The 72,089-nt window shown below is 43.9% G+C and overlaps 1 protein-coding gene across 1 annotated transcript; it reads right to left on the bottom strand.

The window, feature by feature from the left end:
* Positions 1–49,074: 49,074 nt before the first annotated feature.
* Positions 49,075–69,932, bottom strand: LOC120062898 (leucyl-cystinyl aminopeptidase-like). Its single transcript, XM_039012964.1, is given in 22 exon segments — positions 49,075–49,206; positions 49,305–49,386; positions 50,176–50,316; positions 50,851–51,012; positions 51,182–51,366; positions 51,479–51,635; positions 52,026–52,209; positions 55,267–55,355; positions 57,645–57,700; positions 57,759–57,890; positions 58,026–58,163; positions 58,252–58,365; positions 58,547–58,698; positions 59,006–59,126; positions 59,276–59,410; positions 59,604–59,742; positions 60,421–60,611; positions 60,899–61,027; positions 61,029–61,139; positions 69,261–69,372; positions 69,523–69,719; positions 69,843–69,932. Coding segments are annotated over 22 exon segments (2,931 nt in total). The 5' UTR covers positions 69,915–69,932.
* Between the last annotated feature and the right edge of the window lie 2,157 nt (positions 69,933–72,089).

Raw genomic sequence — 72,089 nt, 5'->3', positions numbered from 1 at the left:
GAGTTACGCCATACGTTACAGCAGTGTGAACGCTTATGCAATTCAGAGATGCTGAAGAAGTTACCCTCTCAAATGGAACATTTGGATAACGATCAAACTAAGGATCTTATCCTATTGATAAACAGTTTTCTCAATGTGTTTCAGGAACATGACGTGGATGTGGGCAACGCTGCTCCTATACGTCAGCATCCGTACCGAGTTAATGCAAAGAAAAGGGAGGTAATGAAAAGTGAGGTAGCTTATTTATTACAGAATGACATGGCAAAACCCAGTAACAGCTCGTGGAGTTCCCCATGTATTCTTGTTCCTAAGCCTGATGGTACGTCCCGCTTATGCACGGACTATCGTCGTGTAAATGCAGTTACAAAGTCTGATTGTTTTCCTCTATCTCGATTAGATGACTGCATTGATAGAATTGGTTCTGCTGCTTACGTTAGTAAGTTAGATTTGCTAAAAGGTTATTGGCAGGTGCCTCTCGAGCTTCGGACATCTCAGCTTTCGTTATGCCTGATAACTTTGTACAATACACTGTGATGCCCTTTGTGGGGGCTCGTCCGGGATTTGAACCCGGGACCTCTCAGGACCTCTGGGGAACGTAACACGGCACTCTGCAATTTACCTGCTTGCTAGTGAAAACGAGCCATAAAGGTCTCCGCCCTCACCGCGCGGTGCACCGCGTGCTAGTGAACACCGGGCATAACGCTTCAATATAGCCTAAATATGAATTATTAAACTTTTAAAATGTTTACCTTTTCTATGTGGCATAAACACAAACAGTCACAGTGTTTTAATCTGATTAGGCTACTTCAAAAGTCTCCTGTAGGCATGCGCACCTTCATCCAAAATATATTTCCAGCCTCCTTAAAATGGCTTGACATTGACCGGGTTTCCATCCAACCTTTTTATGCAGTAAAGTAGCGTACATGTTGGATAAAAAACATTTTATTTTTAGTGACAAAGCCATCAGTAGGCCTAGAATGGAAAATTTGACTGTCATGCCCTGACCATAGAGAGCCCTTGGTTCTCTATGGTGTTGTAGGTCAGGGTGTGACTAAGGGGTGTTCTAGTCGATTTATTTCTATGTTTGGGAATGAGTATGGTTCCCAATTAGAGGCAGCTGATTATCGTTGTCTCTAATTGGGGATCATACTTAAGTTGGCATGGCCTCTGAGCAACTCCCTATTCAGGTAGGATGCAATTTTGGACTTACATTTATTTATAATAATTTGTTTTATCATTGTTATTATTGTAAGCCTATTTATGAATCAAAACCCCAAAAAATGATATGCAAAACCTGTTTTGTTTAATTCTGTTGACATTTTAATTGTCTAAATTCAATTCAATCTCTTTAATTATGTGCGCCTTATTTAGTTTAAGTAAGTAGGTCTGTTGTAAAATAAATGACATTAGCCTATTTCTTTAATTTGTTGCATATTCTAGGCACTTGCCTTTGTTGGTAATTGCTGTAATATAGCCTGTTCAGAGCTGATGTGGTTTAAACCATATTTAATTCTGTTGAGCCCAGTTCCAACTGTAATACCTTGTTTTCCGCAATATAATAGCCTTCTCATATATTCCCTAAAAACAATGGCTTGACTTACTTTTGAGATTACCAAAAATAAAGTTTCTAAACTTTTGTGAAGGTTTGGTGTGGCATGGCTATTATTAGACTTTAGCTAAAGCAAGCCTATGATATGAAGGCAGTGTGCACCTGCGCTCCAACTGACTCCGACAGTTGAACTTGAGGTGAGGAAGAATGTTTCAGGCCTACCAGAGTTACTCCTATAATCTAACAATATAATGCTTATCTTTGTACAAAATATTCTGATAAAAAATGAACGACTTAACCTCCTGTAAGTCTGTATGTCTATTTGTAGCCATCTGACAAAGAAATGCATGTCTGTGTTACAGTATGCCACTGGCATATCTCTAGCTCTGTGGGGATAGGCCTAAGCTTCTCTTCCTTATAGAGGCTAAATCTTTTTAAAATGTTAATATCATACGGTGGACACCTATGCATGCAATGCCCTGATGCATTTAGTGCTCAATCTCCAACAACTGAACCATTTTTGTTTTAGGAAAGTAACCTAAAAAACAAAAGAATTGGCGATAAAGTTTTGCATACGCTACACATCAAAACACAAGGAATAGTCTTTTTGTAAATTGTTATAAGCTGTTTTTAAGGACTTGTAAATGCATATGGATGTCTGGTAAATTTCTCAAATGTCAGGTAAGTGAAAATCTTCCTGGTCACATTGTCTGGCGCCAAATTTTCCTAAAGGAAACCCTGAAATGCTCATTGTTTATACTCAGATTTTTTAATATTTGCATGAAAATCTGTCACCAATTGGATGGAAACCGAGCTATAGACACCCTAGAGACTGGCAAGTGCACTGGTCCAGAGTCACTGATTATTGTAATGAAGACGCTGGGAGTCAGGAAGCAGGTGCAGTTGGTGAGTTTAATAACAGCATCAGCCAGGTGGACCAGGAACCACCGGGTGAGATCCGGTAGTCAGTGGGGAGCTGTAATCTTTATGTCACCTCGTTGACCCTCCGGAGGACCTTGAACGGCCCCACAAACCTGGGGCTCAGCTCTTTGCAGAACAGGCGGAGTGGGAGGTTCCTGGTGGAGAGCCAGACACGATCACCAGGATGGAACACGGGAGCCTCACTGCGGTGGCGATCCGCCTGCTCCTTCTGCCGGCAGATGGCATGCTGGAGTCTCACGTGGGAATTGTTCCAAACTTCTTCTGCGCACCTGAACCACTCGTCCACCGCAGGAGCTTCGGTTTGGCTCGGGGTCCACGGAGCCAGGGCCGGCTGTTAACCCAGAACACACTGGAAGAGAGTCAGCCCGGTGGAGGAGTGACGCAATGAATTCTGGTCTTACTCAGCTCAGGTAAGGAATCGGGCAGACTCCCTCTGCCGGTCCTGGCAGTGACTCCTCAGGACTCTCCCCAGCTCCTGGTTCATCCTGCCCGAGGGCGGTACCCAGAAGTGAGGCTGACTGTGACCCCCAGCATCTCCATGAAGGCTTTCCATACCCGTGATGTGAATAAGGGCCACGGTTGGAGACGATGTCCTCCGGAAGGCCATAGTGCCGGAAGACCTGCTGGTACAGTGCCTCAGCAACTGGAGAGCGGTAGGCAGACCAGAGAGAGGGATAAAAACAGCAGGATTTCGAGAATCTGTCCACTAAAACCATAATAGCGGTAAAACCTTCAGACGGAGGGAAATCAGTGACGAAATCTATGGACAGATGAGACCAAGGCCGCTGAGGCACGGGAAAGGGAAGGAGTTTCGCTGCTGGAGCGTGCCGGGGAGATTTTGTTTGGGCACATACAGAGCATGAATTGACATAGCGGGTGACGTCCTGTGCCAAGGTGGCCCACCATTACTTCACGGAGATGGATGAAATAGTGCGGGTGTACCTGGGTGTCCAGCGGCGAGGGATGTGTGTGCCCAGGTCAACAGCCATGGGGACGTAGATGCACTTAAGAAGGTAGGTAGTGTCATGGAAATATTGAATCAAATATTTCTCAGATACCGGAACTCGTAAATTCAAATAGACTTTATTACAAAAGTAACAGAAGCCGAGCAATTCCATAGAACAACTGAATTTTCTTGTTACAAACCTCAGGCTTTAAAGGTTTCCACCTTCAAATAACACACATGGTCACTCCCTCCATGATGATTAACACCCCTTGGCCTCTCACCACCATTATTGTAATGGCTGTCGTCTGTGGAAGAAGGTGAGGACCAAGGTGCAGCGTGATAAGTGTTCATGATGTTTAATAATCATCAAAACAGAACACTGAATAACAAAATAACAAAGAAACAACCAAAAACAGTTCTGTCTGGTGCAGACACACAAAGACTGAAAATAACCACCCACAAAACCCAACAGAAAACAGGCTACCTAAATATGGTTCCCAATCAGAGACAATGACTAACACCTGCCTCTGATTGAGAACCATATCAGGCCAAACGAGAAAACCAACACAGAAACACAAAACATAGATAACCCACCCAACTCACGCCCTGACCACACTAAAACAAAGAAGATACAAAAGAACTATGGTCAGAACGTGACAATTATCTTCTAATCCCAGTTCTTGCTTGTTAACACCCACATCTGCTCAGTTTAGATTATGTCGGCGCCGTAGTGTTAATACAAAAAAAAACGCAGAGTAAAAGAAAAGCAGCCAACAAGTTCACATCATATGTGGGAACTCCCTCAAGACTGTTGGAAAAGCATTCCTCATTAAGCTGGTTGAGAGAATGCCAAGAATGTGCAAAGCTGTCATCAAGGCAAAGGGTGGCTACTTCGAAGAATCTCAAATCTAAAATATATTGTTTTGGTTACTACATGACTCCATATGTGTTATTTCATAGTTTTGATGTCTTCACTATTATTCTTCAATGTAGAAAATAGTAAAAATAAAGAAAAACCCTTGAATGAGTAGGTGTGTCCAAACTTTTGACTGGTACTGTATAGGTTGTTATTTTTTACTGACAAATAAAATCAATCAATCCAAACTGTGCAGCCGCAATGTGATGAATGGAAAGAAACATATGTTACAAAACACCTGTTACAAAAGTAATGACATTCAGGAGATTGACAAGCCAAGCCTTCAATACTGGGTAATCCTACAAGGTACGGAGGAATGACTTGTAGACTTGTTTGTCGAGATTGACATAGTCTATTTATTGTGGTGTTGAAAACGCTATCCATGATACTGAAGTGCTCGAAGTCGGTATGCTTTGTTTATTTGTTGTGTGGTTCATTGGTACAGAAAACTGTTGGTGTTGCATATATTTTACATAATTATAAATATGGCATCAAAATGTTGAAAATCTGATTCCCCTAGCTGTTCATTGTCTGCAACCGGCTCTGATCGTGAAGTAATGAAACAGGCAGGGAGAGTGATCTCGTCTGTGGTGGTCTGCTAACTCTCAACCTTCTGTCCCGGAAGCCCTGCTGGCATAGACTGCATGCTTAAGTGGCAAATTCAATATCCACATTTATTAACATAGGGTCACTACAGTTATTTTTATTTGTGGGCTTAAACATTATTTTGAGTCAATTCTATGAGGGGGTGGGTGTTCAATTTATTTTACAGTAGAAGGGAAGCGTCATGTGAAAATATAGAACCCCACAGTGGAGGTGTCATAATACCCATAAAACCTAGAGGTCAAACAGGGAAATGGTTCCACCGTTCGTTTTTCCCATAGGAATTTTAGAAACACTTAAAACAAGAGCTGTGTTTCGTGTAGGCTTACCGTGGCATGACGATTTGATAACCATGTAAATCTCTTTTGATCAAGGTGACTTTTGCCAATATTTTCAGCTCTATTTCCTCTCAGATTCAAAAATTCTAATTAGCATCAAAGTAGACATGCAAGACTACAAATCCCTGCAAGCACCTGCACGTCATCTCTAGCTGACACCTTTGCTAACGGGTATTGTGTCAATTTAAAACTTCCACAAGACAGTTCTCAGAATTCTCAATTAATAATAATGTCTTAATTACTATATTTTTAAATATATATATTTTATATATATTTACCCCAAAAATATATGGGGGACTGGAAATGATGCAGACAATTATGTTGGTGGAAGCCACAATCTATCTGCAATATTGAAGTTAATGGCTGAACTGAAGCCTAAACATAAACACTTCCAAATTTGAGGTTTGAGAAACATGGATGAACGTCTAATCAAATGTTATTTGTCACATGCGCCGAATACAACAGGTGTAGACCTTACAGTGAAATGCTTACTTACAAGTTCTTGACCAACAATGCAATTTTAAGAAAATACAACAAAAAAAGTAAGAGATGAGAATAACAAATAATTAAAGAGCAGCAGTGAATAACAATAGCGGGGCTATACACATGGGGTACCGGTACAGAGTCAATGTGCGGGGGCACTGGTGTCGAGGTAATTGAGGTAATATGTACATGTAGGTAGAGTTATTAAAGTAACTATACATAGATAATAACAGAGAGTAGCAGCAGCGTAGAAGTGGGTGGGGGGGGCAATGATTAGCTGTTCAGATGCCATTTGATTAGCTGTTCCGGAGTCTTATGGCTTGGGGGGTAGAAGCTGTTTAGAAGCCTCTTGGACCTAGACTTGGCGCTCTGGTACTGCTTGCCATGCGGTAGCAGAGAGAACAGTCTATGACTAGGGTGGCTGGAGTCTTTGACAATTTTAGGGCCTTCCTCTGACACCGCCTGGTATAGAGGTCCTGGATGGCAGGAAGCTTGACCCCTGCGATTTACTGGGCCGTACGCACTACCCTCTGTAGTGCCTTGCGGTCGGAGGCCGAGCAGTTGCCATACCAGGGAGTGATGCAACCCGTCAGGATGCTCTCGATGGTCCAGCTGTAAAACCTTTTGAGGATCTGAGGACCCATGCCAAATCTTTTCAGTCTCCTGAGAGGGAATAGGTTTTGTCGTGCCCTCTTCACAACTGTCTTGGTGTGCTTGGACCATGTTAGTTTGATGGTGATGTGGACGCCAAGGAACTTGAAGCTCTCAACCTGCTCCACTACACCCCCGTCGATTAGTTTTTAATGTCCCGTTGGTAGGATATACGTGCTTTCAGTTCGTCCCATTTATTTTCCAGCGATTAAATGTTAGCTAGCAGGACGGAAGGCAAAGGCAGATTAGCTACTCATCGCCTGATCCTCACAAGGCCCCCTGATATTTTTCCGCAAAATCTCAGTTTCCTTCTCCAGCGAATGACGGGGATCTGGACCTGGTCGGGTGTCTGTAGTAGTATATCCCCCCCATCCGACTCATTGACGAAAAACTCTTTTTTATTTTTTTTATTTTTTTTATTTCACCTTTATTTAACCAGGTAGGCTAGTTGAGAACAAGTTCTCATTTGCAACTGCGACCTGGCCAAGATAAAGCATAGCAGTGTGAACAGACAACAACACAGAGTTACACATGGAGTAAACAATAAACAAGTCAATAACATGGTAGAAAAAAAGAGAATCTATATACAATGTGTGCAAAAGGCATGAGGAGGTAGGCAATAAATCGAATAATTACAATTTAGCAGATTAACACTGGAGTGATAAATCATCAGATGATCATGTGCAAGTAGAGATACTGGTGTGCAAAAGAGCAGAAAAGTAAATAAATAAAAGCAGTATGGGGGGTGAGGTAGGTAAATTGGGTGGGCTATATACCGATGGACTATGTACAGCTGCAGCGGTCGGTTAGCTGCTCGGATAGCAGATGTTTAAAGTTGTTGAGGGAGATAAAAGTCTCCAACTTCAGAGATTTTTGCAATTCGTTCCAGTCGCAGGCAGCAGAGAACTGGAAGGAAAGGCGTCCAAATGAGGTTTTGGCTTTAGGGATGATCAGTGAGATCTTGTAGATGACCTGGAGCCAGTGGGTCTGACGACGAACATGTAGCGAGGGCCAGCCGACTAGGGCATACAGGTCGCAGTGGTGGGTCGTATAAGGTGCTTTAGTAACAAAACGGATGGCACTGTGATAAACTGCATCCAGTTTGCTGAGTAGAGTATTGGAAGCTATTTTGTAGATGACATCGCCGAAGTCGAGGATCGGTAGGATAGTCAGTTTTACTAGGGTAAGTTTGGCGGCGTGAGTGAAGGAGGCATTGTTGCGAAATAGAAAGCCGACTCTAGATTTGATTTTGGATTGGAGATGTTTGATATGAGTCTGGAAGGAGAGTTTGCAGTCTAGCCAGACACCTAGGTACTTATAGATGTCCACATATTCTAGGTCGGAACCGTCCAGGGTGGTGATGCTAGTCAGGCGTGCGGGTGCAGGCAGCGAACGGTTGAAAAGCATGCATTTGGTTTTACTAACGTTTAAGAGCAGTTGGAGGCCACGGAAGGAGTGTTGTATGGCATTGAAGCTCGTTTGGAGGTTAGATAGCACAATGTCCAAGGAAGGGCCAGAAGTATACAGAATGGTGTCGTCTGCGTAGAGGTGGATCAGGGAATCGCCCGCAGCAAGAGCAACATCATTGATATATACAGAGAAAAGAGTCGGCCCGAGAATTGAACCCTGAGGTACCCCCATAAAGACTGCCAGAGGACCGGACAGCATGCCCTCCGATTTGACACACTGAGCTCTGTCTGCAAAGTAGTTGGTGAACCAGGCAAGGCAGTCATTAGAAAAACCGAGGCTACTGAGTCTGCCGATAAGAATATGGTGATTGACAGAGTCGAAAGCCTTGGCCAGGTCGATGAAGACGGCTGCACAGTACTGTCTTTTATCGATGGTGGTTATGATATCGTTTAGTACCTTGAGCGTGGCTGAGGTGCACCCGTGACCGGCTCGGAAACCGGATTGCACAGCGGAGAAGGTACGGTGGGATTCGAGATGGTCAGTGATCTGTTTGTTGTCTTGGCTTTCGAAGACCTTAGATAGGCAGGGCAGGATGGATATAGGTCTGTAACAGTTTGGGTCCAGGGTGTCTCCCCCTTTGAAGAGGGGGATGACCGCGGCAGCTTTCCAATCCTTGGGGATCTCAGATGATACGAAGGAGAGGTTGAACAGGCTGGTAATAGAGGTTGCGACAATGGCGGCGGACAGTTTCAGAAATAGGGGGTCCAGATTGTCAAGCCCAGCTGATTTGTATGGGTCCAGGTTTTGCAGCTCTTTCAGAACATCTGCTATCTGGATTTGGGTAAAGGAGAAGCTGGGGAGGCTTGGGCGAGTAGCAGCGGTGGGGCGGGGCTGTTGGCCAAGGTTGGAGTCGCCAGGAGGAAGGCATGGCCAGCCGTTGAGAAATGCTTGTTGAAGTTTTCGATTATCACGGATTTATCGGTGGTGACCGTGTTACCTAGCCTCAGTGCAGTGGGCAGCTGGGAGGAGGTGCTCTTGTTCTCCATGGACTTTACAGTATCCCAGAACTTTTTGGAGTTAGAGCTACAGGATGCAAATTTCTGCTTGAAAAAGCTGGCCTTTGCTTTCCTGACTGACTGCGTGTATTGGTTCCTGACTTCCCTGAACAGTTGCATATCGCGGGGGCTCTTCGATGCTATTGCAGTTTGCCACAGGATGTTTTTGTGCTGGTCGAGGGCAGTCAGGTCTGGAGTGAACCAAGGGCTATATCTGTTCTTAGTTCTGCATTTTTTGAACGGAGCATGCTTGTCTAATATGGTGAGGAAGTAACTTTTAAAGAATGACCAGGCATCCTCAACTGACGGGATGAGGTCAATATCCTTCCAGGGTACCCGGGCCAGGTCGATTAGAAAGGCCTGCTCGCAGAAGTGTTTTAGGGAGCGTTTGACAGTGATGAGGGGTGGTCGTTTGACCGCGGACCCGTAGCGGATACAGGCAATGAGGCAGTGATCGCTGAGATCTTGATTGAAGACAGCAGAGGTGTATTTGGAGGGCAAGTTGGTCAGGATAATGTCTATTAGGGTGCCCATGTTTACGGATTCAGGGTTGTACCTGGTGGGTTCCTTGATGATTTGTGTGAGATTGAGGGCATCTAGCTTAGATTGTAGGACTGCCGGGGTGTTAAGCATATCCCAGTTTAGGTCACCTAACAGAACAAACTCTGAAGCTAGATGGGGAGCGATCAATTCACAGATGGTGTCCAGGGCACAGCTGGGAGCTGAGGGGGGTCGGTAGCAGGCGGCAACAGTGAGAGACTTATTTCTGGAGAGATTAATTTTTAAAATTAGAAGTTCAAACTGTTTGTGCATAGACCTGGAAAGTATGACAGAACTTTGCAGGCTATCTCTGCAGTAGATTGCAACTCCTCCCCCTTTGGCAGTTCTATCTTGATGGAAAGTGTTATAGATGGGTATGGAAATCTCAGAATTTTTGGTGGCCTTCCTAAGCCAGGATTCAGACACGGCAAGGACATCAGGGTTGGCAGAGTGTGCTAAAGCGGTGAGTAAGACAAACTTAGGGAGGAGGCTTCTGATGTTGACATGCATGAGGCCAAGGCTTTTTCGATCACAGAAGTCAACAAATGAGGGTGCCTGGGGACATGCAGGGCCTGGGTTTACCTCCACATCACCCGAGGAACAGAGGAGTAGTAGGATGAGGGTGCGGCTAAAGGCTATCAAAACTGGTCACCTAGAGCGTTGGGGACAAGGAATAAAAGGAGCAGATTTATGGGCGTGGTAGAATAGATTCTGGGCATAATGTGCAGACAGGGGTATGGTGGGGCACGGGTACAGCGGAGGCAAGCCCAGGCACTGGGTGATGATAAGAGAGGTTGTATCTCTGGACATGCTGGTCTCAATGGGTGAGCTCACCGCATGTGTGGGAGGTGGGACAAAGGAGGTATCAGAGGTACGGAGAGTGGAACTACGGGGTCCATTGCAAACCAAAACAATGATAACTAGCCTGAACAACAGTATACAAGGCATATTGATATTTGAGAGAGACATACAGTAAGGCATAAAGTGATTGCAGGTCTTGATTGGGAGAGCTAGCTAAAACAACAGGTGAGATAACAGCAGCTAGTCAGCTAACACAGCAACAGCAGGTAAAAATGGCGACGACTAGGCAGAGAGGGTCGGATTAACTACACACAGAGCCTGAGTTAAAACACAGAGCCGACAAATAAAACACAAATAAACAGAATGGAGTACCGTGAATTAATGGACAGTCCGGCAGGCATCAGCTATGTAGCCAAGTGTGTCCAGGGGGCAGCCATAGATGGAGCAGGGAAGCCGCCACTACGCTAGCACGCGGCGTTTAAAGTTAGTAGCCCGGGGGGTGGTCTGCTCAGACGGAGGGGGTCTGCTCAGACGGAGGCCGGTTGAGGGCACAGCGGATGGGGTATTCGTCTGCAGACCAGACGTGGTCGTGTCGACAGAGAGTCCAAGCCGGATGGCGATGGCGAAAGAGTTATTGTAGAATTGTGTTTGCTAACTGGTGCTAGCTTCGTGGCAGTGGTGCTAGCTGCAAGCTAGCTGTGAGGATCAGAAGTAGTGGCTCAGGGATTACGGCAGGAATCCGGCATTGTTGTGGAGAGACAGTCCGATGCTGGTAAATTGGAGAGTAATATCCAGGCTAATAACAGGGCTGGTGTCTGTGCAGAAGGTAAAAGCTGCTAGCAGCGGCTAAAAATGACTAAATAGCCTGTAGCTGATTAGCTGGTTAGCTACTGGGGGTTCTTGAATGTGTTCCAAAGTTTTAAAAAATAATAGCGATTCCGTATCACATTGGGTGAGGTAGGTTACCGGAAGGTATAATCGAAATAAAAATCGAAAAGAGATAGAATTTAAAAAAAATATATATACAAGAAATACGAAAAATACAAACGTACACAAGAGGATGAAACAAAACACGTCTACACTGCTACGCCATCTTGGATTCGAGGTGAGTAATCTCAGTTCTGATGTCCAGAAGCTCTTTTCAGTCATAAGAGACAGTAGCAGCAACATTATGTACAAAATAAAACGAACAAAATAGCACGGTTGGTTAAGAGCCAATAAGACAGCAGCCATCACGAAAAACCTCTGCCAAGATGGACCGCTTGTGAAGTTGTAGTTCTGACGTGAGACTGTGAGGACTGGTTGCTCACACACTGACTGTTCATTACAAGCCTTGTTAGGTGTGTGTGTGTGTGTGTGTGTGTGTGTGTGTGTGTGTGTGTGTGTGTGTGTGTGTGTGTGTGTGTGTGTGTGTGTGTGTGTGTGTGTGTGTGTGTGTGTGTGTGTGTGTGTGTGTGTGTGTGTGTGTGTGAGAAGGAGAGAGAGAAATTCAAAGAAACGATTGCATAACATTGTTTTACATCTCTGTTAGAGAAGAGCAGAGTAGAAAAGAGTACTGTTCTTAACATGGCAATGTTAATGAAAAGAACCTCCAACTTTGCTCCATCTTTCATTTTTCTTTCTGCTTCACTAATGACCTTTTTTTTTTACCCTTCTCTGAAAACTGCACCTCGGTGTGTGTGTGTGCATTTGTGGATGTGTGCGTGCTTGCGTGTGTCCCTCGAAGCGTAGCAGTATTATTGTAAACATATAATTTGATGGGCCAGAGAGAGAGAGAGAAAGAGAGAGAAAGAGAGGGACAGAGAAAAAGAAAGAGAGTGAGAAAGAAGGAGAGAGAGAAAGAGAGAGAAAGAAAGAAAAAAAGAGAGGGACAGAAAAAGAAAGAGAGAGAGAGAGAGAGAAAGAAAGAAAGAGAGGGACAGAGAAAGAGAGAGAGAGAGGGAGTAAGAGGTAGAGAGAGGGAGAGAGAGAGCGGTTCAGGTTGCTGGCCGACTGCCCTGTCTTAATCTGGAGCAGAAGACTGCTGCCAACATCTGGACTATGTGAACGCACAGCACCAGTGTGTGTGTGTGTGTGTGTGTGTGTGTGTGTGTGTGTGTGTGTGTGTGTGTGTGTGTGTGTGTGTGTGTGTGTGTGTGTGTGTGTGTGTGTGTGTGTGTGTGTGTGTGTGTGTGTGTGTGTGTGTGTGTGTGTTTTGCACATTGGGGTCCCTGGCTCCTTAACTGTCAGCCAGTGGAGGGGGAACAGATTGTCTTAGATGAATGTAAGGTGTAGCGTTAATGATGGAACCCCTACTCTGCAATGCCCCCAGGCAGCCATTTGAAATCCTGGTGGGTGGGGCCAGGGAGCAGCTCTGCATTCCTATTGGATGACCTGCTACAGTCACTCTCTCTTTCTCGCTCTGTGTATGTGACAGAGAAAGAGAGAGAGGAAGACAGGGGTTGTGTGTGCAGAGTTAAACTATATATCAACCACAACTGACGCATGTTAAACTTCACCACAACTCCATCACTAGGAGCTTCCACACTTATTGGTAAGACTATGATTTCTTTCTCTGGCCTGTGGTGAAATAACTACAGCTAAACACACACACACACACACACACACACACATCAAACGGCTAGTTCATATATCAGCAGTCTGTCCAGTCTGAAACGAGGAAACCATGAAACACAGTCGTCTCTTCATGTCAGAGTTTCCATAGATCCTCATCCCTGTCCTCACCATCAACTCTCCCTACAACCACAGTATGGGCACACTGTGTGTGTATGCATGTGTCTGTTGGTAATAGTAACAGAGGTATTGTAATGCAGTGTTAACGAGAGAAAAGTTGGCCAAACCTGCCAGGGGCAGTACTGTGGTCGCATTCACTACACACACACACACACACAAACACACAACACACATATATATATATATATATATATATATATATATATATATATATATATATATATATATATATATATATATATATATATATATATATATATATGTACATGTAGGCCAACCAAGTAGTCATTTCAGTAGTAGTAGTAGTAGTGAGGGGCTTTTTTGGATTGCTGATGAGTGTTTAGACTGGCTCACGGACGGGTGCTGGAGAGCGTGTGTGTGCTGGTGCTGTCGACTCCACAGGGGTGCTTGCTAATCTGCTACAGCCTCCTAACAGCCTTAATTAGTCTTTCAGTGGCGAATCTCGTTAAGCTCATTAGCTAACGAAGAGCCATTAGAAGGTTAAACACAGGTCTGATTAACGAGTAGCTCATTCATTACTATATATATGAGAACAGGATCATAGTCTACCGCTACACATTTCATGTTATTACTGTGCTTAATAACATAATTACATTGTTGAACTCATATATTAGTGTACATAACTGCTGTGTGACTCTTAAAACTGCTCATATTACTGTACCTGAGAATATGATTTAATTTAGATTTCATCATCAGAGGAGATGCTACCTGAACTTGACGTTTTCTGTTTTCCTTCTTTTTGTTGATAGTTTCCTCCAGCTAAGGACAGGTCCCAGGTATAGATACCTGACTCACAGCTGGATACATGGAGCACACTATGCTGACCCAGGGTGTTGTAAAAGGTACAGGGTGTTGTGAAGGTACAGGGTGTTGTGAAGGTACAGGGTGTTGTGAAGGTACAGGGTGTTGTGAAGGTACAGAGTGTTGTGAAGGTACAGGGTGTTGTGAAAGGTACAGGGTGTTGTGAAAGGTACAGTGTGTTGTGAAGGTACAAAGTGTTGTGAAAGGTACAGGGTGTTGTGAAGTTACAGAGTGTTGTGAAGGTACAGGGTGTTGTGAAAGGTACAGGGTGCTGTGAAGGGTACAGTGTGTTCTGAAGGTACAAAGTGTTGTGAAAGGTACAGGGTGTTGTGAAGGTACAGAGTGTTGTGAAGGTACAGAGTGTTGTGAAGGTACAGGGTGTTGTGAAAGGTACAGGGTGTTGTGAAGGGTACAGGGTGTTGTGAAGGGTACAGTGTGTTGTGAAGGTACAAAGTGTTGTGAAAGGTATAGGGCTTTGTGAAGGGTACAGGGTGTTGTGAAGGTACAGGGTGTTGTGAAGGGTATAGGGCTTTGTGAAAGGTACAGGGTGTTGTGAAGGGTAAGGGTGTTGTGAAGGGTAAGGGTGTTGTGAAAGGTATAGGGTGTTGTGAATGGTACAGTGTGTTGTGAAGGTACAGTGTGTTGTGAAGGGTACAGGGTGTTGTGAAGGTGCAGGGTGTTGTGAAGGGTAAGGGTGTTGTGAAGGTGCAGGGTGTTGTGAAGGGTAAGGGTGTTGTGAAGGGTAAGGGTGTTGTGAAAGATACAGGGTGTTGTGAAGGGTAAGGGTGTTGTGAAAGATACAGGGTGTTGTGAAGGGTAAGGGTGTTGTGAAGGGTAAGGGTGTTGTGCAGGGTGTTGTGAAGGTTTCAGGGTATTGTGAAGGGTTCAGGGTGTTGTGAAAGATACAGGGTGTTGTGAAGGGTAAGGGTGTTGTGAAAGATACAGGGTGTTGTGAAGGGTAAGGGTGTTGTGAAAGATACAGGGTGTTGTGAAGGGTAAGGGTGTTGTGAAAGATACAGGGTGTTGTGAAGGGTAAGGGTGTTGTGAAGGGTAAGGGTGTTGTGAAGGGTAAGGGTGTTGTGAAGGGTAAGGGTGTTGTGAAGGGTAAGGGTGTTGTGCAGGGTGTTGTGAAGGGTAAGGGTGTTGTGAAGGGTAGGGTGTTGTGAAAGATACAGGGTGTTGTGAAGGGTAAGGGTGTTGTGAAGGGTAAGGGTGTTGTGAAGGGTAAGGGTGTTGTGAAGGGTAAGGGTGTTGTGAAAGATACAGGGTGTTGTGAAAGATACAGGGTGTTGTGAAGGGTAAGGGTGTTGTGAAGGGTAAGGGTGTTGTGAAGGGTAGGGGTGTTGTGAAAGATACAGGGTGTTGTGAAAGATACAGGGTGTTGTGAAGGGTAATGGTGTTGTGCAGGGTAAGGGTGTTGTGAAAGATACAGGGTGTTGTGAAGGGTAAGGGTGTTGTGAAGGGTAAGGGTGTTGTGAAGGGTAGGGGTGTTGTGAAAGATACAGGGTGTTGTGAAAGATACAGGGTGTTGTGAAGGGTAAGGGTGTTGTGAAGGGTAAGGGTGTTGTGAAAGATACAGGGTGTTGTGAAGAGTACAGGGTGTTGTGAAGGGTAAGGGTGTTGTGAAGGGTAAGGGTGTTGTGAAGGGTAAGGGTGTTGTGAAAGGTAAGGGTGTTGTGAAGGGTAAGGGTGTTGTGAAAGATACAGGGTGTTGTGAAGGGTAAGGGTGTTGTGCAGGGTGTTGTGAAGGATACAGGGTGTTGTGAAGGGTAAGGGTGTTGTGAAGAGTAAGGGTGTTGTGAAAGATACAGGGTGTTGTGAAGGGTAAGGGTGTTGTGAAGGGTAAGGGTGTTGTGAAGGGTAAGGGTGTTGTGAAGAGTACAGGGTGTTGTGAAGAGTAAGGGTGTTGTGAAAGATACAGGGTGTTGTGAAGGGTAAGGCTGTTGTGAAAGATACAGGGTGTTGTGAAAGATACAGGGTGTTGTGAAGGATACAGGGTGTTGTGAAAGATACAGGGTGTTGTGAAGGGTAAGGCTGTTGTGAAAGATACAGGGTGTTGTGAAAGATACAGGGTGTTGTGAAGGATACAGGGTGTTGTGAAGGATACAGGGTGTTGTGAAAGATACAGGGTGTTGTGAAGGGTAAGGGTGTTGTGAAAGATACAGGGTGTTGTGAAAGATACAGGGTGTTGTGAAAGATACAGGGTGTTGTGAAGGGTAAGGGTGTTGTGAAAGATACAGGGTGTTGTGAAGGGTACAGGGTGTTGTGAAAGATACAGGGTGTTGTGAAGGGTAAGGGTGTTGTGAAAGATACAGGGTGTTGTGAAAGGTAAGGGTGTTGTGAAGGGTGTTGTGAAGGGTTCAGGGTGTTGTGAAAGATACAGGGTGTTGTGAAAGGTAAGGGTGTTGTGAAAGATACAGGGTGTTGTGAAAGATACAGGGTGTTGTGAAAGGTAAGGGTGTTGTGAAAGATACAGGGTGTTGTGAAAGATACAGGGTGTTGTGAAGGGTGTTGTGAAGGGTTCAGGGTGTTGTGAAGAGTACAGGGTGTTGTGAAAGATACAGGGTGTTGTGAAGGGTAAGGGTGTTGTGAAAGATACAGGGTGTTGTGAAAGGTAAGGGTGTTGTGAAAGATACAGGGTGTTGTGAAAGATACAGGGTGTTGTGAAGGGTAAGGGTGTTGTGAAAGATACAGGGTGTTGTGAAGGGTAAGGGTGTTGTGAAAGATACAGGGAAGTACCTCAGTACTTCAATGGCCTCACAATCTCTTAAGTAATACTTTCATACAACACAGAGAAACGTTGGCTTGTCTGTTAGATACACTTTCCCCAATGCTCTGGGGTTGAAGTGGGAAGGAACCAGACATCATAAGTCGTACTGTATCAGATCTACAGAATCTTCTCTTCGTTAGTGTGTCTCTGACAGCATCATTGTCCTGGTCAGGGACACATGAGTGATAGCTCTAAATCTTTTCACCACGAGCCGAATTTAAAAATGCTATTCTGCCTGCCAATGTTTTGACGTATTAAACAAAACCTCCAGGCAACCAGGATCCTGTGTCAATGAGAGAGAGCGGGAGAGAGAGCTAGAGTGAGAGCAAGAGTGAGAGAGAAAGAGAGAGGGAGAGAGAGAGAGAGAGGGAGAGGGAGAGAGAAATAGAGGGAAAGAGAAATAGAGGGAGAGAAAGGGAGGGAGAGAGAGAGAGAGAGAAAGAAAGAAAGAAAGAAAGAAAGAAAGAAAGAAAGAAAGAAAGAAAGAAAGAAAGAAAGAAAGAAAGAAAGAAAGAAAGAAAGCGAGCGAGAGAGACAGGGAGATATAGAGAATGTCAAATAGCAGACAGATTAGTAATGTCTTGTTTAAACCAGTCCTCAGCGACTATTAAGCATCTTGAAATTATTATTATAATCTTTCAATTGTAGTTTTTTCTTTTCAGACTATTCCTCTAAGATTCAGCCTTTATTATTCTGTGAAGTCGGGAATAATAGTGAAACATTATATGTTAATACAATAATTGTCACGTTCCTGACCTGTTTTCTTTTGTCTTGTATTTATTTAGTTGGTCAGGGCGTGAGTTGGGTGGGTTTGTCTATGTGTGATTTTCTATGTTGGGATGTTTGTGTTCGGCCGGGTATGATTCTCAATCAGAGGCAGCTGTCAATCGTTGTCCCTGATTGAGAATCATACTTAGGCAGCCTGGGTGTCACGTGTGTTTTGTGGGTGTTTGTATCTCGTGTCAGTGTTCGTGCCACACGGGACTGTTTTCGGTTTTGTCACGTTTTTTTTTTTTTTGTATTTGTAAGTGTTCAGTTTCGTTTTGATTAAATCAATATGAGCACTAACAACTCTGCGTTTTGGTCCGACCCTTACTCCTTCTCCTCATCCGAGGAGGAGGAATTAGACAGCCGTTACAATAATATTTTGATTGAAATTGTCACGTTCCTGACCTGTTTTCCTTTGTTATGTATTTGTTTTAGTTGGTCAGGGCGTGAATTGGGTGGGTTGGTCTAGGTTTCTATTTCTATGTGGGGTTTTGTGTTCGGCCTGGTATGATTCTCAATCAGAGACAGGTGTGTATCGTTTGTCTCTGATTGAGAGTCATACTAAGGCAGCCAGGGTTTCACTGGTGGTTTGTGGGTGTTTGTTCCTGTGTCAGCGTTTGGGCCACACAGGACTGTTGCAGGTTAGTCACGTTTGTTGTTTTGTTAATTTGTAGTGTTTGTTGGTTTGCCATTAAATAATGAACACTTACCAATCCGCATCTTGGTCCGATCCATGCTCCTCCTCGTCTGAGGAGGAGAACGACATTGACAGCCGTTACAGAAACACCCACCAAACCAGGACCAAGCGGATTGGAGAAGGACGGCAAGAACAAAAGCAATGGAGAGAAGAGGAATGGACATGGGAGGAGATCCTGGACGGCAAAGGACCCTGGACTCAGCCAGGGGAATATCGCCGTCCCAAAGCGGAGCTGGAGGTTTTATGAGGCAAAAGCAAGGCAGAGCGGCTGGAAGCCCGAGAGGCTCACCCAAAAATTTCTTGGGGGGGGGGGGGGGGGCTAAAGGGGAGTGTGGCGAAGCCGGGTTGGATACCTGAGCCAACTCCCAGGGCTTACCGTGGAGTGAGAGGGCGTCGTACTGGTCAGACACCGTGTTATGCGGTAAAGCGCACGGTGTCCCCAGTACGCGTGCTTAGCCCAGTGCGGGCTATTCCACCTTGCCGCACTGGTAGGGCTAGGTTGGGCATCGAGCCGGATGCCATGAAGCCGGCCCAACGTATCTGGCCTCCAGTACGTCTCCTCGGGCCGGCGTACATGGCACCAGCCTTACAGGTGGTGTCCCCGGTTCGCCTGCATAGCCCAGTGCGGGTTATTCCACCTCGCCGCACTGGCAGGGCTACGGGGACCATTCAACCTGGTAAGGTTGGGGAGGCTTGGTGCTCAAGAGCGCGTGTCCTCCTTCACGGTCCGGCATATCCGGCGCCACCTTCCCACCCCAGCTCAGTACCACCAGTGCCTACTCCACGCACCAGGCTTCCAGTGCGTTTCCAGAGCCCTGTTCCTCCTCCACGCACTCTCCCTATGGTGCGTGTCTCCAGCTCAGTGCCTCCAGTTCCGGTACCACGCACCAGGCCTACTGTGCGCCTCAGCAGGTCAGAGTCGGCCGTCTGCCCAACGCCGCCTGCACTGCTCGTCTGTCCAGCGCCGTCTGAACTGCCTGCCTGCCCAGCGCCGTCTGAGCCATCCGTCTGCCCAGCGCCGTCTGAGCCATCCGTCTGCCCTGCGCCGTCTGAGCCATCCGTCTGCCCTGCGCCGTCTGAGCCATCCGTCTGCCCAGCGCCGTCTGAGCCATCCGTCTGCCCAGCGCCATCTGAGCCATCCGTCTGCCCAGCGCCATCTGAGCCATCCGTCTGCCCAGCGCCATCAGAGCCGCCCGTCTGTCCCGAGCCATTAGAGCCGTCCGTCAGTCAGGAGCCGCTAGAGCCGTCCGTCAGTCAGGAGCTGCCAGAGACGCCAGCCAGTCAGGAGCTGCCAGAGACGCCAGCCAGTCAGGAGCTGCCAGAGACGCCAGCCAGTCAGGAGCTGCCAGAGACGCCAGCCAGTCAGGAGCTGCCAGAGACGCCAGCCAGTCAGGAGCTGCCAGATCCGCCAGCCAGTCAGGAGCTGCCAGAACTGCCCTTCAGTCATGAGCTGCCCTTCAGTCATGAGCTGCCCTCCAGTCATGAGCTGCCCTCCAGTCATGAGCTGCCCTCCAGTCATGAGCTGCCCTACAGTCATGAGCTGCCCTCCAGTCATGAGCTGCCCTACAGTCATGAGCTGCCCTCCAGTCATGAGCTGCCCTCCAGTCATGAGCTGCCCTCCAGTCATGAGCTGCCCTCCAGTCATGAGCTGCCCTCCAGTCATGAGCTGCCCTCCAGTCATGAGCTGCCCCTCAGTCCGGAGCTGCCCTACAGTCATGAGCTGCCCTACAGTCATGAGCTGCCCTACAGTCATGAGCTGCCACTCAGTCATGAGCTGCCACTCAGTCCGGAGCTGCCACTCAGTCCGGAGCTGCCACTCAGTCCGGAGCTGCCCCTTATCCTGGTGCTGCCCCTTATCCTGGTGCTGCCCCTTATCCTGGTGCTGCCCCTTATCCTGGTGCTGCCCCTCAGTCAACTGCTACCCCTCAGTCTGTTACTGCCTTTTGGAATAGCGGGATTGACATGGAGGGTGAATATTGGGAGGAGGCCACGGAAGCGGGGGTTGACTATGGTGGGGTGGGGACCACGACCAGCGCCAGAGCCGCCACCGTGGACAGACGCCCACCCAGACCCTCCCCTAGACTTTGTGCTGGTGCGCCCGGAGTTCGCACCTTAAGGGGGGGGTTCTGTCACGTTCCTGACCTGTTTTCCTTTGTTATGTATTTGTTTTAGTTGGTCAGGGCGTGAATTGGGTGGGTTGGTCTAGGTTTCTATTTCTATGTGGGGTTTTGTGTTCGGCCTGGTATGATTCTCAATCAGAGACAGGTGTGTATCGTTTGTCTCTGATTGAGAGTCATACTAAGGCAGCCAGGGTTTCACTGGTGGTTTGTGGGTGTTTGTTCCTGTGTCAGCGTTTGGGCCACACAGGACTGTTGCAGGTTAGTCACGTTTGTTGTTTTGTTAATTTGTAGTGTTTGTTGGTTTGCCATTAAATAATGAACACTTACCAATCCGCATCTTGGTCCGATCCATGCTCCTCCTCGTCTGAGGAGGAGAACGACATTGACAGCCGTTACAGAAATACAGTTTCTTCCACAATAATGGAGTCAAGATAATAGTAGATAGAGGCAAATGTTTGTTCTTTGAATGAACATTTTACTGTTGTGACGTCTCTATTTGAATGCTCTCTCTCTCACTCTCACTCTCTCACTCTCTCCCTCTCTCCCTTTCTTTTTCTCTACCCCTCTCCCACTCTCCCCTCTCTCCCTGACAGCTAACAGTTGGAGACGTGTGACGGGGCCACTGAACCATTTATGCCTGATTTATGCATGTGATTGTTGAGGAGGCTATGAAGCTTCTGTCTGTTGTTGTTAAACACAGATTTATGTGTGTGTGTGCGTGTGTATTTGTTGACATTGTGACAAACTTTTGCTTCGCTCTGAAACGCTTGCTAATTTACTACACAGCACATCTGTCACAGATGTACTACACAGCACACTCGTGTGATCTCATGCAGAGCGGAGGTGTCAGTAAATCCATATGACAAAGTCACACTCCACACTGGCTCACTCTGAACACACAGACAGACACTGTTTCAATGATGTGTGTGTGTGTGTGTGTGTTGTGTGTGTGTGTGTGTGACCCAGATTCCTATGGTCTATAGAGGCCTTTCCATCTTTTCACTTTTCATCATTCCCCTCTCCTATTTTTCACCCCTCCACCATCTCCTCCAATCCTCTAATGTATCTATCTCTTCCTTTCTTCCAATCATCTCCTTCCCTCTTCTTCCTTCTCTCTCTTCCTCCTCTCCTCTTATTTCCATTTCTCTTCCTCTCCTCTAAAAAGCGTATATACCTCGTAGTGCCCTCTGGTGGCTACCTGATGACCCTCTCTCGCTCTCTCTCTCTCTCTCACTCACATCAACACATCGACTCAGTGCTCTGTCAGAACCCAGGGAGAAGTTCACTTCTCACATAGTGTTTTTGTTTAACCCAGTGATGATCTGGGTCCAAAACCTGGTTTGCTTTTGTCCATTTGTCTTATTTCAGTCTTGTCCCAGTATTTCTGTTGGATCTTTATTTCAGTCTGGGGGAAAACAAACAGCCTAGTCTCTAGTTTAGTCTGTAGTAGCAGCCTAGTCTCTAGTCTAGTGTTGTCTCTAGTAGCAGCTTAGTCTCTAGTCCAGTCTCTAGTAGCAGCCTAGTCTCTAGTCTAGTCTCTAGTAGCAGCCTAGTATCTAGTCTAGTCTCTAGTAGTAGCCTAGTCTCTAGTCTAGTGTTGTCTCTAGTAACAGTTTAGTCTAGTCTAGTCTCTAGTAACAACCTAGTGTCATGACATTGGCCTGACGAGGGAGGTTTATGACCCCCATAAATACCTCCCCCCCATTTCTCTCTCTCTACTCTATAGAGTTGACTCTTGAAAAGCCATTTGTTAACATAGAGATTCTGGGAACATCAAAAGGTGGGAAACGGAACCATATTTCGGTAATCCAACCAGTTGAAAATGCGTTGGTACTTAATGAATATGATGTCAGATCAGTTGGCGTCTGAGACATGATTACTGATGATAGGACGACATAAACTGTATCTTGGAAAATCTACACATTCTAGTTATCAGATTCACATGGAATTGTTGTGTAATTTAAATGTTTAAATATGAAACTACTTGTGAAAAGATTACATGTAATTTTTTGCTTCTTAATGAGAGAACGGTTTGTCATAAGAACACCACTCTGTTCACTCAGAGGCCCAAGTGAACATCAATGGGTTGTAAACTATGAAACAAGCCCTTCTTTTCACCACTATATAAGCCCGTTTACGAAAATTCAACTTCCTGTTCCAAGAACGTGAGGACTTGCGGTCCCCACGTTAAAAGGACAAAGACCACCTACAGAACTAAGCCAACCTCAGCGTGAGCTCTGGTTGAACGACAAGAACCTAACGAAATTAGCATCGAATCTCAACGTGAAGGTGATGACCTACACGCAGGAAGGATGACTTTCGACCATACCAGCCAGAATATAGCATGAGCATATAGCATGGCAATTTGGTATGAACTTTGAACTCTTATTCACTAAAGAAGTGATACCCTCTCCGCCCGCTAAACGTGGGCTAGGAGAAGACGGACAGAGTATCCATTCTACCATGCTCCAGTTCAACACTAGACATTCTTCAGAGGACCAGAGATCCATGCTGGACCACCCCGCCTTCTATCTACGACCAATCAGAGTAAATATTTATTGCATTTTCCTTTTTCAAATGGGCGGTTATTTAGAATGCATAAGATACTGTATTTACGATAGCATAGCTGCCTACGGCCCGATAGAGTCACAAAATCTTTTTGTTCCTCAGTCTTCCCGCACTTTCATTCAAAACCCAACCCCCTTTCTTTGTGTAACCAGCCGTCATATCTGTTCCGTCCGCTAGGGACGTTTTCCTTTATGACATAATTTGTAATCAATGTGTGATCCATTCTGTGTAGATGTAATTCTGTGTAATAAATTAGGTATTTAGTAAATAAATAATTAAACCAAATTTTGTATTGCTGATTCAACTTGTTAGCCAGGGTTCGTGAAGGTAACCAAGAATTTACAACTTTCAGATGAGACTGAATAAAGCGACGATTAAATATTGACTGCTACTGATGTAAAAGATTACTAGGTCTTTAAGAGTTTATTCGGAAAATAACAGCTCTATAAACATTAATTCGTGGTGCCCCGACTTTCTAGTTAATTACATTTACATGATTAGCTTAATCAGGTAATATTAATTACAGAGAAATTATTTTATAGAATATCATGTCATATCACTTAATCCGGCATAGCCAAAGACACGACACTAGTCTCTAGTCTAGTCTCTAGTAGCAGCCTAGTATCTAGTCTCTAGTAGCAGCCTAGTCTCCAGTCTAGTCTAGTCTGTAGTAGCAGCCTAGTCTCTAGTCTAGTCTGTAGTAGCAGCTTAGTCTCTAGTCTAGTCTGTAGTAGCAGCTTAGTCTCTAGTCTAGTCTGTAGTAGCAGCTTAGTCTCTAGTCTAGTCTCTAGTAGCAGCTTAGTCTCTAGTCTTGTGTCTAGTGGCAGCCTACTCTCTAGTCTAGTCTCCAGTAGCAGCTTAGTCTCTAGTCTTGTCTCTAGTAGCAGTCTAGTCTCTAGTCTTTAGTAGCAGCTTTTAGTATAGTCTAGTCTCTAGTAGCAGCCTACTCTCTTGTCTAGTCTCTAGTAGCAGCCTACTCCCTAGTCTAGTCTCCAGTAGCAGCCTAGTCTCTAGTTTAGTCTAGTCTCCAGTAGCAGCCTAGTCTCTAGTTTTGTCTAGTTTCAAGTAGCAGCCTAGTCTCTAGTCTAGTCTCTAGTAGCTGCCTAGTCTCTAGTTTAGTCTAGTCTCAAGTAGCAGCCTAGTCTCTAGTTTTGTCTAGTCTAGTCTCCAGTAGCAGCCTAGTCTCTAGTTTAGTCTAGTCTTAAGTAGCAGCCTAGTCTCTAGTTTTGTCTAGTTTCAAGTAGTCTAGTTTCAAGTAGATTCATAGATCAGACTTGTCCCAAAAGTGTGGTGTCTTTATACTACAGTCTGAGAGCCAATTATTCCAATCACAAAGACTATTTGTCGTGCTGGACAGCACAGTGTGTTATTCTTACTAACGTATGTTAGTATTATTACTGCTATTGGTGTGTGTGTGTGTGTGTTATAGCACAAAGTGTTCAAGAGAGTTAGTCTGGCTGTAGTCCATGCAGCTGGAAGCCATCATAGAGCCAATTATTGTCTGTTTGTCTGTCTATGTATGTACTATGTATGTGTGTGTGTGCGTGCTTGTATGTGTGTGCGTGTGGACTGTGTGCCTGTGTGTGTATTCTGTGTTCATGTCTATGGACACATATATAACACACACACACACACACAAAGGCAAGCACACAGTTACATGTCCGTCTCCCCTCCACCCTACCCTTATTCTGCACTTCTGCCCTTTATGTCTCTCCCCATCCCATCCTCCCTGGATCCTGCCCACCTGAGTAGAAAGTAAGAGAGGAGAGGAGACTTACTCATCTCATTCTTAGCAAATAGCGACTCACCTAGACAGATTGTAAACACACGAGCACTAACACAAGCATACACACCAGGCTGGAGTTTCTGTGTGTGTGTCTGTGTGCGTGTGTGCGTGTGTGCGTGTGTGCGTGCGTGCGTGCGTGTGTGTGTGCGTGCATACACATTGACCAGAGGTTTACAGTGTAAACATGTGAAGGGTGTAATGATGACAAAGTGATGCTGTGAACAAGTCAGCCATTGTGTTCCTTCCTACCTGCGGTTGAACACATACATATAGTATATACACATATTCACGCTCACACATATACGCACACACACACAGATACAGACACGCACACACACACGCATACAAACACACACACACATGCAAATGAACACAAGCTACCAGGCTGGAGTGTCTGCGAAGTCTAGTTTATTAAATGAAATCTTTCGCTCCTCGCTCCTCGCTCTCAATTCAATTCAAAGGGCTTTATTGGCATGGGAAACATATGTTTACATTGCCAAAGCAAGTGAAATACATAATAAGCAAAAGTGAACAATAAAATAAAACATGAACAGTAAACATTACACTCACAAAAGTTCCAAAGGACTAGAGACGTTTCAGATGGCATATTATTGATATATACAGTGTTGTAACGATGTGCAAATAGTTCAAGTACAAAATGGAAAATTATTAAACATAAATATAGGTTGTATTTACAATGGTGTTTGTTCTTCACTGGTTGCCATTTTCTTGTGGCAGCACATCACAAATCTTGCTGCTGTGATGCACACTGTGGTATTTCACCTAGTAGATATGGGAGTTTATCAAAATGTAATTTGTTTTCTATATATTTGTGGGTCTGTGTAATCTGAGGGAAATATGTCTCTCTAATATGGTCATACATTGGGCAGGAGGTTAGGAAGTGAAGCTCAGTTTCCACCTCATTTTGTGGGCAGTGTGCACATAACCTGTCTTCTCTTGAGAATGAGGTCTGCCTACGGCGGCCTTTCTCAATAGCAAGGCTATATTCACTGAGTCTGTACATAGTCAAAGCTTTCCTTAGTTTTGGGTCAGTCACAGTGGTCAGGTATTCTGCCACTATGTACTCTCTGTTTTAAGGGCCAAATAGCATTCCAGTTTGCGCTGTTTTTTTTGTTAATTCTTTCCAATGTGTCAAGTAATAATCTTTTTGTTTTCTCATGGTTGGGTCTAATTGTGTTGCTGTCCTGGGTCTTTGTTTGTGTTTGTGAACAGAGCCCCAGGACCAGCTTGCTTAGGGGACTCTTCTATAGGTTCATCTCTCTGTAGGTAATGGCTTTGTTATGGAAGGTTTGGGAATCGCTTCTTTTTAGGTGATTGTAGAATTTAACGTCTCTTTTCCGGATTTTGATAATTAGCGGGTATCGGCCTAATATTGCTCTGCGTGTATTATTTGGTGTTTTCCGTTTTGGGAATTCTTGGTTGTTGATGGTGTAGAAGGCCCTTCTTGCCTTGTGTCTCAGATCGTTCACAGCTTTGTGGAAGTTACCTGTAGCGCTGATGTTTAGGCCAAGGTACGTACAGTTTTTTGTGTGCTCTAGGGCAACGGTGTCTAGATGGAATTTGTATTTGTGGTCCTGGTAACTGGACCTTTTTTGGAACACCATTATTTTTACTGTCAGGGCCCAGGTCTGACAGAATCTGTGCAAAATATCTAGGTGCTGCTGTAGGCCCTCCTTGGTTTCGGGACAGAAGCACCAGATCAACAGCAAACAGTGGACATTTGACTTCAGATTCTAGTAGGGTGAGGCCGGGGGCTGCAGACTGTTCTAGTGCCTTCACCAATTCATTGAAATATACAGTTGAAGTCGGAAGTTTACATACACCTTAGCCAAATACATTTAAACTCAGTTTTTCACAATTCCTGACATTTAATCCTAGTAAAAATTCCTCGTCTTAGGTTAGTTAGGATCACCACTTTATTTTAAGAATGTGAAATGTCAGAATAATAGTAGAGAGAATGATGTATTTCAGCTTGTATTTCTTTCATCACATTCCCAGTGGGTCAGAAGTTTACATACACTCAATTAGTATTTGGTAGCATTGCCTTTAAATTGTTTAACTTGGGTCAAATGTTTCGAGTAGTGTAGTATATATCGATACATATAGAGACTATTGAGCAAAAGACAGGTGTACATTAGACTACAAAAGGAGAAGGCAACTCGTGAGTGCATTTGCCATTCTGGTAAAAACAGGAAACTAAGACATAACAGACATAATGGCCAAAGCCATAAAAAGCATAAAGGGTAAAAAGGAAGGGGCGACACTTAAAGTACATTGTCTATTGTCTAGGACAGGAAACTAAAGCAAGGCCATGAGTGCATAGGATAGCTGGACACACCGAGGTCAGAGGGACACACAAAAGAGGGTGCCAGCCAAATGACCAACAGATGGACTATAGGCATAATACATATTAATTTTAGGACACGAGAGGGTCCTGGCACCATTGTAATCTAATCAAGAGCGGATACAGGCGTTACTGGGCATGAACAAGCAGGAAGTCTGAAATGAAAGATAATGGTGACAGATGACCTAAGAGAAATAACTTAATTTACATATAGGATGGACTCATATGCTGTGTGTGTATAAAGACAGAGCCAGAGCTCTGTGAAAGTGTGTGATCCACGGACCATCCCGGCTTCTGATATTTTGTATTAAAAGCCTATATTGAATTCACTCTTCAAGTTCTTGTAAGAGTGTTATATTTCTGAGTCGATGATCCACGACAGTAGCCGTCCACAACATTCCCACAATAAGTTGGGTAATTGTTGGCCCATTCCTCCTGACAGAGCTCCAGTGTAACTGAGTCAGGTTTGTAGGCCTCCTTGCTCGCAGACGCTTTTTCAGTTCTGCCCACAAATTGTCTATAGGATTGAGGTAAGGGCTTTGTGATGGCCACTCCAATACCTTGACTTTATTGTCCTTAAGCCATTTTGTCACAACTTTGGAAGTATGCTTGGGGTCCTTGTTCATTTGGAGGACCCACCTGCGACCAAGCTTTACTTCCTGATGTCTTGAGATGTTGCTTCAATATATCCACATAATTTCCTCCCTCAGGATGCCATCTATTTTGTGAAGTGCACCAGTCCGTCCTGCAGCGAAGCACCCCTACAACATGATGCTGCAACCCCCATGCTTCACGGTTGGGATGGTGTTCTTCAGCTTGCAATTCTCCCCCTTTTTCCTCCAAACATAACGATGTTCATTATGGCCAAACAGTTCTATTTCTGTTTCATCAGACCAGAGAACATTTCTCCAAAAAGTACGATCTTTGTCCCCATGTGCAGTTGCAAACCGTAGTCTGGCTTTTTTATGGCGGTTTTGGAGCACTGGCTTCTTCCTTGCTGAGCAGCCTTTCAGGTTATGCCGATATAGGACTCATTTTACTGTGGCTATAGATAATTTGTACCTGTTTCTTCCAGCATCTTCACAAGGTCCTTTGCTGTTGTTCTGGGATTGATTTGCACCTTTCGCACCAAAGTATGTTCATCTCTAGGAGACAGAACGCGTCTCCTTCCTGAGCGGTATGACGGCTGCGTGGTCCCATGGTGTTTATATGTGCGTACTATTGTTTGTACAGATGAACGTGGTACCTTCAGGCATTTGGAAATTGCTCCCAAGGATGAACCAGACTTGTGGAGGTCTACAATTTTTTTTCTGAGGTCTTGGCTGATTTCTTTTGATTTCCCATGATGTCAAGCAAAGTGGCACTGAGTTTGAAGGTAGGCCTTGAAATACATCCACAGGTACTCCTCCAATTGACTCAAATTATGTCAATTAGCCTATCAGAAGCTTCTAAAGCCATGACGTTATTTTCTGTAATTTTCCAAGCTGTTTAAAGGCACAGTCAACTTAGTGTATGTAAACTTCTGACCCACAGGAATTGTGATACAGAGAATTATAAGTGAAATAATCTGTCTGTAAACAATTGTTGGAAAATTTGTTTCATGCAGAAAGTAGATGCCCTAACCGACTTACCAAAACTATAGTTTGTTAACAAGAAATTTGTGGAGTGGTTGAAAAACAAGTTTTAATGACTCCAACCTAAGTGTATGTAAACTTCAGACTTCAACTGTATGTTGAACAGGGTGGGGCTCAATCTGCATCCCTGTCTCACCACCACGGCCTTTCGGAAAGAAATGTGTGTTTTTCCCCCAATATTTTGCCAATGTTAGTGTACATATATTCTATAATGTTATATGTTTTTTCCCCAACTCCGCTATTCATCAATTTGTATAGCAGACCCTCTTGCCAAATTGAGTCAAAAGCTTTTTTGAAATCAATAAAGCATAAGAAGACTTTGCCTTTGTTTTGGTTTGGCTACTCGTCAATTAGGGTGAGCAGGGTGAATACATGGTCGGTCGTATGGTAATTTGGTAAAAAGCCAGTACATTGTTTTCACTGAGGAAATGTATGAGTCTGCTGCTAATGATAATACAGACGATTTTCCCATGGTTGCTGTTGACACATATCCCACGTTAGTTATTGCGGTCAAATTTGTCTCCACTTTTATGGATTGGGGTGATCAGTCCTTGGTTTTTATTTTTTGTATTTAACCTTTATTTAACTAGGCAAACCAGTTAAGAACAAATTCTTATTTACAATGATGGAAGATGCCAGAGCTGAGGATAGTGTTAAAAAGGTTAAGTATAGCCAATTTGTGGTCTGTATATTTTATAATTTCATTTAGGATACCATTAACACCACAGGCCTTTTTGGGTTGGAGGGTTTGTATTTTGTCCTGTATTTCATTCAATGTAATTGGAGAATCCAGTGCGTTCTGGTAGTCTTTAATAGATGATTCTAAGATTTGTATTTGATCATGTTTAATTTTTTATTCTTTGTTCTTTGTTATAGAGCCAAAAAGATTGGAGAAGTGGTTTATCCATACATCTTCATTTTGGATAGATAACTCTTCATGTTGTTGTTTGTTTAGTGTGTTCAAATCTAACCCAGAAGTGATTAGATTCTATGGATTCTTCAATTACATTGAGCTGATTGTTCCTTCTTTTTCCGTAGTGTATTTCTGTATTGTTTTAGTGATTCACCATAGTGAAGGCGTAGGCTCAAGTTCTCTCACTCTCTCTCTTTCTCTGGTCATCAGTTTATATCAATGCTTTCTCTGTAGTTGTATATGTGTGTTTGTGTGCATAAATGTTTTGCCCACATGACAAAATACTACATTATCCTATGGTATAAATACTATAGTATTCACAGTACTGTTTTTGCGGACTTTACTGTAGTATTCACTGTTGTGTTTTGTAGTGTGAGGACTAATGACTGCAAAAACACTACAGTGAATACAGTAGTATTTACTGTAGTGTTGCGGACATTACTGTACTATAGTAATTACAGTTTACTATAGTGTTAATTATGTTGTAAAGAAAACAGTAATTACTTCAGTGATTCTCCGGACTGTGTTACACTGTGTTACACATTACTGTAGTATTTAGTATTTATGTTTTATTATCTTTGACTTAGAAGTGGGAGCTTTTCCCTTGAGGAAACCTACTAGACATATACTAAAAGAGCAGATGTCCATAACCTGTAGGTAGGACTGCGGTCTAAAGAGAGAGTTCAGAGCTTCTACTCTTTTCTATAACCTGTAGAGAACACAATATGTGGTCTATACTTGGCATGTAGGTTTCTCACTTATGAGTGGCACAAAATGGGATATGGGTGAGGGGAATGGGCAGGGTATATGCAAATTAAATAGTGCAGTATTACTATGGTAAAAAACACATTGTGTTTTTGCAGACTGTAGTGTTTCTGCAGACATGTAGTATTTACTGTAGTGTTTTTGCGGTATGTAGTATACTGTTGAATTTACCCTAGTATTCTACAGTATACTACAAAATTTGATAGTAAGTACTTCACATGATTGAGGGATACTACAGTGTGTATGTAGTATAGAATTCTACAGTATACTATTTACATAGTAAGTACTGTAGTATTCTATAGTAAACTGTAGTATTTTATCAAGTGTTTCCAGTTAGAACAATTTTGACGCACACAGACACACACATTTGATTAAGTTTTATGTCACTGGACACAGACATACAGTCCGTTAGGAAGTTACAAATGGTTGATAAGAACGAGAGAATGATGAAGAGAACAATTAACAGAATACAACGAACATCGCATTGTTCAATATATGGGGGTTGCAGTTGAGATTATAATAGCCTAGACAATGTACTCACACAGTCTCACGGACACACGTGCACACGCACGCACACACACACAGGGATGTGATTGGGCGTCAGGCCAGAGTCTCTCTCTAGGAGAAGGAAAGTCACATTCCTGTGATCGGAAGTCATGAAGTATCAGGTTCCATAGACTGTTGCGGAACTCCCAGATAAACACACACACACATTTTTGGGTGCTTTCTTCTGTGGTTCCCCATTGCTCTATATCTGTGTGTGTGCGTGTGCTTGCACGTGTGCTAATCTGTGAATCTGTGAATGGGCTTTTTTTTGTTTACAGGCTGTTCCTGTGTCAATGCCTGACATAGAGAGAGAGAGATGAGTTGTGGAGGATTCTACAACAGGACAGAGAGCACAGGAGAAGACAACTGGTAGTGTTGAGTAACACGCCAGTCACCTGTCAGTACAGCAGAGGGCAGCATCACTCCACCCAGACTACACTAGACTGGAGTGGACTCAACAGCCATGCCTCTAACACTAACCCCAAATATTCCCACTCTCACCTGTATATCTCCTCATTTGAATTCCATGCTGTCACTGTCCCTTGTCCACTAAAGCTTAACATTGTTGTCATCTATCGCCCACCAGAGTACATCAATGAGCTTGACACCTTGATAAGCTCATTTCCTGACGATGGCTCACTGCTCTTCATACTTGGCGACTTCAACCTCCAGACGTCTGCTTTGATTAATTTCTTTCCAACTCTCTCTTTCCCCTCCTTGCCTCTTTTGACCTCACCCTTTCCCAATCCCCTCCTATTCACAAGGCAGGCAATACGCTTAACCTCATCTTTACTAGAGGCTGTTCGACTCCTAATCTCACTGCAACCCCCTCCAGGTCTCTGATCACTACTTTGTTTCCTTTTCTGTCTCCATTTCCTCCAACCCTAGCCACTCAGCCCCTGCCCAGACGGTCATGCACCGTTGCAATCTTCGCTCTCTCTCTCCCACTACTCTCTTCTCTTCTATCTTATCATCTCTCCCTTCTGCTAAATCCGTCTCCTGATTCTGCCTCTTCAACCCTAGTCTCCTCCCTTTCCGCATCCTATCACTCGCACTGTCCTCTTTTCTCCCAGCCGGCTCGGCCCTCCCCTGACTCATTGCGAGCTTACAGAGCAGGGCTGCGGGTAGCTGAGCGAAAATGGAGGAAAACTAAACTTCCTGAGGACGATCATCCTTCCATTCCCTCCTCTCTACCTTCTCTTCCTCTTTATCCGCTGCTAAAGCCACTTTCTATCACTCTAAATTCCAAGCTTCTGCCTGTAACCCTAGGAAACTCTTTTCCATCTTCTCATCCCTCCTTTATCTTCCACCTCCTCCCACCTCCCTCTCTGTCGACCAATTTGTCAACAACTTTGAAAAGGAGATTGACAACATCCACTCCTCTGTGTGTGTGTGTGTGCGTTTGTTTGTTTGTTTGTTTGTTTGTTTGTTTGTTTGTTTGTTGTTCCTGGGTATTTATTGAGCTTGGGAGGATGATCAGTCTGAAAAATAGCACAGACAATGGAGAGAGCCATAACATACCGTACACACACACTGCTCTAGCCACATTCCATTCAGGCCATTCTTTATAAATTAATACAATCAAATCAAACATTATACAGCTGTGCAGTTGAAGTATTTTATTCAAATAAAAGTAAAATCTAGAATAAAATAAAATACAATAGAAACAATAATAAAAAATGACTTAAAGAGATGTTAAAAACAAAACATAGACACTACTGAATTCTGGGTAAAATAAAATACTATAAAAGGAGCTGCTCACTGGATCTTCTTCAAATATTGTAGTTCAACAGCTGAAGTCAAATGGACGTTCTCAGCAGCCCTCAGTGTGCGTGTGAGAGATACACGGAGATCGACCTTGGCCCATGTAACACTGTGATAGGTGGAAGACAACGTCATAAGAAGAGAATTGCCTCAGAATAGAATCGAACAGACGAATAAAGACTATTTGGTGGGACAGCAGGTGTATGACACTAGAACCTGCATCACAGATCATGACATCTCTATTCACCTCCTGTCATTGTTAGGGTGAACAGGAGATTCTTTTCCCCTGTCATCCCATCATCTAGTAAAGTGGGGTAGAGAAGGTAGAAAGTGGGGTAGAGAAGGTAGAAAGTGGGGTAGAGAAGGTAGAAAGTGGGGTAGAGAAGGTAGAAAGTGATTAATGTCATTTGGACCAGATGATGATCTTAATGTGTAGATAGTGCCACCAGATACCCCGTCAGATGACCTGATATCCACCCTCTCATGTGGTTTTGGACATGAATTGAGCATTAGAAGAATGCCCTCTTTTCATTACAGTGAGGGCTCTTCGATACTGCACGGTACTGTCTTTCCAAGCTAGTCGGAAGACTTCCAGTTTGGTGTGGCGCCATTTCCGTTCCAATTTTCTGGAAGCTTGCTTCAGAGCTCGAGTATTTTCTGTATACCAGGGAGCTAGTTTCTTATGACAAATTTTTTTAGTTTTTAAGGGTGCAACTGCATCTAGGGTATTGCACAAGGTTGAGTTCCTCAGTTAGGTGGTTAACTGATTTTTGTCCTCTGACGTCCTTGGGTAGGCAGAGGGAGTCTGGAACGGCATCAAGGAATCTTTGGGTTGTCTGAGAATTTATAGCACGACCTTTGATGCTCCTTGGTTGGGGTCTGATCAGATTATTTGTTGTGATTGCAAACGTAATAAAATGGTGGTCCGATAGTCCAGGATTATGAGGAAAAACATTAAAATCCACAACATTTATTCCATGGGACAAAACTAGGTCCAGAGTATTACCGTGGCAGTGAGTAGGTCCAGAGACATGTTGGACAAAACCCACTGAGTCGATGATGGCTCCGAAAGCCTTTTGGAGTGGGTCTGTGGACTTTTCCATGTGAATATTAAAGTCACCAAAATTAGAATATTATTTGCTATGACTACAAGGTCCGATAGGAATTAGGGGAACTCAATGAGGAACGCTGTATATGGCCCAGGAGGCCTGTAAACAGTAGCTATAAAAAGTGATTGGGTAGGCTGCATAGATTTCATGACTAGAAGCTCAAAAGACGAAAACGGCGGGGGTTTTTTTGTAAATTGAAATTTGCTATCGTAAATGTTAGCAACACCTCCGCCTTTGCGGGATGCACGGGGGATATGGTCACTAATGTAACCAGGAGGTGAGGCCTCATTTAACACAGTAAATTCATCAGGCTTAAGCCATGTTTCAGTTAGGCCAATCACATCAAGATTATGATCAGTGATTAGTTAGTTGACTATAACTGCCTTTGAAGTGAGGGATCTAACATTAAGTAGCCCTATTTTGAGATGTGAGGTATCACGATCTCTTTCAATAATGGCAGGAATGGAGGAGGTCTTTATTCTAGTGAGATTGCTAAGGCGAACACCGCCATGTTTAGTTTTGCCCAACCTAGGTCGAGGCACAGACACGGTCTCAATGGGGATAGCTGAGCTGACTACACTGACTGTGCTAGTGGCAGACTCCACTAAGCTGGCAGGCTGGCTAAAAGCCTGCTGCCTGGCCTGCACCCTATTTCATTGTGGAGCTAGAGGAGTTAGAGCCCTGTCTATGTTCATAGATCAGATGAGAGCACCCCTCCAGCTAGGATGGAGTCCGTCACTCCTCCACATGTATGTGGAACCTGTTCAGTTTATGTCTCAGTTGGTGAATCTTATGTTCATACAAATATTTACACATGTTAAGTTTGCTGAAAATAAATGCAGTTGACAGTGAGATGACGTCTCTTTTTTTGCTGAGTTTATGTCGAAGTAGTGACTCAGGTGATGAAGGACAAATGTGTGTGTCTGTAGTGTTTGTTTTAACATTATACATTCTGTATGTAACTTATCATAATGTTTATTACTTCTGCAAAATGCCCAAAACTCAGGTAACTAGCACTCAGGTACAGTAGGTAACTCAGGTAACAAGCACTCAGGTACAGTAGGTAACTCAGGTAACTAGCACTCAGGTACAGTAGGTAACTCAGGTAACTAGCACTCAGGTACAGTAGGTAACTCAGGTAACTAGCACTCAGGTACAGTAGGTAACTCAGGTGTATGGTATTATACAGTATGTATATCTAACTCTCCCAAGCGAAAAACAAATATTTAAATAAACTTAAATCATACTTCATTAATATATTTAAGTAGGACTGTGATAAATATACTTAAGTATATTTAAAAATATCTAAATTAGATTTTTTTTTAAATACATTTAATGTCAATCACTTCGTATATTAGATAAAAAGCTAAACAAATATACTTTGAATACACCTTAAGTAAATGTTATGTACAGTACCAGTAAAAAGTTTGGACACACCTACTCATTCCAGGGTTTTTCTTACTATTTTCTACATTGCAGAATAACAGTGAAGACATCAACACTATGAAATAACACATATGGAATCTTAAACAAATCAAATATATTTAATATTTGAGATTCTTCAAAGTAGCCACCCTTTGCCTTGATGACAGCTTTGCACACTCTTGGCATTCTCTCAACCAGCTTCATGAGGTAGTCACCTGGAATGCATTTCAATTAATAATATTATGTCAAGAACAGCTCAAATAAGCAAAGTGTCTTCAAGTGCAGTCGCAAAAAACCATCAAGGACTATAATGAAACTGTCTCTCATGAGGACCGCCACAGGAAAGGAAGAGTTCTCTGCTGCAGAGGATAAATTCATTAGAGTTAACTGAACCTCAGATTGCAGCCCAAATAAATGTTTCACAGAGTTCAAGTAACAGACACATCTCAACATCAACTGTTCAGAGGAGACTGCGTGAATCAGGCCTTCATGGTCAATTTTCTGCAAAGAAAGCACTACTAAAGGACACCAATAATAAGAAGAGACTTGCTTGGGCCAAGAAACATGAGCACTGGACATTAGACCGGTCGAAATCTGTCTTTTGGTCTGAAGAATCCAAATTTGAGATTTGATTAACACTTTTTTGGTTACTACATGATTCCATATGTGTATTTCATAGTTTTAATGTCTTCCCTATTATTCTACAATGTAGAACCCCTGGAATGAGTAGGTGTGGGGCAAGGTTGGACACAGGGGCAGAGAAGAGACCAGATGAAGAATCAGTGGTGAAGGCTAATATGGAGCTGCAGGATGGTGGCTGCTGTTACCACACCAGGGCCTTGCCTGAGAGTAGAGAGATGATGTAGGCGATTATGGCCCGATCCGTGTGGAACGAAGAGGACTGTAGTTCGAACACCAGAGACAACTGAGTGAGGAACCCCTTGCATCCTCCCAGGTGGCCGTCATACCGCTCGGGCGCTGGAATCTTGGGTTCCCGGTGCAGGTTCCCTGGAGGAACTACGGCGACGCCTGTAGCACTGGGCGATGAGACTTGGACATTGGCTCCTCCTGGGTTGAGGTTGGACTGTGGTTGGAGGGAGTCGGTAAGTGCCGGGAGGGTCTCTGATATTTGGGAGAGTTGGTCTTGCTGCTGCCCCAGGGGCCTCATTTATAAAACGGACTTACAATCAGTTTTGATCTGAAGTATGACTTACACAGAAAACCATGTATAAGTAGCTATTTATAAAACCTTACTTTGACGTGGAAATGATCTTATCTCTACGCAAAGTCTATACTTGACGTAAGTGATTTTCCTGCTGGTTATGTAGGGGTATTGCAGTTTGGGACGCATTTGCATCCAAGCCTGTGGTGAACTTTGCATTAGCTTTATGAACAACTTGTTAGGAATGATCAATTAAAAGGTGTGAGGAATTAATTGCCAGACGAGAAGGTGTTTTGAATGAAAAACAGGATGCGATGTTCTATAAATAGTGTGTCAAAAGTAACCATGGCTGTTCTTGCGTTATTGGAAGGCATTGAAAACCGTGCTTTTAGAAGGGAGAGAGTTTTCAGAGACAGAAATGACTTTTTTTGCGCATGATGATCCATGTTTTATAAATCACTACCGTCTCCCAAGAAATGTTCTGTTAGATTTGTGCACGTATTTAGCCCCTAATCTGGAAAGGAATTAACGCTGTAATCATGCCATACCCATATCTGTCCAAGTACTGTCCACTCTGGGATTCCTCACTACTGGGACATTCCAGAGGGAAATGAGTGACCAGTCGGGTATATCACAGCCATCATTCAGCCGCATCCTGCCACAAGTGACCGAGGTGATTCTACAGGTATTGTCCACGAGATACATTAGTTTCCCATTTACAGCCAATGAACAGGCGCGAGTCAAAGCCGAGTTTGTCCGCTCATTTAATTTCCCAGGGGTCATAGGTGCAGTTGACGCATACTGCCTTACGTGCACCGTCTGTAGATGAACATGTGTATGCTAACAGGAAGAATGTCCATTCATTGAATGTTCAGATCACCTGCACTGCCCGTATGCAACTACTCAACGTATGCGCCGAGTGGCCAGGGTCTATGCACGACTCAATCATTCTGCGCCACAGCAGAGTAGGCCTGTGTCTAGAAGCTGGTGAGAGTGGAGGTGGGTGGCTTCTCAGTGATTTTTTCCCAGTGTATAATAGCCTATTAACCTTGTAACGGTTTTACCCTTAGGTGACCGGAGCTATCCACTGAAAACGTGGCTTCTCACTCCCTTTGCCGATCCCCGAACAGCAGAGGAAATGCGCTAGAATTTGGCGCACGCGGAACAAGGTCGGTTGTGGAGCACACCATCAGACTGCTGAAGGGCAGGTGGCTTTGCCTTGATTCATCAGGTGGAAAACTCCTCTACAAGCCAGAGAAGGTAACTTCATTTAATAAAAATACAAAACTTAAATTTAGTTTTAAAATGGGTCAACTTAAAGCAACATCCAACATTTTATATTTAGCATTTTATTGAAATTGCACAGCCAAAGGTTCTGGCCCAATAACTGAAAACTGTTTTTAATTTGGCCCTACGGTTCCTGAGATGTCCCCTTGAAGCTTAATTTTGTAGCAATGCTAGTGTAAATGAATGGAATCATAAATTTCTATCGTTTCTACTAGCATTGCAACAAAATGCAAACAGATTAAGGGGACATCTCAGTAACTGTAGTGCAAGTTTGTTTGACAAGAACATTGGTGTGCAATTTCAAACCTAAATATAAAATGTTGGCCTGTTTTAAGAATGAATGGTTTCCCTCCCCAATCAAAGGTGATACGCATAATACTGGCATGGTGTGCTCCACAACGTAGCCCTGAGGCATGGTATTGAAATGGATGCAGAGATTAGAATGGACCCCCAAAAGCATCCTAACCCACCACCCAATGGAGCACCTGCCCCGGCTGATGTAGTGAGGAGGAGGCGGCAGCTCATAGAGATTGGTGGTAAGGACAATATACAAAGGATAGTTTTTTTTTCATGTTGTGGAAAACAATCAACAATTGCATCATGTAAATGAATCAAAACCCTGCGTATTTTTCCGAGTTCAGTCACAATCTGCCGAACCAATGTGTTCAACTCATTCTGGGTTTGCAGGATGAGGTGGTCAACACGCAAACTGTAGACGTGGACTCAGACGTGGATGTACCCTCGACACCTGTGGCCAAACCTTCACACTCACTCCTGGCACCTGCTGGTTTGAAAGCCTCACACACTTTATCCCTGAGTGTAGGGCGCACGGGCTGCTATACAGCTTCCCTTGGTGGAGGGGGCACCCTCACCCGGCGCACGAGCTGCAACGCAGCTTCCCCCGTTTCTGTGTGAATAAAATAAATCAGTGCCTGTCTTGTATATTAAGTTACTGACAACCAAGTTTCACATTCTCTTAATTACTTACCCTGATCCAGTCATGCAGTCGTGGAGGTTTTGTGCACCGACTTTCCGATGTTCCGGCGCCGACAGAGATGGCCGCCTCGCTTCGCGTTCCTAGGAAACTATGCAGTATTTTGTTTTTTTATGTGTTATTTCTTACATTGGTACCCCAGGTAATCTTAGGTTTCATTACACACAGTCGGGAGGAACTACTGAATATAAGAGCAACGTCAACTCACCATCATTACAACCAGGAATATGACTCTCCCGAAGCGGATCCTGTGTTTTGCCTTCCACCCAGTACAATGGATCTGATCCCAGCCGGCGACCCTAAACAACAATGCCGTAAAAGGGGCAAACGAAGCGGTCTTCTGGTCAGGCTTCGGAGACGGGCACATCGCGCTCCACTCCCTAGCATACTACTCGCCAATGTCCAGTCTCTTGACAACAAGGTTGATGAAATCCGAGCAAGGGTAACATTCCAGAGAGACATCAGAGACTGTAACGTTCTTTGCTTCACGGAAACATGGCTCACTCGAGGGACGCTAACGGAGTCGGTGCAGCCAGCTGGTTTCTTCACGCATTGCGCCGACAGAAACAAACATCTTTCTGGTAAGAAGAGGGGCGGGGGTGTATGCCTTATGATTAACGAGACGTGGTGTGATCATAACAACATACAGGAACTCAAGTCATTCTGTTCACCTGATTTAGAATTCCTCACAATCAAATGTCGACTGCATTATCTACCAAGGGAATTCTCTTCGATTATAATCACAGCCGTATATATTCCCCCCCAAGCAGACACATCGATGGCCCTGAACGAACTTTATTTGACTCTATGTAGACTGGAAACCACACACCCTGAGACTGCATTCATCGTAGCTGGGGATTTTAACAAGGCTAATCTGAAAACAAAACTCCCTAAATTCTATCAGCATATCGATTGTGCTACCAGGGCTGGTAAAACCTTGGATCATTGTTATACTAACTTCCGCGACGCATATAAAGCCCTCCCCCGCCCTCCTTTCGGAAAAGCTGACCACAACTCCATTTTGTTGCTTCCAGCCTACAAACAGAAACTAAAACAGCAAGCTCCCGCGCTCAGGTCTGTTCAACGCTGGTCCGACCAATCTGATTCCACGCTTCAAGACTGCCTCGATCACGTGGATTGGGATATGTTCCGCATTGCGTCCAACAACAACATTGACGAATACGCTGATTCGGTGAGCGAGTTCATTAGAAAGTGCATTGACGATGTCGTACCCACAGCAACGATTAAAACATTCCCAAACCAGAAACCGTGGATTGATGGCAGCATTCGCGTGAAACTGAAAGCGCGAACCACTGCTTTTAACCAGGGCAAGGTGACCGGAAACATGACCGAATACAAACAGTGTAGCTATTCCCTCCGCAAGGCAATCAAACAAGCTAAGTGCCAGTATAGAGACAAAGTAGAGTCGCAATTCAACAGCTCATACACAAGAGGTATGTGGCAGGGTCTACAGTCAATCACGGATTACAAAAAGAAAACCAGCCCTGTCGCGGACCAGGATGTCTTGCTCCCAGACAGACTAAATAACTTTGTTGCTCGCTTTGAGGACAATACAGTGCCACTGACACAGCCCGCTACCAAAACCTGCGGGCTCTCCTTCACTGCAGCCGAGGTGAGTAAAACATTTAAACCTGTTAACCCTCGCAAGGCTGCAGGCCCAGACGGCATTCCCAGCCGCGTCCTCAGAGCATGCGCAGTGGTGTGTTTAAGAACATATTCAATCAATCCTTATCCCAGTCTGCTGTTCCCACATGCTTCAAGAGGGCCACCATTGTTCCTGTTCCCAAGAAAGCTAAGGTAACTGAGCTAAACGACTACCGCCCCGTAGCAGTCACTTCCGTCATCATGAAGTGCTTTGAGAGACTAGTCAAGGACCATATCACCTCCACCCTACCTGACACCCTAGACCCACTCCAATTTGCTTACCGACCCAATAGGTCCACAGACGACGCAATCGCAACCACACTGCACACTGCCCTAACCCATCTGGACAAGAGGAATACCTATGTGAGAATGCTGTTCATCGACTACAGCTCAGCATTTAACACCATAGTACCCTCCAAACTCGTCATCAAGCTCGAGACCCTGGGTCTCGACCCCGCCCTGTGCAACTGGGTCCTGGACTTCCTGACGGGCTGCCCCCAGGTGGTGAGGGTAGGTAACAACATCTCCACCCCGCTGATCCTCAACACTGGGGCCCCACAAGGGTGCGTTCTGAGCCCTCTCCTGTACTCCCTGTTCACCCACGACTGCGTGGCCATGCACGCCTCCAACTCAATCATCAAGTTTGCGGACGACACTACAGTGGTAGACTTGATTACCAACAACGACGAGACGGCCTACAGGGAGGTGAGGGCCCTCGGAGTGTGGTGTCAGGAAAATAACCTCACACTCAACGTCAACAAAACAAAGGAGATGATTGTGGACTTCAGGAAACAGCAGAGGGAGCACCCCCCTATCCACATCGACGGGACAGTAGTGGAGAAGGTGGAAAGTTTTAAGTTCCTCGGTGTACACATCACGGACAAACTGAATTGGTCCACCCACACAGACAGCGTTGTGAAGAAGGCGCAGCAGCGCCTCTTCAACCTCAGGAGACTGAAGAAATTTGGCTTGTCACCAAAAGCACTCACAAACTTCTACAGATGCACAATCGAGAGCATCCTGTCGGGCTGTATCACCGCCTGGTACGGCAACTGCTCCGCCCACAACCGTAAGGCTTTCCAGAGGGTAGTGAGGTCTGCACAACGCATCACCGGTGGCAAACTACCTGCCCTCCAGGACACCTACACCATCCGATGTCACAGGAAGGCCATAAAGATCATCAAGGACAACAACCACCCGAGCCACTGCCTGTTCACCCCGCTATCATCCAGAAGGCGAGGTCAGTACAGGTGCATCAAAGCAGGGACCGAGAGACTGTAAAACAGCTTCTATCTCAAGGCCATCAGACTGTTAAACAGCCACCACTAACATTTAGTGGCCGCTGCCAACATACTGACTCAACTCCAGGCACTTTAATAATGGGAATTGATGGAAATTATGTAAAAATGTATCACTAGCCACTTTAAACAATGCCACTTAATATAATGTTTACATACCCTACATTACTCATCTCATATGTATATGTATATACTGTACTCTATAACATCTACTGCATCTTGCCATCTTTATGTAATACATGTATCACTAGACACTTTATGTTTATATACCCTACATTACTCATCATATGTATTTACTGTATTCAATACCATCTACTGCATCTTGCCTCTGCCGTTCTGTACCATCACTCATTCATATATCTTTATGTACATATTCTTTATCCCTTTACACTTGTGTGTATAAGGTAGTAGTTGTGGAATTGTTAGGTTAGATTACTTGTTGGTTATTACTGCATTGTCGGAACTAGAAGCACAAGCATTTCGCTACACTCGCATTAACATCTGCTAACCATGTGTATGTGACAAATAAAATTTGATTTGATTTATGTTACTGCTAAAGATGTAAAAGTTGGGATTAAACCATATGAAAAATAAAAAACAAAATAGAAGAAACTCACCTTTTTTTAAACATCCACTGTCGCCGTCGGAGCATGTGCCAGTGTATGCGCTTTCCCCAATGATTGCCCCGATGCGCTGGTCCATTTGGGAGAGCTCCGGCGTGCCAGGCCCCCCTCCTGTTGCCTTAATGCTGAGGTTATGTATGGCTATTCTTTTTTTCCCTTGCAGTTTAAGGTCAGACCATTTCTTTTTCACATCATGCACAGTTGTGTCTTGCTGCCCCGCCTCGTTCACTGCAGCGGCAACACTCCCAAGCTACCTGTTTGGCTTTATTTGTCAACCCACTGTTTAGTCCACCGAATACGTGTTGCCTGTCTTCAATCTCCTCTACCATTGCCGTGATCTCGTCTTCCAATAAGTTTGCTTTTCTCTTTTGGTCCATGGCTTTTCCATCGCTCATCCATATATTTATATGTACATATTCTTATTCATTCCTTTACACTTGTATGTAAAAGGTAGTTGTTGTGAAATTGTTAGATATTACTGCATGGTCGGAACTAGAAGCACAAGCATTTTGCTACACTCGCATTAACATCCGCTAACCATGTGTATGTGACCAATAAAATTTGATTTGTGCTAGCACTCTAGAAGGGGGAAATCTCTGATTGTAAGGCACGTTCAGGTGCCGTCAATTTGAAGTTAACTTGACATATATAGATTACAGGTGCGTAAGTTAGAAATGGGCTTTTTAGAACCTGCGTAAGCAAGGTTTTTTATGCTCTGTATCTTATGAATCAAACGTAAGCACACGTCAGAAATGATCTTACAACCAAGTTCAAGTATAAATATAAGATTTTTTTTAAATAAATGAGGCCCCCAGCAGTGCTCCTTGGTGGGTTACCACATTCTTGATCTGGGGAATCTCTGCTGGGTCCATGTTTAGGCAGAAGTTTGCTGTGACATGGTAAGGTTGGACCCAGGTGCAGAGAAGAGACCAGATGAGGAATCCGTGGTTAAGGATAAACATAACTCTTCATTGAGATACAGTAGCCACAGGATCGCAGTACACTTAAAACCACAACAACAAACACTAAGTCTCGAAACCTCACTCAGGAAACAACCTCATTCAGGAAACAATTCAAGCTTCTGCAAAGGACAACAGAAAACACACCTCTTTTAACAGGGAAATCGTAATGAGTAAATTGGACACCCCTGAGTGTCGTCAATGTCTCTCAGACAGTCTATGGAATCCTCTGGTGACAGGTGGAGCCATGACAGTGTGTCCAAACTTTTGACTGGTACTGTACATAAAATTTACTTAAGGTGTATTCAAAGTATATTTGTTTTGCTTTTTATCTAATATACTAAGAATATACTTAAGTACAAAAAAAGTGTTCCAATTTAGATGATTTAAACTGTATTTAATATACATATCAGCATGGCTACCACAGCATTCTACAGCGATACGCCATCCCATCTGGTTTGTGCGACTATCATTTGTTTTTCAACAGGACAAAGACCCAAAACACATCTCCAGGCTGTGTAAGGGATTTTTGACCAAGGAGAGTGAGAAGCAGACAAGGGCTCAGCATATGTGGGAATCCTTCAAGACTGTTGGAAAAGTATTCCTCATGAAGCTGGTTGAGAGAATGCCAAGTGTGCAAGACAAAGGGTGGCTACTTGGGGATTGGGGATCATGGATTGTTGGGGATCATGGATAGACAGCCATTTTCAAGTCTTGCCAAAGATATTCAAGCAGATTTAAGTCAAAACTGTAACTTGGCCACTCAGGAATATTCACTGTCTTCTTGGTAAGCAACCAGTGTAGATTTGGCCTTGTGTTGTAGGTTATTGTCCTGCTGGAAGGTAAATTCCTCTCCCAGTGTCTGGTGTAAACCAGATTGAAGCAGGTTTTTCTCTATGATTTTGCCTGTGCTTACAGTAGCTCCATCCCATTTCTTTATACGGTTTGGCCTACAAACTATTACGACCCCTCTATGGAAAGATGAGACTCTCATGAACACGATGGTGTTCTCCGTTTTGCTCTACGACTGAAGTTGGTACAACCGATCTGCCAACTTGTGTCTGCGCCGTTCGAACTGTTTGGGCTACATACTAATATGACGCTTACGAAACACATACATGTTTTGCTCACAGGCCTCACAAGACTTGTCTGAAGGTCCCACCAGCTGAAAAAATGTATGGAAGTATATATGGAGACTGTTTAGTGCCAAAAATAAGGGGTTAAATACATGTTTCCTGACCTGTCTTATACACTATATATACAAAAGTATGTGAACACCCGTTCAAATTAGTGGATTCGGCTATTTCAGCTACACCTGTTGCTGACAGGTGTATAAAATTGAACACACAGCCATACAATCTCCATAGACAAACATTGGCAGTAGAAAGGCCTTACTGAAGGTGCCACCTTTCCAACAAGTCAGTTCATCAAATTTCTGCCCTGCTAGAGCAGTGGGCCCTCAGGGTGTGTGCTTAGTCCCCTCCTATACCTGTTCACCAGCAACTGGGTGGTCACGCACGACACCAACACCATCATCAAGTTTGCTGACGACACGATGGCGATAGGCCTGCTCATTGACGACGATGAGACAGCTTACAGGGAGGTCGTCAGAGACCAGCAAAACAAAGGAGCTGATCGTGGACTACAGGAAAAGGAGGGGCAGGCACATCCCCATCCACATGGATAGGGCTGTAGTGGAGAGTCAAGAGCTTCAAGTTCCTCGTTGCCCACATCACCAAGGACTTAACATGGTCCTCTTACACTAGCACAGTTGTGAAGAAAGCGCTACAGCGCCTCTTTCCCCTCAGGAGGTTGAAAAGATATGGCATGGTAGGGGTGTGGATCAGAAAACCAGTCAGTATCTGGTGTGACCACCATTTACATAATGCAGCGCGACACATTTCCTTTGCATAGAGTTGATCAGGCCGTGCATTATCATGCTGAAACATGAGGTGATGGCGGCGGATGAATGGCACTACAATGGGCCTCAGGATCACGTCACGGTATCTCTGTGTATTCAAATTGCCATAGATAAAATACAAATTGTGTTCGTTGTCCGTAGCTTATGCCTACCCATATTATAACCCCACCGCAGCCACAGGGCACTCTGTTCACAACGTTGACATCAGCAGCCACTCGCCCACACATGGTCTGCAGTTGTGAGATCAGTTGGACGTACTACAAAATTCTCTGGCAACAGCTCTGGTGGACATTCCTGCAGTCAGAATGCCAATTGCACGCTCCCTCAAAACTTGAGACATCTGTGGCATTGTGTTGTGTGACAAATCTGCACATTTTAGAGTGGCCTTTTATTGCCCCCCAGCACAAGGCGCACCTGTGTAATGATCATGCTTTTTAATCAGCTGTTTGATATGCCATACCCGTCAGGTGGATGGATTATCTTGGCAAAGAAATGCTCACTATAAGGGATGTAAACAAATTTGTGCACAACAGTTGAGAGAAATAAGCTTTTTGTGCATACTGATAATATCTGGGATCTTTTATTTCAGCTCATGAAACATGGGACTAACACTTTACATGTTGCGTTTATATCTTTGTTCAGTGTATTTCCGTGCGAGAGAACCTTACAGTCCCATAGCCAGTGTACGATAGGAGTTGATTGGTGCACAAACATGAAAGAAATAGTTTAAGGTTGTGTTTTCATACAATATATCTATCTATGTTGTCTTAAAATGTGCCCTCATTCATAGATATATGAGGAACAAGGCTGCGGACAGCAAGGCCTCACTGGGAGAGGGAAAGAGCATCCCCTGGTGGTCTAGTTGTGCAATTAACCATACACAATCCAATTACAGAACACCAGCGCCAAAGTTTTTTTTATAACTAAGCTAGACCACAGCCTGTCATTACCAATGGGACAAATGAGTCATAGTGGGCAGAACAAGCAAGATGGTTATAGCCAAGCATGAGCTAGCGAGATCATTTTGGCGTGTTCTAGCATATACTTGCATATTTCCGTTAGGGAACGCCTACTCTGATGTGCGAGTGTGCAATAACTAAATTAGTATTTGCACTCCTAAACAACACATTTTTTATCAACTTTGGCAAAGGGTAAAGTCTACAAAAATGTATCCACTCTGTTCTGCACAGATTTTAGTTTTGGGAGCAGAAAACCGTATTGAGATCAAATGTTTCATTTAAGACAACATTTTCAGAATGTCGGCCAAAATCCATCTCGTTCCATCTTCTCCCACTGCCGGCCAATGGGCTTCCTCTCACTACCATATTTGGTAGTGAGTGGAAACCCCAAACGGATGCTTCAGTTATACGTCCAGTGAAATATCTGTCTCATTGTTATATCTGTGCTAGCTCTGTATATTCTACATTACCTTTATATCAATCAAATGTATTTATAAAGCCCTTCTTACATCAGCTGATGTCACAAAGTGCTGTACAGAAACCCAGCCTAAAACCCCAAACAGCAAGCAATGCAGGTGTAGAAGCACGGTGGCTAGGAACAACTCCCTAGAAAGGCAGTACATTTGGATAAGCCTCAAGCGAACACTTTTACTGCTGAACACGGACCACGCTTAGCACACAAATACAGAACAGCCAAAGTCCAGAAAACATTTTATTCGTCTTTTTTTCATGACATGAAGAGCCTGACAATATTCAGCATCATTCAACCCCAGTGCAAAACAGTTTAAAATGATGAGCAACAATCGAGGTGGGCTTGGCATAGGAATACACTGACAATTCTGCACCCAAGATAGATTTCATAATAGACATATCATAACGGCCAATACGACCTGTCTGTTCCAATGTTTTCAACATGACATCACAACATTCAGAGTGAGAAATAAACCCTCCTTCAGATTGAGACAGTACCAAACAGGAGACATAGCTACAGACATCTGAGGCTTTAGATTAGAAGAGAAGCTACAGTAGAAGCTCAGATATTCATTTGTCATGTTATAGAAGAGCTCCTTCAGGACATTCAGTGGTTGCCAACATCTAAGCCAATGCTGCTGCAGCAGAGAGGTAGTTAGCCCGCGACCAGTGGAGGCTGCTGAGGAGAGGACGGCTCAAAATAATGGTTGGTACGGAATGGCATCAAAACACATGGAAGCTGTGTTCGATACATTTGATACCATTATTCTGCTCCAGCCATTACCAGATGCCCGTCCTCCCCATTTAACTGTGCCCTAGACACTGATCCATGGTCAGTTTTACATTTGGTTAAGGTCTGAATTGTTGTGTAACTGATCCTAGATCTGTTCCTACAGGGAACTTCTACCCAGAGTCAGACGGGAGGCTGATACAATCATCTTCTACCCAGAGTCAGATGGAAGGCTGATACAATCATCTTCTACCCAGAGTCAGACGGGAGGCTGATACAATCATCTTCTACCCAGAGTCAGACGGGAGGCTGATACAATCATCTTCTACCCAGAGTCAGACGGGAGGCTGATACAATCATCTTCTACCCAGAGTCAGACGGGAGGCTGATACAATCATCTTCTACCCAGAGTCAGACGGGAGGCTGATACAATCATCTTCTACCCAGAGTCAGACGGGAGGCTGATACAATCATCTTCTACCCAGAGTCAGACGGGAGGCTGATACAATCATCTTCTACCCAGAGTCAGACGGGAGGCTAATACAATCATCTTCTACCCAGAGTCAGACGGGAGGCTGATACAATCATCTTCTACCCAGAGTCAGACGGGAGGCTAATACAATCATCTTCTACCCAGAGTCAGACGGGAGGCTGATACAATCATCTTCCACACAGAGACGAAAACAACAGGGCTACCATAGACAACGGAGTACCATAGAGCTCGCACATAGTGAGACAACGTAACCTAGCCCACTAAGCCAGGCTAACCAACGACAGAAGACTGTTGGACTACAGACACAGCTAAAATTGCACTACCCAGGTCTACAGACACAACACTGTTAGGTCACTCACTAAACTCCTTAAATGGAAAAGACAGAAACAATCAGGCAACCGTGTACTTTAAAAACATACATTGGTATTTAAATTCAAATATTCAAATGTTGAAATGACACGTTATGTTTTCTACTATGCTGGTAGTAACAGTAAGTTGTGAACCCGACTGACTTCCTAAAAAAAGGAAGTCAGTCGTGGGCCCCCTAGTGGTCCTTGCTGGCCAAACCAAACGTTGTCCCCTGGTTTATACCAACAGACCAAAACACTTCTTGAGGTCTAATTAACAGACCGACAGTGGTGGAAATGTGGTAGAGTTTAACTTTGGGAGCATCTAAACCCGGGGTCTCAAACAAATTTTGCCCTGAGGGCCGCATTCGGTCTTTAAAAACAAATATATTTTAAAAGTGCCAAAATCTGCAAAAGAAATTGTCCTCTATCCATCATTTTGAGAATTTGATGCTCCCCGACTGTCTAGTTTTCATTTCAGTTATTATTAGTGAGCTGGACAGTCAATAAACGGTATAAATATAGCGCCATTAACATTTTTACACAGTTTAAATTTGGTTTTAGTCATTTTTAGTCCCACATTTTTGGGGGGACACCACTGATCTAAACAGTAAGGTATTTTCCTTCAACATATACACGTTCTGGCTGTAGCCTGCTGAGCGTGCCTACTGTACATGGTCACCTAGCCCCTTTGTATTGTGTGTCAGCTCTGTAGCCTTACTCTGGCCTTCAACAGACATTCTCCCATCTCCCCATCCTCCCCCAGACAGTAGGACAGTCATTTGTGAAGCACGTTGAGTTTGAAAGAAAGACACTCTGCTGTGTGTCCAGGCATGCTGTTGTGATGAAAGCGGTGTGAAGGTTTGGTCGACAGCATAGAGAGAGAGGAGTTAGAGTCCGATTGATACGGGGTCAGATACACAATCTCTAGAGCAACCCTGAGCTGGCTACTACAACTCATAGGAAACCCTGTTCCCTATATAGTGAACTACTCTTGATCATAGTGAAAAAAATAAAGTAGCCACTATATGGGGAATATGATGTCCTTTGAGACACAAGCCCTACTATAGTGCAAACACTGATGTTGCCATGGCAACTTGGCCCTCGGAGCAGGTTGCCGGGAGCGACAGTTGCCAAGCAGCCATGTTAGAGCCAGATTCTGAGTGTTGGGAGGTTCCTGTCCATCCAGAGCTGGTTCAGTCTGATGGTCTCTAAAGCCTCCTTGACGCTACGCATCTGAGACCCCCGCTCCTTCAGACTGGAGAAGAAACCCTGGACCTACACACACAGTTGACATGAGAGAAGACTAACACATACTAGGCATCTGATACACAGACACGATATAGAGTCGGCATGGTTCTGAGGTGTAAGCTCACCTCCTCCAGGTGTGTCTGAGTGGAGAACTGGGAGGTGGTGGACTTGATGATGCTTTGGATGGGATAGGACCCCACTGGGAACCTACACACACACAATCAAAATCAGGCAATTTTTTCACAACAGCCAATAGAAACAGGCCACTTCTCCACAAGAGCCAATCGAAACAGGCCAGGCTCCACAAGAGCCAATCAAAACAGGCTAGGCTCCACAACAGCCAATCAAAACAGGCCCACTGATATCGACTGGGAAACTATTGTTTTTGGGCTCATTGTTCTGTAGGTTGATGCTGTAAGTATGTAAATGTGCACTGACTATACCAAACATTAGGAACACCGTCCTAATATTGAGTTGGACCCCCTTTTGCCCTCAGAACAGCCTCCATTCGTCAGGGCATGGACTCTACAAGGTGGCGAAAGCGTTCCACAGGGAAGCTGGCCCATGTTGACTTCAATGCTTCCCACAGTTGTGTGTACTCGGTTAGATGTCCCTTGGGTGGTGGACCATTCTTGATACACACAGGAAACTGTTGAGCGTGAAAAAGCCAGCAGCGTTGCAGTTCTTGACACAAACCGGTGCACCTGGCACCTACTACCATACCCCGTTCAAAGACACTTAAATATTTTGTCTTGCCCATTCACCCTCTTAAAATGGCACACATGCACAATCCATGTCTCAATTGTCTCAAGGCTTAAAAATCCTTCTTTAACCCGTCTCCTCCCCTTCATCTACACGTATTAAAGTGGATTTAACAAGTGACATTAAAAAGGGATCATAGCTTTCACCTGGTCAGTCTGTCATGGAACGAGCAGGTGTTCTTAATGTTTTGTACACTCAGTGTATAATTGATCTAATTCATAAGGTGGCACTCACTTCTCTATGATCCTGTCTCAGTTCTCTTTGACAAAGTCCCAGACGAACAAGTGGCCAACGAAGCCATCGCTCATGGTGCTGATGACCAATGGCAGCTCCTGGGTCTGGATAATCCCTCCCTCGAGCCCCACGCTCAGAATCCTGAAGGAGGAGGTGTTTAGAGTGATGCAGAGACACACACCATAGGCTGCTACAAACATATCAGGGCACAGCTTGGGCACATTTTACATTTTAGCCATTTAGCAGACACTCTCATCCAGAGCGACATAGTTAGTCCATTCATCCTAAAATAGGTAGGTGGGACAACCACATATCTCAGTCATAGTAAGTGCACTTTTCCCCCAATAAAGTAGCTATCAGCAAAGTCAGATCTAGTAAGGGGGTAAAAAGTGAAGTGCGAATGTTAGTTCACGAAAGCCTCGGGCATGAGGAGGGGGTGCGAGGAGGGGGTGCGAGAAGAGGGGGAGGGTATTTAAAATACTCCTTGAAGAGGTAGGGTTTCAGATGTTTTCAGGAAGATGGGAAGGGACTCTTCGGTCCTAGCTTCAGGGGGAAGATCAGCTTGAGTACAGCTGTATGTCTCTCTGCACAAACTCTGGGTAGAGGTTAGTTGGCCAGTTAATCTGTCTGTAAATTGATTAAGTACCGTGGGCCCACACTCACTCTCTCCCTTACCATACGATGCTTTGTGGGTCCTGTGTGGAGGCCAGGGCCTGCAGTATCTTGCGTTTCTCAGAGTCATACGTGGTGGAACTGTAGGCCTCCATGAGAGTATGCCATCTGAGGTCAGACTGGGCCGCTACAGAGAACACCACTCGCTTCAGATCACCTGGGATCCTGGAGGAGACAACATTGCACCACAAGATCACTATAGAATAGATATCTAGCTTTACTACTGATGAAGACCATGGCGGTCAAAAAATCTAAAAGTATATATATTTTTTAAACCAGCAAAAGTATATATTCTTATATTTAAACTCTAAAGTCAGTTGGTGTGTGTACCTACTGTTTGGTTTGGTTGGAGTTGGTCCACTGGTCGTAGAGGGCCGTGGCCTGGTCAGTACAGTTCTGCCGTCCCAGACTACAGGCCATCTCTAGCAGGGCTGACCTCAGCTCCTGTCTGGACACACTCTCCTCCTCTCCCCAGTCCTGACTGTCCATCAGCTGGCCAAAATGACCCCAAATGTACACCTTAAACACACATTACAAAGTGAAAGCACAGTCAGTGTGTCCCAAATGGTGGGACTAGGCTCCAAAACAAGGTACCTGACAATCTAGTGTGTGTGTGCATGCGTGCATTTACCTTCATGCGGGCCACCAGTCTTTGCTCCTGTCTCTTGTCCAGTAGTCTGTAAACAGAGCTGAGCTGTGACAGGGCCTCTGTCAGAGGAGCAGTCTCAGTCTCATTGGTGGCATATTCCAACAGATTTAAAACATGACGGAAGGACACACGACCCAGCCTGATGAGGGGGAGAGAAAAATAGACAATAGATCTGAATGAATTCTGTCTATTTGTGTCTGTTGTCTGTGGAGCTAAAAATGCAGACATTCACACAATCGTACAAGTCCAGGCAGAGCATTAAGGCAGGCCTCCAATTATGATCTTTTTTTTTTTAAGTGGTCATTGCTGTCATCCTACCTGGTAAAATGAGGTTAAAAATAGATGAATCTATGTATAATCTATTTATAACCTTATTTACCAGGTAGGTTGACTGAGAACATTATTTTTTACAGCATCGACCACAAAAAAAAAAAAATGAATTGAGTCTTTCTGAGAGACAGACATCCATCTCCCAGCTACTATTATCATTGAGCGTACCATGCCACAGTACAAACACACACACACTGACCTGGACAGGGCAAAGATGTTGTGTATGAGTGAAGCGCGGTCGTGGGGTGTGAGTATGTTGATATCAGTCTTAAGAGCATCTATGAGAGTGGCCCAGCCCTCGTCTCCATAGTGAACTATATAGAAGCCTGTGTTCATGTAGTTCAACTTCAGCCACTTCACACTGTCCGACACATTCAGAGTCGCTAATTGGAAACACATAACAATGCACTTAGACACATGGTCATGCTTTTACCTAGAACCTCAGCGCATACAACCAGCAGGCTACTATATACAGTGCCTTCGGAAAGTATTCAGACCCCTTGACTTTTTACACATTTTGTTACGTTACAGCCTTATTCTAAAATGGATTATTACATTTTTTATTAAATCCTCAGCAATCTACACACAATACCCCATAATGACAAAGCAAAAACAGGATTTCAGACATTTTAGCAAATGTATTAAAAATAAAAAACAGAAATACCTTATTTACATAAGTATTCAGACCCTTTGCTATGAGACTCGAAATTGAGCTCAGGTGCATCCTGTTTCCATTGATCATCCTTGAGATGTTTCTACAACTTGATTGGAGTCCACCTGTGGTAAATTCAATTGATTGGACATTATTTGGAAAGGCACACACCTGCCTATATAAGGTCCCACAGTAGACAGTGCATGTCAGAGCAAAAACCAAGCCATGAGGTCGAAGGAATTGTCCGTAGAGCTCCGAGACAGGATTGTGTCGAGCCACAGACCTGGGGAAGGTTACCAAAAAATCTCTGCAGCATTGAAGGTTCCGAAGAACACAGTGGCCTCCATCATTCTTAAATTGAAGATGTTTGGAACCACCAAGACTCTTCCTAGAGCTGGCCATCTGGCCAAACTGAGCAATCGGGGGAGAAGGGCCTTGGTCAAGGAGGTGACCAAGAACCTGATGGTCACCCTGACAGAGCTCCAGAGTTCCTCTGTGGAGATGGGAGAACCTTCCAGAAGGACAACCATCTCTGCAGCACTCCAACAATCAGGCCTTTATGGTAGAATGGCCAGATGGAAGCCACTCCTCAGTAAAAGACACATGACAGCCCACTTGGAGTTTGCCAAAAGGCACCTAAAGACTCTCAGACAATAAGGAACAAGATTCTCTGGTCTGATGAAACCAAGATTGAACTCTTTGCCCTTGAAGCCAAGCGTCATGTATGGAGGAAATCTGGCACCGTCCCTATGGTGAAACATGGTGGTGGCAGCATCATGCTGTGGGGATGTTTTTCAGTGGCAGGGACTGGCAGACTTGTCAGGATCGAGGCAAAGATGAACGGAGCAAAGTACAGAGAGATCCTTGATGAGAACCTGTTCCAGAGCTCTTAGGACCTCAGACTGGGGAGAAGGTTCACCTTCCAACAAGACAACAACCTTAAGCACACAGCCAAGACAACGCAGGAGTGGCTTCGGGACAAGTCTCTGAATGTCCTTGAGTGGGCCAGCCAGAGCCCGGACTTCAACCCGATTGAACATCTCTGGAGAGACCTGAAAATAGCTGTGCAGCGACTCTCCTCATCCAACCTGACAGAGCTTGAGAGAATATGCAGAGAAGAATGGGAGAAACTCCCCAAATACAGGTGTGCCAAGCTTGTAGCTTCATACCCAAGAAGACTCGATGCTGTGATCGCTGCCAAAGGTGCTTCAACAAAGTACTGAGTAAAGGGTCTGAATACTTATGTAAATGTGATATTTCAGGGGGGGTTTTATAAATTGGCAACAATTGTGTTTTTGCTTTGTCATTATGATGTATTGTGTTATAGATTGACGAGGGGAAATGAGGCTGTAACGTAACAAAATGTGGGAAAAGTCAAGGAATCTGAATACTTTCCGAATGCACTGTATATATCCATATTAGAGGTCGACCGATTAATCGGAATGGCCGATTAATTAGGGCAGATTTCAAGTTTTCATAACAATCGGAAATCTGTATTTTTTTTAATTATTTTTTTTACACCTTTATTTAATCTTTATTTAATTAGGCAAGTCAGTTAAGAACACATTCTTATTTTCAATGACGGCCTAGGAACAGATTTTTAACCTTGTCAGCTCGGAGGATCCAATCTTGCAACCTTCCAGTTAACTAGTCCAATGCTCTAACACCTGATTACATTGCACTCCACGAGGAGCCTGCCTGTTAGCGAATGCAGTAAGCTAAGGTAAGTTGCTAGCTAGCATTAAACTTATCTTATAAAAAACAATCAATGACTGTCATTGCTCCAATGTGTACTTAACCATAAACATCAATGCCTTTCTTAAAATCAATACACAAGTATATATTTTTAAACCTGCATATTTAGCTAAAAGAAATCCAGGTTAGCAGGCAATATTAACCAGGTGAAATGGTGTCATTTCTCTTGCGTTCATTGCACGCAGAGTCAGGGTATATGCAACAGTTTGGGCCGCCTGGCTCTTTGCGAACTAATTTGCCAGAATTTTACATAATTATGACATAACATTGAAGGTTGTGCAATGTAACAGGAATATTTAGACTCATGGATGCCACCTGTTAGATAAAATACGGAACGGAATAAACTTTTTGTTTGAGGTGATAGTTTCCGGATTAGTCAAAGGTATATGGTTTAGAGAGAAATAGTCGACGCGTTATAATTCCTGTAATAACTTGCGGCTGAACTTGAAAGGGGTTCCTTCGTTATTTTACCGTTCATGTCTTCCATAGAGAATGTTTTGATCTACTTCAAATAAGGTCTGTGTTTCGCGGAGGAGCAGACTGACAGGGGACCATGCAGACGAGCTCTGCTTTCTGCACTACAACCTAAGACCCATGAAAGCTGCTGGTTCGTTTTAACATATGTTCATGTTATTTGAGACTAAATTGATTTTATTTATGTATTATATTAAGTTAAAATAAGTGTTCCTTGTTCAGTCAGTATTGTTGCAATTGTCATTATTACAAAAATGTGTGTGTATGATATATATATATATATAAATACATATATATATATATATATATATATATATATTTTTTTTTAATCAGCCGATTAATCGATATCGGCCTTTTTTGTCCTCCAATAATCGGTATCGGCGTTGAAAAATCATAATCGGTCGACCTCTAATCCATATGTATCACAAGCAATTAAAATCATAAAGGCTTGCTTGTCCTGAATTAGACAATTCATGAAGTTAGTCAAGCTCACTGACAACTACAGAGCTGAATGTACAGAGTTTTACCGGTCTTATTCTTTTCCTGTCTCATTATTTACCTGTCTTATTTCTTAGCGTGAAGATCTGTCTGCAGGAAGGGGCAGAGCTACAGCTGTCATTCACATACGTCACAGGGATATGCCACAGGCTGAGGAGAACACAAAGAAAGGTTGGTGTGAATGTGTGTGTGTGAGAGAGTATGTGTGAGAGAGTGTGTGTGTGTGTGTGTGAGAGAGAGAGAGAGTGTGAGAGTGAATGTGCGTGAGAGTGCGTGTGTGTGTGTGTGTGTGTGCGTGTGTGTGTGTGAGAGAGTGTGTGTGAGAGAGTGTGTGTGAGTGTGAGTGTGAGTGTGTGAGTGCGTGAGAGTGTGTGAGAGTGTGTGTGTGCGTGAGAGAGAGTGAGTGTGTGAGAGCGTGAGAGTGAGTGTGTGCGTGAGAGTGAGTGTGTGAGAGCGTGTGTGAGGGCGTGAGTGCGTGTGCGTGTGTATGCGTGAGAGTGTGTGCGCGTGAGAGTGTGTGTGTGTGAGAGTGTGAGAGTGTGTGTGAGTGTGTGTGAGAGAGTGTGTGAGGGCGTGAGAGTGTGTGAGTGAGTGTGTGAGGGCGTGAGAGTATGTGCGTGAGAGTGCGTGTATGCGTGAGAGTGCATGTGCGTGAGAGAGCGTGTGCGTGAGAGAGCGTGTGCGTGAGAGTGTGTGAGAGAGCGTGAGTGCGTGAGAGCGCGAGTGTGTGTGCGTGAGAGTGTGTGTGAGAGTATGTGTGTGTGTGAGAGAGTGAGTGTGTGAGAGCGTGAGAGTGAGTGTGTGCGTGAGAGTGAGTGTGTGAGAGCGTGTGTGAGGGCGTGAGTGCGTGTGCGTGAGAGTGTGTATGCGTGAGAGTGTGTGCGCGTGAGAGTGTGAGTGTGTGTGAGAGTGTGAGTGTGTGTGAGAGTGTGTGTGAGTGTCTGTGAGAGAGTGTGTGTGAGTGTCTGTGAGAGAGTGTGTGTGTGTGTGTGAGAGTGTGTGAGTGAGTGTGTGAGGGCGTGAGAGTATGTGCGTGAGAGTGAGTGTATGCGTGAGAGTGCATGTGCGTGAGAGAGCGTGTGCGTGAGAGTGTGTGAGAGAGCGTGAGTGCGTGAGAGCGCGAGTGTGTGTGCGTGAGAGTGTGTGTGTGTGTGTGTGTGTGTGTGCGTGAGAGTGCATGTGTGTGTGCGTGAGAGCGTGTGCGTGAGAGTGTGTGAGAGAGCGTGAGTGCATGAGTGTGTCTGTGAGAGTGTGTGTGTGTGTGCGTGAGAGTGTGTGCGTGAGAGAGCGTGAGAGTACGTGTGCATGAGAGTGCGTGTGCGTGGGTGTGTGAGTGTGAGCGCGTGAGAGAGCGTGTGCGTGAGAGTGAATGTGCGTGAGAGTGTGTGAGAGTGTGTATGTGTGAGTGTGTGAGCGTGTATGTGTGAGAGTGTGTGTGTGTATGAGAGTGAGTGTGTGTGTGAGAGTGAGAGCGTGTGCGTGAGAGTGCGAGAGTGTGTGTGTGTGACAGAGTGTGTGTGCGTGTGTGTGAGAGTGAGAGGGCGTGAGAGTGTGTGCGTGAGAGAGAATGTGCGTGAGAGAGCGTGTGCGTGAGAGCGTGTGCGTGAGAGAGCGTGAGAGTGAGTGTGCGTGAGAGAGCGTGAGCGTGGGTGCGAGTGTGGCGCGTGAGAGAGCGTGTGTGTGAGAGTGCATGTGCGTGAGAGTGCATGTGCGTGAGAGTGCATGTGCGTGAGAGAGAGTGTGCGTGAGCGTGTGTGCGTGAGCGTGTATGTGTGAGAGTGTGTATGTGTGAGAGTGTGTGAGAGTGTGTGCGTGAGAGTGAGTGTATGCGTGAGAGTGCATGTGCGTGAGAGAGCGTGTGCGTGAGAGTGTGTGAGAGAGCGTGAGTGCGTGAGAGCGCGAGTGTGTGTGCGTGAGAGTGTGTGTGTGTGTGTGTGTGTGTGTGCGTGAGAGTGCATGTGTGTGTGCGTGAGAGCGTGTGCGTGAGAGAGTGTGTGTGAGTGTGAGTGTGAGTGTGTGAGTGCGTGAGAGTGTGTGAGAGTGTGTGTGTGCGTGAGAGTGTGTGAGAGAGTGAGTGTGTGAGAGCGTGAGAGTGAGTGTGTGCGTGAGAGTGAGTGTGTGAGAGCGTGTGTGAGGGCGTGAGTGCGTGTGCGTGTGTATGCGTGAGAGTGTGTGCGCGTGAGAGTGTGTGTGTGTGAGAGTGTGAGAGTGTGTGTGAGTGTGTGTTACGTATTATATTAAGTTAAAATAAGTGTTCCTTGTTCAGTCAGTATTGTTGCAATTGTCATTATTACTCACGCTCTCTCTCACGTAATACAACAGACAAGACACCCCCACGTAATACAACAGACAAGACACCCCCACGTAATACAACAGACAAGACACCCCCACGTAATACAACAGACAAGACACACCCACTTAATACACAGACAGGGTGACCGTTGTGAAAAGAGGAAGGATATGGCGGCAGATTTTACAGCCGCAAAATAAGGAACCTGTGAAAATAACTAATGAGGAAACGGAGATAGAGTGTCTCAGACAGACCACACCTACCTGGGTGAGACTGTTCCAGAGGTCTTCAGTAACAGTGTTAGATCCTCTGTAGTTATCCAGGTATTCCATGAGTCCTTTCCTGAACTGACCGTCTGGCAGAGTGGTTTTCAACATCAGCAGGAGGGAAGCACCCTAGAGACACACACGGACAGACAGACACAGACAGACAGACAGACACATTACTGCTGTGACTACAGCACCAATATCCTTCACTCTACTAATCAATGAACTTTTAAGCACATTTGTGAGTAAAGCTCAAGACTGTACCTTCTCATAGGTGACAGAGTCAAACATCTCAGACACCTGCTCAGGTGTGGTCACCTGGGATGACACTGACACTGGGTGGGAGGAGTTTAAAGAATCTTTGGCCATGGCCTTAAAGCGCACCCCCAGGAACACATTGCCCTGGAGACAGAGAAGACAGATCATCAATCCACGGTTATCTAAACCTACACTGACACAGCACCTGCATGTGTGACGTGGTGCTGCTTACTAGGTCCAGCTGTGGGAACACTGTCATTAGGGACGTGTACTGCCAGTAGGTGGCGAAGCCTTCGTTCAGCCACAGGTCATTCCACCAACGCATCGTCACCAGATTCCCAAACCACTGACACACATCACAACGGAATTAGAACAGTTTTATGACCGCTTTATAACACTATCATAATGAGCATTACAGCACTGTTATAGCAACTGCATAAAACAGCATTAAGACTGCTGAGATACACATATGTTCCATCACCTTGTAGTAGCCTACACACACACACACACAACAGACAAACACACACCTGGTGAGCGAGCTCGTGGGCTACGACGTTAGCGATGAGTTGTTTGTCGAGAGGAGAGGACTGGTTTTCCACCAGCAGGCTGGTCTCTCTAAAGGTGATCAGACCCCAGTTCTCCATCGCTCCCGCCAGAAAGTCTGGGATAGCCACCAGGTCTGGAGGAGGTGGAGAGAAGGAAGGAAGAGTAGAGAGAGAGAGGGACGGAAAGGTGGAGGGGTAAATACCAAGGCATATTTTGTGTCTCATTATCGAAAACATTACACTTTTCTCTTACACATTTTCAAATGAATCTTCTGGCCTTCATACTACAATGCATTCAGAAAGTATTCAGAACCCTTGACTTTTTCCACATTTTGTTACAGCCTTAATATAAAAATATACAAAAATGAAATCCCTAATGGATGAGTTTATTGTGTGAGGGCTGAGTGTCTGTGTGTTGTGTCTTTCTGTGTCACCTCTCACCTAGTTTCCTCAGAGGGTAGACGATTTCAAAGAAGGTGTTGTAGAAGTGCAGCAGCTTGGAGGCTGTGTCCAGAGCATAGTGTGTGTGTTCCTTCTTCTCTGGCACAGAGTACACTGACACCTAGAACACACACACACACCATAGAAATGGAATAAATACATTAGATCCCAAAATAGGGGGATAGGCACAGAGTAGACAGTTGCATTCCAGTGTTTTGCAGGCCATAGAAATAGTGTGAATATATTGTGAGGCAGGGATTCTGTACGTACCAGTGTATTGGAAACGTTTCTAGTGATGCTGGTGAAGTTGGCTACGATGAAGGCCACCAGGTAGGTGCTCATATTAATGCCAGTCTGCTCAAACTCATCCTCCAACAGGCCGCTGGGTAATGTAGTCGTCTTAGCCTGGGGAACACAACAACAGTTATATTAACAGATTATTTAATCACTGGCATTCTTCATGTCAAGTGTCTCCAGTAATCACTTGATATCACACATCACGTATTTGATTTTGTAATGTATTGATGCATGTTTACCACTTAAAAACACACTGGTGCAGGCAAACTCTCGAGCGCGTGCACACACACACACACAGTACCTGGGGCATGTTGGACAGAGTGATGTATCCAGGCTCCCTTGTGATCCTGACCAGGAAAGTGGCTTTAAAGGCCGGCTCGTCAAAACAGGGGAAGGCCTTCCTGGCTGCCTGGGGCTCAAACTGGGTGGCAGCTAGGACCCTGAGGAGAGGGTGGCCAGAGTCACACAGAGAGCGAGGACTAGGCTCAAACTGGGTGGCAGCTAGGACCCTGAGGAGAGGGTGGCCAGAGTCACACAGAGAGCGAGGACTAGGCTCAAACTGGGTGGCAGCTAGGACCCTGAGGAGAGGGTGGCCAGAGTCACACAGAGAGCGAGGACTAGGCTCAAACTGCTAGGACCCTGAGGAGAGGGTGGCCAGAGTCACACAGAGAGCGAGGACTAGGCTCAAACTGGGTGGCAGCTAGGACCCTGAGGAGAGGGTGGCCAGAGTCACACAGAGAGCGAGAACTAGGCTCAAACTGGGTGGCAGCTAGGACCCTGAGGAGAGGGTGGCCAGAGTCACACAGAGAGCGAGGACTAGGCTCAAACTGGGTGGCAGCTAGGACCCTGAGGAGAGGGTGGCCAGAGTCACACAGAGAGCGAGGACTAGGCTCAAACTGGGTGGCAGCTAGGACCCTGAGGAGAGGGTGGCCAGAGTCACACAGAGAGCGAGGACTAGGCTCAAACTGGAGTTGTAGTTTACTACGTCAACAAACATTGTCAAGTTTACACACTATTACAGAATGCATCTCACTGCATTCACCCTGAGTTAAGATGTTATTTTTAGAGCAAACTTTAGTTGTTTTGTTTTGTATTGTTTTAAAAATAATTTTGCTTACCTCTTGGCTCCAGTCTTGTCGTTGTAGGAGCTGTTGTAGAAGCCGTCATAGGTGTGTGAGAGGTTGGCTGCATAGTCCAACGTTAACACACACACCTGGCCTACCTTCAGATCCTCTGGGAAGCTTACAGCTATCTGCTGCCATGGTTTATACTCCAACAGCTTCACCTCAACACTCTTATCCTCTCCAACCTGGAAGGGTTATAGTAAAAACAGCATTTAATAAGGTAAAACATAGTCTAATAAAACATTACTGAGCAAGGGAAAACAACTATCTAGGGAAAACATCATTATCGAGGTAAAACAATTTATCTTCACAGGGGAAGCAAATCTTACTCTCTCTACACTGCTAGTCAGACAGTTACACACTGTGCATTAATATAAGAATGATTACAGTTAAAAATCGAAACCTATAAAGATGTATTTCTCTTCATATTATTTTCAAGTAAATAGCAATGGCACGGCTGATCATAGGCTACCTGGAAGGTTGCCTTGGTGATAATGAGTTCAGAGCTGTGCAGAACTATGCGCTTGGTGTCATGTAGTATTGTCATGTTGATGACAGTGCGGCCAGTGAAGGTCATGGAAGTCAGGTTAGGGGTCAAGGTAGAGGTCATAGTTCACAGGCTGTACACTGGCTGGGAGTCGGAGCTCATTCCAGGGAAACAGCTCCCCATTGGTGCTGTTAGGAGTGGAGGAGTTAGCCTTACCACAGCCAGCCTGGGGAGAAAGAGGATCAACACAGTGAATACACACAGTTACTTCAGAAAGTATTCACACACCTTGATTTTGTTGTGTTACAGCCTGAATTTTAAATGGATTAAATTGAGAATGTGTGTCACTGCACTACACACAATACCCCAGAATGTCAAAGTGGAATTATGTTTTTCAACATTTTTACAAATTAATTCAAAATTAAAGCTGAAATGTTTTGAGTCAATAAGTATTCAACCTCTTCGTTATGGGAAGTCTAAATAAGTTCAGGAGTAAACGTGCTTAACAAGTCACATAATAAGATGCATGGACTCACTCTGTGTGCAATAATAGTGTTTAACATGATTTTTGAATGACTACCTCAACACTGTACCCCACACATTCAATTATCTGTAAGGTCCCTCAGTCGAACAGTGAATTTCAAAAACAGATTCAACTACAAAGACCTGGGAGGATTAGATAAAAAAGATAAAATAATGGTTAAAAGCCTGGGTAAAAGACTTGCTGGGACCAAAATTGGCATGAATGATCAGTTTCCGAAAGAAATTGCAGAACGGCGCAAAGTTCTGTATCCAATTTTCAAAGAAAATAGATTAAAAGCGAAACGAGTAGCTCTCGTCGTTGATAAACTATATATTGATAACCAGTTGTTCAGAGACACAAAGATTACTCCATGGTTATTTTAAAAATTACAAAGTTCTCATAGATGAGGAAAATAAACACAATTCAAGCCCGGTTACTGATTGTAACAATACAATACAAAATATAGCTTTTCTATAAATCTTCACATATAACTAATTGAACACAAGCACTATTTCTACATAGTGAAGATAAAAACTAAGTAAACAGAAGGCACAGTATGTGTGGATGGTGTGGTGTGTGTTTATTTTTATTTGTTATGTTTGGAAAGTTGAGTGAGTGAGTAATGAAATAGTTGCATATCCCAGAGCCAGTGTATTGCTGTGGGCCGGGTATGAGAGGGCTTTCAATGTTGTTCAGATGATGGATATACTTTTATAATGAATTATACGTCTTATTTATTTATTGTCCTATCATGGGGAACTACATTTTTAAAATAAATTATATCTAATTATTTATTATCCTATTTTAATGGTACGGTCCATGGCCCTATACCCTAGACACCCACATGAATGGCCCAGATACTAAGGAGAAGTCCCTAACTGTTTTATGTGCATGCTGTAAGCGGTCTGTATGCAGCCAAAATGAGGTCAGGGACCAAGAGCAGCACTGCCCCCTCAAGATTCTGAGCCTGCTTGGCAGGGTTGGTCCTGCAAAGCCAAAGCCCCCTAAAGGGAGAGCATAATAAACAAGGAAATTCTCAAAGCTGCTAATGAGAACCTTGACGACCTTGTACCTAGCCGGTGGGGATTCCGGTGGGGTGCCCCCACCCAGGCAGTGGCAGTGCTGGCAACACTAGCTGCAGTAACCCATGGGGAGGGGGTCACACTCGGACATTCAGAGAGGGGGTATATTATTGTGGCCCTGGTGGCACGAAACCAAACGGACTGCATGGAGATGCTTGGGAACATGGTCAAAATGGATGACCGTATTGTGGGTGTTTCAGGAAGAAGGTGTACATTTGACCTCCATCATCTAGGATGTGACAATGGTAAATAAATCTCTACATTTATGCTCATTTTTTGCGCGGTCTTGCAGGCCTTCTCATGCAGCTGCAACTGCAAGTACATTTGTAAATCATGACCCATCTTGAGTTGGGCTCTGGGATGGTGCAATTGTTGAGAGGGTGAGCTTATGGTTGTGTGGGGGTAAGGGCTGAATGTGTGTGGGTGTATGTGTGTATCCCACAACTGTTGCGAAGGAAGAAGTAAAAGATGTTAGGGACTATAGAGGATGATTCACAGCAATATGTAATAAAAATCGAGGTGAGGGCGATGGAAATGCATTTGGCAATGGATCTGCTTCGGTTCGGTGGATGGCGCTGTGTGCACTTTTCGAAGGATGGATCCCAGTCGGTCCGGGGCTGTGCGATGCGGGGGGTCGGGGGTGGTCTGCCGGGCATTGGGATGACAACCCAACTCGAGATGGGGGCTTTTGGCGGGTGGAATAGTGGGGACCAATTGGAGGTTTGCTTAGTGGAGATGCAAATGTCATGGTACAACTATATAGAAACTCAATCATTATGTTACTTTTTAATAGGACGTTTACAAACATATATTTTGATAAAAATAATTGAAAGGTGTGTCTCATTATGGTAAGTGGTGAAATAAGTATAGCCAGTTACAATTGTAATGGCTTAGCAGATAATAAGAAAAGACGATCAGTATTTACCTGGCTAAAAGAGAAGGATTATAATATCTACTGTTTACAGGAAACCCATTCGACAGTTTTAGATGAAGTTTTGTGGAAAAAGAACTGGGGGGGCGAAATATATTTCTCCCATGGGCAAAGAAATTCAAAAGGGGTGATGGTTTTAATTAATAATAACTTTGATCCAAATGTGCAACTTGTCCAAACAGATCCTCAAGGTAGATGGATTATTTTAAATATGTTATTGGACAATAAACATATATGGCTTATTAACCTATACGGTCCGAATAATGATGATCCAAGCTTCTTTGACAATATATATAAGAATGTATCAACTCTACAAGCAACACTAGACTCTATTATTATAGTGGGAGATTTTAATACGGTCTTAAATACCTCTACGGACCGGAAAGGAAATCACACTACAAACTATCACCCTCAGGCACTTAAGGAAATCAGGAATGTCATGGATATATTGGAATTAGTGGATATATGGAGACTTAAATACCCTGACCTAGTGAGATATACATGGCGGAGGCTTAATCAAGCTAGTCGCCTTGACTACTTTCTTATATCATTCTCTCTGGCACCAAAAGTTAAAAAGTGTTTGATAGGGGACAGAATGCGGTCGGACCATCACATAATTGGCATATATATTACTCTTACAGAATTTCCACGTGGGCGAGGATATTGGAAATTTAATCAAAGCCTACTAGATGATAAATTGTTTAGAACTAGGACAGAGGAATTTATAACTGACTTTTTTAGACATAACATAGGTACAGCAGATCCCCATATTGTATGGGACACTTTTAAGTGTGCCTTTAGAGGCCATGCAATTCAGTACTCATCTATAAAACAAAAGCAATTTCGATCAAAAGAGTCCATATTAACAAAGGAAATTGAAGGACTAACAGTACAGTTAGATAACAATAAAAACGGTACCATAGAGGCACAGAATAAGTTAGAGGAAAAACAAAAAGAAATGGAGGAACTTATTCAAGAAAGATCCAGTGTAATATATTATAAAAATAAAGCGAACTGGATGGAATATGGGGAAAAATGCACCAAATTCTTTTTCAATCTTCAATATAGAAATGCTACCAAAAAAAACGTATTAAAACTTGTTACAAATGATGGAGTCACGCATGATTCACCAAATGATATTTTGAAAGAGGAAGTAAAGTACTTTAAGAATATATTTTCGTTTCAGGCTCCTCCATCTCCACTAACTGAAACTAATTGTATGGATTTTTTCCCTAATAATAATGTAAAATTAACATCTGTACAGAAAGACTCATGTGAAGGCCTAATTACAGAGGAGGAACTACTTGATGCAATTGGGGCCTTTAAAGGATGGGAAAACTCCAGGACTGGATGGCATACCAGTGGAAGTATACAAACATTTTTTTGATATACTCAAAGGACCATTATTAGCTTGTTTTAACCACTCCTATATAAATGATAGATTATCAGACACGCAACAAGAAGGTGTGATATCATTATTACTGAAACAGGACCCAAGTGGTATATATAAAGATCCAGTCCATTTAAAAAATTGGAGACCTCTTACACTTCAGTGTTGTGATGCAAAAATCCTAGCAAAATGCTTGGCGCATAGAATAAAAAAAGTTTTGTCAGATATTATTCATCCTAATCAGACAGGTTTTTTACATGGACGATACATTGGAGATAATATAAGGCAAGTACTGGAAACAATAGAACACTATGAAATATCGGGGACACCAGGCCTGGTTTTCATAGCTGATTTTGAAAAGGCTTTTGATAAAGTACGACTGGAGTTTATATATAAATGCCTAGAATATTTCAATTTTGGGGAATCTCTTATAAAATGGGTAAAAATTATGTATAGTAACCCTAGGTGTAAAATAGTAAATAATGGCTACATCTCAGAAAGTTTTAAACTATCTAGAGGAGTAAAACAAGGTTGTCCACTATCGGCATATCTATTTATTATTGCCATCGAAATGTTAGCTGTTAAAATTAGATCAAACATTAATATTAAGGGATTAGAAATCCAGGGCCTAAAAACTAAGGTGTCATTGTACGCTGATGATTCATGTTTTCTTTTAAAACCACAACTAGAATCTCTCCACGGCCTCTTAGAGGATCTAGATACATTTGCTATCCTCTCTGGATTAAAACCAAATTATGATAAATGTACCATATTACGTATTGGATCACTAAAAAATACACATTTTACATTGCCATGTAGTTTACCAATTAAATGGTCTGACGGTGATGTGGACATACTCGGTATACAAATCCCAAAAGAAAGAAATGATCTCACTCCAATAAATTTTTATAGAAAGTTAGCAAAAATAGATAAGATCTTGCTACCATGGAAAGGAAAATACCTGTCTATTTGTGGGAAAATCACCCTGATTAACTCTTTAATCATATCACAGTTTACCTATTTGCTTATGGTTTTGCCTACACCTAGTGACCTGCTTTTTAAATTATATGAACAAAAAAGATTCAATTTTATTTGGAACGGCAAGCCAGATAAAATTAAAAGGGCCTATTTATATAACGAATATGAATTCGGAGGGCAGAAATTATTAAATATTAAAGCATTAGACCTCTCACTAAAGGCATCAGTCATACAAAAGTTATACTTAAATCCAAACTGGTTCTCTAGTAGATTGGTACGAATGTCTCATCCTATGTTCAAGAAGGGCCTTTTTCCCTTTATTCAGATTACACCTGCTCACTTTCGGTTGCTTGAAAAGGAAATAATCTCCAAAATATCTTTATTTTTTAAACAAGCCTTAGAAAGTTGGTTGCAATTTCAGTTTAATCCACCTGAAAGGACGGAACAAATAGTACAACAAATCTTGTGGTTAAATTCAAATATAGTAATTGATAAAAAAAACTGTATTTATCGAAGAAATGTTTAAAAAAGGTATAATTTTTGTGAATGATATCATAAATAGGACTGGTGGAGTAATGTCACACATGCAGCTAACACAGACATATGGAAATGTCTGCTCTACCCAAAATTACAACCAATTAATTGCAGCATTACCACAAAAATGGAAGAGGCAGGTGGAAGGGGATAAAAGTAAGGAACTTGTATGTCGGCCTTATATTAAAGAACATAAATGGTTAAAAAAAAGTGTGATAAATAAAAACATATACCAATTTCATTTAAGGACCAAAAAACTTACAGCTGTGCCATATAAATTGCAAAATAGTTGGGAAGAGATTTTCGATGTACCCATTCCATGGCACATGGTTTATGAATTGATACGCAAAACAACGCCGGATTCAAAACTTCGAATTTTTCAATTTAAATTATTGTACAAAATTCTTGCAACTAATAGAATGTTATATATATGGGGGATACAATCTTCCCAGCTCTGTAGATTCTGCTGTGAGGAGGCAGAGTCATTAGACCATTTATTTTGGTATTGTCCGCATGTAGCTCGTTTTTGGTCACAGGTCCAGGAATGGTTGAAGAATTGCAACATTTGCGTAGAACTAACGCTACAGATAGCAATACTGGGGGATTTGAAAAGCCATAGTCAATCAATCAATAATATAATAATTATTTTAGCAAAAATGTTTATTTTTAATTTACAATCCGTGGAAGCTATGAGAATAGGAAGATTCAAATCTTTTGTGAAGCATCACAGCACAGTTGAAAAATATATGGCAAATAAAAATCCGAAATGGATGATGTTGGAAGATAGATGGGAAAGGTTGAGTGGAGCTGAAGGGTGGGACTAATAACAAGATAAACAATGTAGGGCATACGGGATCTGTGAAATGTGTATAGGTGCGGAGCTATTGTGAAATAGCACAGTTACAAGTGGAAATCAAACTGGATGGACAACAGAAATAGAGGAAGGACTAAGAACAAACAAGAGAGAACTATTATAAAGTAGACTGTGTCTGTAAAATGTGTATAAGATGTATAAATTGAAGGTAAAAACAGAAATGTTTATCAGTTTACTCCAATTGGGGGATCGGTGGTAGGGTTTGCGGGGAATAATAATAAAGGTATACTCTTTAAAAAAAAGTATGTATGTCTATGTAGGTATGTGTATGTATATATGTGTATATGTATGCATACGTGAATGGATATATATATTTACCCCAAAAAATATGGGGGATTGGAAATGATGCAGACAATTACATTGGAAGCAACATTCTTTCCGCAATATTAAGCTGATCCACCCCCCCAAAAAAAGAAAAAAGAAATAAATAAAATAAAAAAATAAATAAAAAAGACCTGGGAGGATTTCCAATGCCTCGCAAAGAAGGGCACCTTTTGGTAGATGGGTAAATAAAAAGAAGCAGACATTGAATATTCCTTTGAGCATGGTGAATTTAATAATTACACTTTGGATAGTGTATCATTACACCCAGTCACTATACAGATACCGGTGTCCTTCCTAACTCAGTTGCCAGAGAGGAAGGAAACCTCTCAGGGATTCCACCATGAGACCAATGGTGACTTTATAAACAGGTACAGTGTTTAATGGCTGTGATAGGAGAAAACTTAACATTGTTAAGTCTGGTTCATCCTTGGGAGCAATTTCCAGACGCCTGAAGGTTTCACGTTCATCTGTACAAACAATAGTACGCAAGTATAAACACCATGGTACCACCAGCCATCATACCGCTCAGGAAGGGGACGTGTTCTGTCTCCTAGAGATTAACGTACTTTGGTGCGAAAAGTGCAAATCAATCCCAGAACAGCAGCAAAGGACCTTGTGAAGATGCTGGAGGAAACAAGTACAAAAGCATCTATATCCACAGTAAAACGAGTCCTATAGACATAACCTGAAAGGCCGCTCAGCAAGGAAGAAGCCACAGCTTCAAAACCGCCATAAAAAAGCCATACGGTTTTCAACTGCACATGGGGACAAAGATCGCTCTTTTTGGAGAAATGTTCTCTGGTCTGATGAAACAAAAATAGAACTGTTTGGCCATAATCGTTATGTTTGGAGGAAAAAGGGGGAGCCTTGCAAGCCGAAGAACACCATCCCAACCGTGAAGCACGGGGTGGCAGCATCATGTTGTGGGGGTGCTTTGCTGCAGGAGGGACTGGTGCACGTCACAAAATAGATGGCATCATGAGGCAGGAAAATTATGTGGATATATTGAAGCAACATCTCAAGACATCAGTCAGGAAGTTAAAGCTTGGCCGCAAATGGGTCTTCCAAATGGACTTTGACCCCAAACATACTTCCAAAGTTGTGGCAAAATGGCTTAAGGACAACAAAGTCAAGGTATTGGAGTGGCCATCACAAAGCCCTGACCTCAATTCCATAGAAAATGTGTGGGCAGAACTGAAAAAGCGTGTGCGAGCAAGGAGGCCTACAAACATGACTCAGTTACACCAGCTCTGTCAGGTGGAATGGGCCAAAATTCACCCAACTTATTGTGGGAAGCTTGTGGAAGGCTACCCGAAACGTTTGACCCAAGTTAAACAATTTAAAGGCAATGCTACCAAATACTAATTGAGTGTATGTAAACTTCTGACCCACTGGGAATGTGATGAAAGAAATAAAAGCTGAAATAAATCTACTATTATTCTGACATTTTACATTCTTAAAATAAAGTGATGATCCTAACTGACCCAAGACAGGGAATTTTTACTAGGATTAAATGTCAGGAATTGTGAAAACTGAGTTTAAATGTATTTGGCTAAGGTGTATGTAAACTTCCGACTTCAACTGTATACACACACACCATCTTGCCCTTTTGGCACTGGTACCACTTCCCGTACCTGTGGAGGCCAATGCAGGAGCCACACACTTTTCACATAGACAAACCCCCGACACTCCAACACACACACACCCCTACCTTAGTGAAGGTACAGCCAGGCAGGAAGTAGAGAACCATCGCCATGGATGCGACCAGTACCAAGATGAACACGCCCACCACCAGCATACGAGCCGAGGGGCAGGAACATGACCTGACCAAAAAACAGTATTTACGAATCTATAAATATAATATTTATCTTTAGTATTGTTTATGTTATTGTTTTTCATTTACTGTAAAGTGTACTGGGATGTTTAAATTCACTTTAAATAAAGTTTGATTGGATTTGAAAAGTAAAAAGGACCTGGGTGGAGCGTGTCTGTTGTAAGGGGAGGAGCTAGGATTGTGGGTGGCGCTTCTGTTCATGAAGGACATGCCCAGTAGGCGGGCTGACGACTCATTGTCCTCCTCCTCATCGTCGTCCAGGTCGTTCTCTCCCAGACCTCGCACCAGCAGACGGGAGCTACGGGGCTCGTACACCACCTCATCTGGTTCCAACGCCTGGAGGAGGGAGGTGGAAGAGGGGGGACAATATGAAAATCTGGAAAAAGTCAAACAGTTAGAAGAGACGGGACAACTGATGGGTGGATGGGTTAATGTCAGTGCTGTATAGTATGTAATTACTGGGAAGGCTGTAGAGTCTTTAGCCAGGTCCACCACGTCAGGTTCCTCCTCAAACATACTGTTCTCTATCATGTTCCTGGGCAGGGACGCTCGCTCTGGTTACACACACAAACAAACAAAAAGGTTAATACACACACACAGGCGTTCAATAAAATGTGTGTATGTGTGTGTGTGTGTGTGTGTGGCTCCATTTCTATTGATTATCCCCTGTGTCTCTACAGACAAAACGCTCAACTCTCTCTAATTCAATAATAACAACAGTTGTCGAACTGTATAAATGTCCCATTCTCTCCTGTAATAAGACCAAGTATTCTGAAGTCCCAGCGTGTGTCTGTGAATAGTGGGTGTACCGTGTAGGCTAAGTGAAGAGCTAGAACAAAGCCATCTCATACACCTAGTACGTTCGTTCCATTGTGTGTTTTCCATTGTGAGAAAGTGTGCGTGTTGGTAGGGCCTAGCTGCCTACACTAAGTTAACAAGAGAAGGCTAAATGAAACCATCAGTTTCCCCTATCCCTTCCTGCAGCAGACATAGTCCTGATTCAGATGTCATCTGGTCTGCAGCACTGCAGCCAGTCTTGCTCCTAATAATATGGAGCTGAATATCAGGCCTATGTAAAAAATACCCAGATCAAAAGAAGAACCATAGCAACCTTAGCTTCTTCTGACTCACACCAACCCGACAGACCTAATGCCATGTTAGAACAACTAGTATTATAGTGTCAAATGAGGCTGTTCTATAAATGTGGTATTTGTTATTCAGACCAAAATGACGGCACCTCAAACTGAAACAGCAAGGGCTGTATCGGAAACTGAAACAGCAAGGGCTGTATCGGAAACTGAAACAGCAAGGGCTGTATCGGAAACTGAAACAGCAAGGGCTGTATCGGAAACTGAAACAGCAAGGGCTGTAGCGGAAACTGAAACAGCAAGGGCTGTAGCGGAAACTGAAACAGCAAGGGCTGTAGCGGAAACTGAAACAGCAAGGGCTGTAGCGGAAACTGAAACAGCAAGGGCTGTAGCGGAAACTGAAACAGCAAGGGCAGTAGCGGAAACTGAAACAGTAAGGGCAGTAGCGGAAACTGAAACAGTAAGGGCTGTAGCGGAAACTGAAACAGTAAGGGCTGTAGCGGAAACTGAAACAGTAAGGGCTGTAGCGGAAACTGAAACAGTAAGGGCTGTAGCGGAAACTGAAACAGTAAGGGCTGTAGCGGAAACTGAAACAGTAAGGGCTGTAGCGGAAACTGAAACAGCAAGGGCTGTAGCGGAAACTGAAACAGCAAGGGCTGTAGCGGAAACTGAAACAGCAAGGGCTGTAGCGGAAACTGAAACAGCAAGGGCTGTAGCGGAAACTGAAACAGCAAGGGCTGTAGCGGAAGCAGCAGTGAAATGGAAAGTGTCAGCAGCAGCTCAACACACTTTTCCTGTTTTCACCAAACATACACAGAAATATATGTTTATCCTATAGCCTACACCTATAGCCTACACCACAGTGAAAACAACCTGACTGTCTGTCAGCTGAACAAGGCATAACCTCTGGACATTTCAGCTCCATACATAGGCCTACTAGTGCACTCACAATTTCCAGGACAGGATTCCCCCCATCAGTTAGGATTTTCACAAAGGCCTTGTGCATTCTGAATTGCGGCAGGCTAGGCTAATTAAATAACATACTTGGAATATTTTTCAAATAGTCAATTAAGCTTTAATGAAAAAGCCCCCACAGAGAAAGACAGCTGTGTCTATTGACTAGTAGTGTGTGTCTGTGTGTTCTAACCCGAAAAGACAGAAGTCCTTTATTTGCTGTAATAAAGCTGTTGAGCCATAAAGCAGACAGCACAGAGCTAGAGCAGGAGAGTACAGTCAGTGCTACTGAGCCTAGAGAAAGAACCTTCTGGTCCTTATCAGGTTTTAAGCACACACACAGACACCACAGAGATGGGATAAGGAGCCCAATCAAATGTACAGGCCTGAACAAGTAACCAGTTGAGTGAGTTAAGAGGAAAATAAAATATGATTGAGTTGTGTAGGATAAACTCAACTGTGACATAATGTAGCCTGCCTTCTCGGGTGTGTCACTTGCAGTTGCTAGTGCGTATGTTGCACAGGGCTCAACGTGTCTCCAACAGCTCGATGTGCTTTTAGAACAGATAAACAAATGCACTAAGCTAAAGCAGTCACAGACTGTAAATAAGACTACACACTGCTTGGCCTAGGCTGGCCTGAGTAACCAAAACAAGAGGAGATA

This window comes from Salvelinus namaycush, chromosome 18 (assembly GCF_016432855.1).
Source record: "Salvelinus namaycush isolate Seneca chromosome 18, SaNama_1.0, whole genome shotgun sequence".
In the NCBI taxonomy this organism is placed as follows: Eukaryota; Metazoa; Chordata; class Actinopteri; order Salmoniformes; family Salmonidae; genus Salvelinus; species Salvelinus namaycush.
This window is presented reverse-complemented; position numbering and strand designations above follow the sequence as displayed.